Source organism: Erpetoichthys calabaricus, chromosome 17 (assembly GCF_900747795.2).
Source record: "Erpetoichthys calabaricus chromosome 17, fErpCal1.3, whole genome shotgun sequence".
Taxonomy (NCBI): domain Eukaryota; kingdom Metazoa; phylum Chordata; class Cladistia; order Polypteriformes; family Polypteridae; genus Erpetoichthys; species Erpetoichthys calabaricus.
Window position 1 is genome coordinate 6,735,932 of NC_041410.2, and position 72,089 is coordinate 6,808,020.

At 43.5% G+C, this 72,089-nt stretch overlaps 1 protein-coding gene across 1 annotated transcript; it reads right to left on the minus strand.

Moving 5' to 3' along the window:
- Nucleotides 1-9,678: 9,678 nt before the first annotated feature.
- On the minus strand, nt 9,679-55,401 carry LOC114667347 (MHC class II regulatory factor RFX1-like). The gene is made up of 18 exons (XM_028822618.2): nt 55,013-55,401; nt 39,642-39,745; nt 37,089-37,181; nt 27,763-27,858; nt 26,441-26,535; nt 26,023-26,341; nt 25,758-25,939; nt 24,839-24,958; nt 24,628-24,749; nt 24,225-24,343; nt 21,965-22,074; nt 18,456-18,607; nt 18,179-18,276; nt 17,889-18,038; nt 17,152-17,360; nt 16,901-17,054; nt 11,473-11,518; nt 9,679-11,388 (listed from the first exon to the last, which is right to left on the minus strand). The coding sequence occupies exons 1-18, from the start codon at nt 55,290-55,292 to the stop codon at nt 11,222-11,224; spliced, it is 2,616 nt and encodes an 871-aa protein (XP_028678451.1). The 5' UTR covers nt 55,293-55,401; the 3' UTR covers nt 9,679-11,221.
- Between the last annotated feature and the right edge of the window lie 16,688 nt (nt 55,402-72,089).

Consider the following 72,089-nt stretch of genomic DNA (forward strand, 5'->3'; position numbering starts at 1 on the left):
CTAAACATTTTTTTATCACCGATACTTCATGGTAAGCACGTTAGCTGGAGAGCTGCTGGTTTATTGGATTTCAATTATTAACTAATGTCTGATTAAGAAAACAGGCAACAATTAAAACTTAAATGCAGCTGCTAAAATCTAACAGGCAACAGGTAACAGGCAAGAGAACTAAAATTAAGCCCAAAAACGTATTGCTCTAGGAGTAAATAAAAGCGTTCTAATTAAGAAATTGGTTAAAGTGAAAACCTGCAGCCATTGCAGACCTCCAGGACTGTAATTGAGGACCTCTGATCTACAAAGTAACTAAAAATTGTCTTTGAATGAAGGCACTAACAAGGCATAGACTTAAACACCAACTTCCATTATCAGCAAGGGCTGAGTTCTAATTAGGACACTGGCTGGAATGAAAACCTGTAGCCACTGCGGCCCTCCAGGATCATGATTGAGGACCCCCGGTTCTACATGTTGTCTTTTTACTTCCTCTACATCAGGGGTGTTGAACTCCAGTCCTGGAGGGCTGCAATGGCTACAGGTTTTCACTCTAACCACCTTCTTAATTTGTGACCTGTTTTTGCTGCTAATTAACTGTTTTCCTTAGATTTAATTAACTCGACTCAGACCCCTTAGTTTTTTCTATTTCCTTACTCAGCAGCCAAACAATAATGAGACACAAAATCAGCAAACGGGTGACTAGCTAACCACATTATCTGAACATAAAGAAAGGTGACGGTCTCGGTAAGGTTGATCTCTCAGGTCAAAAATTAGAAAAAGAAAATCAACAATTTGGGAAATGTCTGCTGTAGCAGAATGAGAGCAGCAGCAAGCCAAGGAATTAAGTAATGGGTTTAATTAACAGCAAGAATTGGCTTCTCATTAAGAAACTTTTGGAGTGAAATTGGTTGGAGTTTGAAACTCCAGTTTAGCTGGTCAGCTGTTGGCTCGTTTCACATCTCATTTCTGTTTGACTGCCATTTAATGAACAAAAGAATCAATTTAGAGGACCAAATCCTTAAAGACCAGGCTATTAAAATGAAGGGAAAAGGAGTTAATTAGCAGTGAAAACTGGTCACTGATTAGGAAAAGGGTTAGAATGAAAACTTGCAGCCACAGCGGCCCTCCAGGCCTGGAGTTCGACACCTGTGCTCTACATTCACCATAGAGAGTCATTTGAAAAGCTAAGTACACCATATTGAAGTTGTCGTCTGTCCAAATATGTTGAAAAAGTCAAATGTTAGGTCTTCATGTAAACTGTGTCTACACTGCAAAAAAAAAAAAAAATACATATGCAAAAACGTGAAACGAGTTTTGCTTTTATTTATGGGGTGAGCAAAATTTGGGGGACCCCTGCCTTAATTGTTTCTGTTTCTTTAATTAGCTGCCAAACAATAGTGACATACAAAATGAGCCAAAACATGAGCAGAACATGAAAATAAAAAAAGATGAAGGTCTCAGGAATGTTGGTCTGCTCAGGTCCACAAATCATTTTAACAGTGCTCATAGAAAAGAGAAAATCAACAATTTCAGAAATGTCCGCTATTGCATAATGAGAGCAGCAACAAGCCATGGAATTAAAGAACGGGTTTAATTAACGACAAGAATCGGTGCCTAATTCAGCCACTGGTTGGAGTGAAATTGGTTGGAGTTTGAGGCCCTGACTTAATTGGTCTTCTGTTGACTCACTCGCGTCACATTTCATTTCTGTTTGAGTGCCATTTAAAGAAAGAAATTAAGCAATTCAGAGGAACGATGAAGAAATTCAGGGAAGCAAGTCAAATTCATTCATTCAAAAGAAGTTCATTAGCAGCAAAAACAGGTCACTAATTAAGAAAAGGGTTAGAATGAAAACCTGAAGCCACTGGGGTCCTCCAAGACTGGAGTTTGAGAACCCTGCATTAGACCTTGCTGGTTCAAATCCTACCTCCCAGTGTGCGGCACTGAGCAAGTCACTCAACCCGCCTGCGATCCAACTTTAAGTACATCTGCAGAAGGTTCCTGATTGATTTGGTTGTTTTTTATTAAGGTGTCAGCCAATTATGGGTAGTAATCATAATGAAATGCATACACTAGTTCCAAGGGCCTGGATGGCTATAGTGGCTGCTTAATTGTTTTTGTTCTTTATTTCGTCTTATACAATTTCTTGTATTAGGAATTTGCTAGCTTTTGCATAACTGTTGGGGTCAGAGCACAGGGTCAGCCATAGTACAGCGCCCCTGGAGCAATTGTAGGTTAAGGGCCTTGTTCAAGGACCCAGGTAGAGTAGGATCTCTTTTGGCAGTAATGGAGATTCGAACCGGCAACCTTCCGGATACCAGCGCAGATCCTTAGCCTCAGAGCCTAAATTTATGAATGATTTTTTTATTTCCCCCTCATCATTTATGTTTTTCAGAAAAACCTCACATTTTATGAAAAATGTGAACATGTTTACTAATGAAATTGTGAAAAACATACAACTGTGACTGCACTTTACACGATCACATTGACGTGTACAGAGATCATCCAAGGCAACCAACTGCATAAAATGCTAAGTCACTTCTTTTCAATACATGTCACATTGTTGTCACTGTTTTTTTTTTTTTTTTTTAGCAGCACTCTGTGTCACTTTTTTCCTGATAATTCAAAATTGTCACCTGACAGGGCGGAATCGGAGTCAACAATACACTAAACATCCTCTGACATGAACGACTGCTGGTATTTGATGATGAGCTGTAAGGACATTGTGATCCACCAGGCCTGAACCTGAGTATCTCTGCACTTCATACAGAAACACTTGAACTGTATATTAAAAAGTGTACACTGTACTCCAAGATTTTCCGTTCTACACAGCATACATTTATTAACTGAGCTTTTATTGAACGGGCTGTTAACAAACTTAGGTTTTGCATAAATTTTAATTAATTTTGCACCGCCGATCTGAGACTGGGTTTGCAAGAGCAACAGTCTTAGCAGTGAGGCCCATCTGTCTTTCCTCAGGCACGCTTGTCAAGTCATACTGTGGGATCCCAAGGTGTTCCCAGGCCAATTGGGAGAAACAATCCTCCCAACAGGCTGGTTGTGCCTGTAAAACCTCCGCATGTAGACATCTGAATCAGATGCCCAAACCACCTCAATTGGCACCCCTCGATGTAATGGGAGAACGGCTCTACTCAAAGCCTCACCCGGGTGTCTGTGCTGCTCATCCTAATGGAGAGCCCAGACAACCTGTGGAGAGAGCTCACTTCGGCTGCTTGTACCCGCAATCACGTCCTTTCAGTCATTACCCAACGCTCATGACATTAGGTGACGATAGGGACGTAACTCAACTGGTAATTCGAGAGCCTTATCCTCTGGCTCAGCTCCTTCTTCACTGATACGGCTCTGTACTGTAACCACATGACTGCTCTTACCACCCCAATCAATTTGCCAATCCCATACTGTGTTTGGCTTAAATATGACTTTAAAGGGGTTTGTGAATTTCAGTACTGGTATTAGTAGTCGCATTGTTATGTGTACAGAGTACAGTTAAATTCTTATTTGTATGTCCGTCAACATGTAATACATCACCATTCTCTTGCACCATGTGCCCAGTGCTGCACCGTTATGTTTTGGTTTTTTTTTTTGGAATGGTGTTGAGGCGCATCCTGTCGTGCAAGTTTAAGTACTTTAACTATCAGTGTAGAGCAACATCGTTCCAGAATGGTACCATCCATTCCTCACAGCACATTAATAGCCTGATGTCGAATGCTTTGGATTCACAAAATAAAACTTGTATTTCATTTCTTTCCACTCCATTATCAAACCCACTTAGAGCAATTCAGGATCTTGGGGGCAACAAGAGACCACCCTGACAGCACTGGGCACAAGACTGACACAGACTTGATAATTCCTCAAAATCGTGTTTCACTAATTTGACTGCATGTGGATTACATGTCACGTGCACTCTGTATGTTTCAGTATGCAGTGGCTGCTTATTATTGTGGAGTGCATGTGTTTCAGTCTGCGCTGTGTGCATTTTCACATTCAATACATGCACCTCAGTGTAAATTTCAAGAGCTTCATTACACACAGTCAAGATGTGCAAGTAAGAGTTCCACCGTATTCTGTAGACGTGAAAATACTACTACTAATATTTCAACACCATGCATACATTTCTGTATATTCGTTATGCAGTTGTCTGAATTTCAGTATGCTGTGTAAGCATTTCTTTATGGCATTTTTTTTTTTTTGATTTGATGCATTTTATTAAACCCCCAAGGGATAATTGTGTTTTTGAGTGACCTTTGCAGCAATTTTCACATTAAGAGCCTTGCTCAAGGGTCCAACAGGGTAAGATCCCTTCTGGTAGTAACATGATTTGAACCAGCAGCCTTCCAGATCCTAGTGCAGATCTTTATAGCCACGAAGCCACCATTTGAATAAGAGTGATTAACATCCTAAACAGCACTTCATAGACAACACAGCCATCACAATTAGAACACTTAACCGTTAATAAAACAAGTACCCTTGTACTTTCTATTTTCTAGAATTTTGTTTTTTGCACATTGAAGGCTGTAGTGTCATCCAGAGACTGTTAGCCAAAATTGTTTCTTTTTTGTAATCATAATAATGAAAAATTGCACCACAACCCTAGAAAGACTGATGTCAAGAATGCCTGCCTGCCTTCCCCTTCATAAAGCAGAATGACTTCTGTCAAATGGTACGCAGCTCATGTGACAGAGGCTGTGGGTTTACTTCTACAAGGTACTGTAGATGCGCCAAGACAGACTGACCTCCTAAGTACAGTATAAGCCACAAATCAGCAAGATGCCAGTTGTAGAATTTTATACAGTATTTGTTACAAAGGAAAGGCAAGAGGTTGACCATATATAAATATATATATGTAAGATCTTCACCACAACATGTATATACAATATAGCTGATTTCCACATGTTTAACCATTATTACTTTTTTGGCAGTTATAGTTATAAGTTTTATTATCATGATATTTCCTGGGCTGAGAACTATAGACATAAATGATCAGTCGATTAATCGATAATTAGTCATGGCACTCTCAGACGCACTTAATCTCATTCAGGACTGTGTGGGCTGGAGCCTAATAAAGCAGCATCAGTCACAAGACACAACTGTCCACTCAGCGCACGGGGCTGCCAGTTCACCTGTGGATATGGGAGGAAAACCCAAACAGACGTGGGGAGAATACACAAACTCTAAACACTCAATGACTGGGCACGGGGGTGTTGGATGTGTAAAATAGCGATGCTAACCACTGTGCTACCGTGGCATCCATTATAAAAACAAAATGACACATGTAGGTGATCAAACCAGTCAGAAAGCAGCTGGAATGCAGAATTCAGGCCACCCTGTGTGTACATACACACACGCACACACACGTACATTTATATATATATATATATATATATATATATATATATATAAAAAAATCAATGCCTGCTTTTCATGCGAGAACTACTTAACGGATTTGGATATTTTTTTTTTTTCTATTCTATAATTTGCTTGTACATTCTGGTTGATTTTGCGACTTCTCTCATCGCACTAAGAATCATTGTTCACTTGCAGAAGCGATATATTTGCTCAAATCCGAGAGAGAGACCGCAGGCCGAGGGGAGGGGGAACCGTGACGTCAGGAGTGGTGAGCCAGGCGGGGCCCTCCTCACTCACACGCCAGCCTCGGAGCGTACCTTACATCTGCTTAGCTAATGAACGAGAGAACTACATAACGGATTTAGATGGGTTTTTTTTCTAGAATTTGCTTGAACATTGTGATTCTCATCGCATTAAGAATCATAGTTCGCTTGCAGGAGCGATAAATTCTCACTAATCCAAGACAGAGGCTTCAGGCCAAGGGAGGGGGAAGCGTGACGTCAGGAGTGGGGAGTCGGCCATGGTTTGGAGTGTACCTTGCTTCCGCTTAGCTGGTGATACCTTTTTGTTTATTGATTTTTAAAGTTTGTCCTGTTTTATTACTATGCGGGGGGGGGGGGGGGGGACAGCTAGTATAGTATATACACAGATAAATATTTACATACACACACACTGTATATGCTGTATATTTTTAAATACAATATTTGAAGTTTCTCGGTTGCATATATTTTCATTTTATTTTGCCATACTGGATTAGTAATTCTGGGCCTACAATGGATCCGCACCCTGAATAGAACTGATTCCTGTCTTGCATCCAGTGCTCCTAAGATAAGCTCCAGCCCCCTTCAACCCTGAATTGGATGAAACAGGTTTGAAAATCTTGCTTTTGTAATTCCTATTCATCGCAGGTTAAACAAGCATTTCCTGGGTTTGCCCAGGTTAGCCAGTTGTCCCCCAAATCCATTTTCTCCAACACTAAGGATAGGAACCATTCTTCCCATATGATCTGACAGCTCCAGCGTTGTCTTGAACTGACCTGAATAATCCACAGTGGCTCATGTGTGTAACCACATTGCACCCACAGCAGGCCCAGTGGACTGGAGATGATGCTAATAGGGTTAACTTTTGTGAGAGATGTTTGAGACCCATATTCTTTTAAAATTGAATTGTTTTTCTCAAACTGTCAAAAGGGAATTCAGTTTAAGAATGAAGACTACTGTGCAAAAAAAAAAAAAAAGTGAGGGTGAAAGCCATGATTATTTTCGATTAATCGACAGTAGCTTTGAGCAGCAATTCACTAGACATCTGTGTCATCTACTTCAACACTAAGAGGAACTGAAGCCGTGGCACACTTAGGGCAGTATGCCAAGTAAGCAACAATAAGCTCCTAAAAAAGTCTGAGGCACAAAGATTGGGGGGCCTGCCTTGGCAGCCTTAAGGACAGCAATGCAAGTCCAATGGTGTCAGAAGGCTTCTTCATCTATTGTGTGCCACATTTACAAGTCTTAATGTGCTACAGATACGGATATACTTTAAAATCAGAGCCCGGTTGTGCATGTCCCGAAGACTGATGCTGCATTCACTTGCTATGGGAATTCACCACTTGTGACACCTCACCTTCCCAGTGTCTTGTTTGCTTGAATTTTTGGTGAGCATTTTATGAAAAACACAAGGCCGCTGTTGATTTACTGCTCAAGCTGCAAAAAAAAAAAAACAAAAACAATAATACCTGTGATTTTTTTGTGAAAATAAAAAACAAACTAAATGCATAATGTATCTTATCACTCTAAATGCAATGCAACCACAAAAATGCTGTTGTTATTTTTTTTCCCTTCATATTACTGAATGAGGTGAGATATCAACATGACGTCACCGCTTATTCTCTCAATGGGAGATACTGTTCTGAAAGGCCTGGTTTTTTTCAGTCTCTCCCATAGCATGTGAATGCAGCATAAGTGCACCGTGCACGTGACATGAGGCTGCCAAGCAAAGCCATTTTTAAATTAGACACTCCTTACAATCGACAAAAGAATAAACCGAGCTGGTATGTAAATGTTGCATTTGGATGATTTTTCCATCCATTTTTCCATACCTGCTTTGTCTCAGTCTATATATATATATATATATATATATATATATATATATATATATATATATATATATATATATAATATAGGGTGTATGTGTGTGTGTGTATATGTATATATATATATATATATATATATATATATATATATATATATATATATATATATATATATATACATACACACACACACACACACACACACACATACCAACATCCAGTGCGTCCATTTATAAAGATTTGATTTTTCTGCTTTGGAATCTGATTTTTTTTTTTTCCCAATACACACACCATCATCTCAAAGCAGATTTGAAAGTGCCTAAACATTCACTCCACAGATACAGTATTTGAAGTACAATTTATAAAGTAAAAAAAAAGTCATTATCACATCCTCCTGCTTCTGATCCCATTCCACCCTGTCCCACCCCACCCCATCCCTTCCCAGCATCAGTTGGACAGCAGGCAGCAGGAGTCGGGCAGTTCGACTTGTATCTCCTTAAAGTGACAGGCTGCTGTGACAGACCCACAGCATGGTGCGGCATGTCCGAATACGAGGGGTTTGTGGCTCAATTACAGACCTGATGGGAGCAGGAAGCACCTCACACCATAAGGATTGCAATTGGGATGACCTACAGCCGGGCCTGCTGGGACAAAACTCTTTATACGGAATTGGGTAGTAGAGGCTCCTAAACTTTGTACAGAATGAGGCTAAAATATAATCCTCTTGAAAAGGGCTTCCCAAAGCACAAATAAAAGGTTGCAAGAGTTACTGTGAGACAGCCATCAACAAAACAATCTGAAACACGGCCTGAGGCAAGATCACCTGCAACACAGCAACAAGAAAAACTTCACCATATAGCCGAGACCCAGCCATCAGCAAGAAGGTGTAAAATAAGCGAAAGAAATGGGAGCTACTTAAGAAGAAAATATGAGAGGAGGAATCAGAATACGGTCATAAACAGGTACAGCTTTACCAGTCATGAGTTTTATTCAATTCAGTTTATTTTTGTACTGTATAGCACTGTTCACTGAGAGCAGGCACTTAGCGGCGTGACAGGCTCCCAGGTAAAATGCCACAGCATGTTGAGACGATAGCTCATACGCAGTTGCGTTTAGATAGGGCAGGGCAGCTGATAATCTGTATTGGTCCCCGTTTAGAGCTGTGACACACAGATTCCACTCAGTGTACAGGTGTGTACAAATAAAAGGTCACTATTTCTCATCCAAAAGGGGGCTGTTTATTCGAGTCCACCTTGCCCTCATGACATGAGGCACAGCTGCAGTCACGGCCTGCTCTTGGCACCAACGACACCCTCAAATGTACCCCCATCACTGCAGTTAAAGTGTCCAGCAGTTGCCACCATACTTGTGACCCAAACCAGGCGTAACTGCACTCTGGGTATAAAATGTGCAAATAGAAATAAACTAGGAACAGAACACCTGGGAGTGAGCACCCCTCAAGGTACAGTAAATACGTAAAAGGCCGGGTTTGGGCATTTGGGAAGTGTCCCGATATGTCTTGCAGTACTTCTGTTCTATTAATTTGCTTCAGAAAATAAATAAGGTCTTATTTCTATTCAATTCTTATTTCTATTCTATTTTTATTTCCAGGGTCATGGTCCACCAGTTTGTATACAAGTACCAACGTGTCCAAGGTAAGCACTAACCCTGAACTTGGGTTATGTATTTTACACAGTATCCATCAATCATTCTGTTTTCTAACTCACTTGTCAAAATTTGAGTTGCGGGAAGCTGGTGTCTATCCCAGCTGCATCCGGTATAAGGAAAGGACCCCCGCTGGATTGGGCACCAGTCCTTTGCAGTTAACTGATGAGAGTGCTCTTTGTGCAGTCGGTTCCCGGTTAATGTTGGCTCTTGTCTTGCGCCCAGTGCTTGCGGTCACAAGTTTCAGGCCCACCCAGCCTTTTAACTTGATTTTATACAGGGTGGCCCACGAAAAAGTGGCCATGAACAAAGCGTGCACATGAATATGCTGAAACGGTCACAGAGATGTATTCACGCACAAGGAGATCACTTTCAGCATCTTCTGTAAATGTGAGTACCAAATATGATCGTTTTTCTCTTCACTCGTCTCGGTGGAGGCGGGTCACTTGTTTGTGGGCCACCCTGTATAATGCCTATCACCAAATCATTGACTCTCTTTTCTGAATGAGTTTTTCTCATTATAAGGTCATTGTGAGGTGGTTGCCAACTCTTGGTGGGACAATGGTCTAATACACCACTACGCCTACTCACACTAGTGGGGGTCAGTCAGGCTAACAATATGCCTATGGACTCTAGGGCCCCCATTACCAACACCATACAGAATTACCTGTTAACCTGCCTGCAGATCTTTGAATTGTGGGAGATCACAAAGGAAACGGCTCAAACCTAATGAAAGGCGATGCTAAAATGAGACTCTGACCCCTTGTGCTGTCCAAAATCCCATAATGCCACAGCCCTAGTAGCAGGTGCTATTGATACATACGCCTCAACAACAACAGCAGCAGCAGCTTCTGATAGCTGCCCTGCCACTATTCATCTCCGGCTATTTTCACTAAAGCAGAATCCGAGCCACCAAGACGTGCGCCCTGAGTTGAATAGCAGCAACAGCAGAGGGCGAAAATACACTTTGCAGAAATGCCATTTTAACCTTTCAAGAAGTAGTTTGGTCAGGGAGACACAAGTAAACCCCCCCCCCCCCCCCTTCCTGTACCAGGGCATTGCCTGTTACTGCACAGAGTCCTGCTGCCTGCCCGTGTGTGTGTGTGTGTGTGTGTGTGCTCATACAGGTATTCGCCCGACAATGTGGTAACAAGGAGTAGAGTGGGGTGCAAAACGAGAGCTTAAACAATAGAAAGAAGGTTTGAATCATTTCCAGTGATGCCAGTTGAACGGACATGACAGCCATGATCAGAGTCCTTTGCTAACCTCGGTCTCGGTTTTCTCTTTTAGATTTGGAGACACGCATTGCCCTCTTTGAATTCCCCAGATGCCAAACCCCCTCGCAAATTATTTACAAGTAAAATTAAGGCAAATAAATAAGTTTGGCACAAACCAAAGTCTTTGCAATAATATATTAATTATATAATCCGTGATAGGTAATACCAAGAAAAGTTTTAAAAAAAAAAAAAGAATCACGATTAGGCCTGTTCACGCTTTTTAAGGGGCTCTCATGACATGACAAATGAAATGTAGTCTGCAGTGACCTCACTTCTGGAGGAAGACCTCAGCAGTCATGAAGGCATTTAATGGGCTCAGGGGGTTGGTTGGGGGTCAAGGTGTGATGTCGTGAAGCACTAGAGAGTTTTAGGAGATGACTGAGCTAGAAAGGACTTGAAAGAGCACAACAGTGCAGAGTTTTCACTCTATCAGGCCACTCAAAGAATAAAAAAAAGTAACAGTGCCACCCTGACCAAGTGTTACAACAAGCCGGTACCACCTTTGTTTGAAATCTAAATTTCTATGGTGAGGCCATTCATACCTGGTGTCCAGATAATGACAAAAAGGCATTTCGGGTCGTGGGTTTGAGGGCATTTTCACCATCATTGTGTCAGCTCAAATGTAGAGTCCACACAAGTAAGCAGCCTTGTCAGAAATTTTCATTGCAAGCCCTAGTTGTGCCCAGGCAGGCCAGTAGTGGGCATCAGGGCCTGTCAACCATGATTGACATCCTTCATTCTTTCCATAACAGTATGATGAGCTTGCAGCAAGTGGGAGTGGGACTAGGGGATGGGGTGGGGTGGCATAAGGGGAGTGGTCAAGCTCAGGGTGGCATTAGTTAGTGGTTGGCACCTCTGCAAAGATTGCTCTGGCATCGGTACGGGCCATCTTGGCTGGAGGTTCAAGCTGATCGACACTCAACCCCGTAGATTCATTCGAGTGCAGAGAGATCTCCTGCTGGCTCTCTTCGTCACTTTCCTCTTCTTCCTCTTCCTCCTCTTCTGTGACAGAAAATTAAAGAGAGAAAACTAAGCACAGTGGTCTTCTATCACCTCACAGTACGTTCCTCTTTAAAATGTCTTTACCTTTGTCGGGATCCAGTGTGTTCAGACTTCGCCCGAGGTTTGCAAACTGCAATAGTGAAGAAGGAGAAATGAGCATGATGGGTAAAAATGGGAACAGGAAACAGTGTAGCTAGATTAGGAAAGCAAGAGAGCCACTGTGTTTGTGGCCTACAATCCTCTACCTTAAAATACAGTGCTCATTATATATGCTGTTCAAAAAAATTAAAGGAACACTTTTTAATTGGAGTATAACATCAAGTCAATGAAACTTCTGGACTATTGATCTGGTCAGTTAAGTAGCAGAGGGGCTTGTTGATCAGTTTCAGCTGCTTTGGTGCACTAGAGGGGTAACAATGAGGCGACCCCCAAAACAGGAATGAATGGTTTAACAAGTGGAGGGAGGCCACTGACGTTTTTCCCTCCTCATCTGCTTTTTCACTCGTTTTGCATTTGGCTACGGTCAGAGTCAACGCTGGTAGCATGAGGCAATACCTGGACCCTACAGAGCTGGCGCAGGTAGTCCAACTTCTCCAGGATAGCACATGAATATGTGCCCATTGCCAGAAGGTTTGCTGTGTCTCCCAACACAGTCTCAAGGGCATGGAGGAGATTTCAGGTGACAGGCAGTTACTCTAGAATAGGTGGACAGGACCCCTCGTAGAAGGTCCTTAACCTATCAGCAGGACCCACCGGTCCTAGTGGAACAGGATGAGGACTGCCAGAGCCTACAAAATGACCTCCAGCAGGCAGGCTGACCACTGGTGTGAATGTCTCTGACCAAACAATCAGAAACAGACTTCATCAGGGTGGCCTGAAGGCGTGACATCCTCTAATGGGCACCAAAGATCTCGATTGGCATTTGCCATAGAATACCAGAATTGGCACATCCACCACTGGCGCCCTGTGCTTTTCACAAATGAGAGCAGGTTCACCCGGAGCACATGTGACAGACGTGAAAGGGTCTGGAGAAGCCGTGGAGAACGTTATGCTGCCTGTAACATCGTTCAGCATGACCAGTTTGGTGGTGGGTCAGTGATGGTCTGGGAAGGCATATCCATGGAGGGACACACAGACCTCTACAGGGTAGACACCTGCACCTTGACTGCCATTAGGTATCGGGATGAAATCCTTTGACCTATTGTCAGACCCTATGCTGGTGCAGTGGGTCCTGGGTTCCACCTGGTGCACGACAATGCCCGGCCTCATATGGTGAGAGTATGCAGGCAGCTCCTGGAGGATGAAGGAATTGATACCATTGACTGCCCCCTCCCCACCAACCCACACTCACTTGCCTGACTTCAATCCAATAGAACACCTCTGGGTGGGACATTATGTTTCAGTCCATCCTACACCTCAGACTGTCCAGGAGCTCAGTGATACCCTGGTCCAGACCTGGAAGGAGATCCTCCAGGACACGATCCGTCGTCTCATTAGGACGTTGTCAGGCATGCATACAAGCACATGGGCGGGGGCGCATACAAACTACTGAGTATGATTTGAAGTTGCTGCAATGAAATTTCGGCAAAATGGACTTGCCTGCCTGTTGCATCATTATTTTCACTTTCATTTTCGGGGTGTCTTTGAATTCAGCCCTCTGTAAGTTGATCATTTTCATTTCCATCCTTTCGTTCCTAACACATTACCATATCAGTCCATATCAGTAGAGATATCCAGCAGGATTTTTTTTTCCCCATTGAGATCTGATGTGTTTTCAAAGTGTTCCTTTAATTTTTTTGAGCAGTTTGTAATAAAATAACAGGAAGAAACCATAGTGCCTCTGTCATTATAATTAAAAATGAAAAGGATGACTTTAAAAAGTCTCTACTAAAACATTTCTATTTCTTCTCCAGAGCGGTCTGTATGAGACTGACGGATTAACGCACATCAACTGTCTGGTAAAGAAAGCAGTTATTTATTCTAAAAGTGGTAAGTGTTTAAAGTTTCCAAGCATTATAAAATAACATTTAGTAGGTAGCAAATACAAATGTGGAGATTGCTAACCATTTCTGGAAATGCATCCACTTTCTGAACAATGCTGCCTCAGCCTACCTTGGCAATTTGGGACAAAGGGCGAGAGCTGATCCTGAATGGGTTGTTACTTTGTCACAGGGTCTGGTCACTCACATTAGGCCAGTTTAGAGTCACCAGTTAACCTGACACACACATCTTTGAGATGTGTCCATGTAGACACATAGAACATGCAAACGCCACATATAGCCGTGGCCAAAAGTTTGGAGAATGACACCAGTTTTGGTTTTCACCAAGTTTGCTGCTTCAGTGTTTTTAAATCTTTTTGTCAGATGTTTCTGTGGTACACTGAAGTAGAATTACAAGCATTTCATAAGTTTCAAATGCTTTTATTGGCAGTGACATTATGTTTATGCAGAAAGTCAATATTGGCAGTGTTAACCCTTCTTTCTTTTTCAAGACCTCTGCAATTCACCCAGGCAGGCTGTCAATCAATTTCTGAGCCAAATCCTAACTGATGGCAGCTGCCCATTCTTGCATAATCGATGCTTGGGGTTTGTCAGAATTGGTTGGTTTTTGTTTGTCCAACCGCCTCTTCACCACAAGTTCTCAATGGGATTAAGGTCTGGCGAGTTTCCTGGCCATGGACCCAAAATTTCGATGTTTTGTTCCCTGAGCCACTCAGTTCTCACTTCTGCCTTATGGCCTGGTGCTCCATCATGTTGGTCACCAAACTGTTCTTGGACTGTTGGGAGAAGTTCCTCTCGGAGGATGTTTTTGTCCCATTCGTTATTCATGGCTGTGTTCTGTGAGTGAGCACTGCACTGCCTTGGCTGAGAAGCAACACCACACATGAGTGGTCTTAGGACGCTTTACTGTTGGCATAACACAGTACTGATGGTAGCGCCGCTCACCTTTTCTTCTCTCCGGATGCCCCAAACAAAACAAGGGGATTCATCCGAGAAAATGACTTTCACCCAGCAATCCAATCCCTGTACCTTTTGCAGAATATCAGTCTATCCCTGACGTTTTTCTTGGCTTCTTTGCTGCCCTTCTTGACCCCCACCAGGCCATCCTCCAAAAGTCTTCGCCTCACTCACACCTGTATGCTGCCATTCTTGAGTAAGCTCTGCACTGGTGGTACCCGCAGCTGAGTCAACTTTAGGAGATGCTCCTGGTGTTTCCTGGACTTTCTTGGGCGCCCTGAACCCTTTTTCACAACAATTGAACATCTCTATTTCTAACTCAATCAGCATGACAGTGATCTCCAGCCCTGTCCTCGTCACTCTCACCCGTGTTAACGAGATTATCACTGAAATGACATCAGCAGGTCCTTTTGTGGCAGGGCTGACATGCAGTGGTTTTTTGGGATGAAGTTCACTTTCATGGCACAGAGGGACTTTGCAATTAATTGCAATTCATCTGATCATTCTTCAAAACATTCTGGAGTCGATGCAAATTGCCATCATAAAAAACCGAGGCAGCACACTTTGTGAAAATTCATATTTTTGTCATTCTCCAAACCTTTGGCCACGACTGTTGAATCAAAACCAGGCCTCTACATCTGTGAGCCAGCAACATTAATGACTGCATCACCATGTTGCTGTGTTTAAATTTAAATTTCTACTTTCATGTAATTTAGATAAAAGTTATTATAAAATAAAATTGCACTGCCAGAATCAAAGCCACATCACTAGAGCTGTGAGCCCACAGCAGTAATGAGCGCACCAACATGTTGATCATGGTGATGTGTTGCATGTTGACCAAGTAATTTCACTTTACTCTGTAGGTACAGTGCATCCTGAAAGTATTCACAGTGCATCACTTTTTCCACATTTTGTTATGTTACAGCCTTATTCCAAAATGGATTAAATTCATTTTTTTCCTCAGAATTCTACACACAACACCCCATAATGACAATGTGAAAAAAGTTTGAGGTTTTTGCAAATTTATTAAAATAAAAAAACTGAGAAATCCCATGTCCATAAGTATTCACAGCCTTTGCTCAATACTTTGTCGATGCCCCTTTGGCAGCAATTCCAGCCTCAAGTCTTGTTGAATATGATGCCACAAGCTTGGCACACCTATCCTTGGCCAGTTTGGCCCATTCCTCTTTGCAGCACCTCTCAAGCTCCATCAGGTTGGATGGGAAGCGTCGGTGCACAGCCATTTTAAGATCTCTCCAGAGATGTTCAATCGGATTCAAGTCTGGGCTCTGGCTGGGCCACTCAAGGACATTCACAGAGTTGTACTGAAGCCACTCCTTTGATATCTTGGCTGTGTGCTTAGGGTCGTTGTCCTGCTGAAAGATGAACCGTCGCCCCAGTCTGAGGTCAAGAGCGCTCTGGAGCAGGTTTTCATCCAGGATGTCTCTGTACATTGCTGCAGTCATCTTTCCCTTTATCCTGACTAGTCTCCCAGTCCCTGCTGCTGAAAAACATCCCCACAGCATGATGCTGCCACCACCATGCTTCACTGTAGGGATGGTATTGGCCTGGTGATGAGCGGTGCCTGGTTTCCTCCAAACGTGAAGCCTGGCATTCACACCAAAAAGTTCAATCTTTGTCTCATCAGACCAGAGAATTTTCTTTCTCATGGTCTGAGAGTCCTTCAGGTGCCTTTTGGCAAACTCCAGGCAGGCTGCCATGTGCCTTTTACTAAGGAGTGGCTTCCGTTTGGCCACTCTACCATACAGGCCTGATTGGTGGATTGCTGCAGAGATGGTTGGCCTTCTGGAAGGTTCTCCTCTCTCCACAGAGGACCTCTGGAGCTCTGACAGAGTGACCATCGGGTTCTTGGTCACCTCCCTGACTAAGGCCCTTCTCTCCTGATCGCTCAGTTTAGATGTCCGGCCAGCTCTAGGAAGAGTCCTGGTGGTTTCGAACTTCTTCCACTTACGGATGATGGAGGCCACTGTGCTCATTGGGACCTTCAAAGCAGCAGAAATGTTTCTGTAACCTTCCCCAGATTTGTACCTTGAGACAATCCTGTCTCAGAGGTCTACAGACAATTCCTTTGACTTCATGCTTGGTTTGTGCTCGGACATGAACTGTCAACTGTGGGACCTTCTATAGACAGGTGTGTGCCTTTCCAAATCATGTCCAGTCAACTGAATTTACCACAGGTGGACTCCAATGAAGCTGCAGAAACATCTCAAGGATGATCAGTGGAAACAGGATGCACCTGAGCTCAATTTTGAGCTTCATGGCAAAGGCTGTGAATACTTATGGACATGTGCTTTCTCAATTTTTTTTTTATTAATACATTTGCAAAAACCTCAAGTAAACTTTTTTCACGTTGAAACAACAAAATTACATGCAAAAGTTTTCAGACAACTCACATCTTTCAGGAAATATTCAGATGCCTGCACAAAGATTGCTCAGCTTTCTTAGGCAGGGCCAAAATGTGACAGCATAGTAATAATTTCCCTAAGAAAACGTTTTGTTCAGTCCCACCACTGCCCCAGTATAGCACCACTTACCTCCCCCATGACAGCTATGGGTGTTTCTCCTTTGGCCTGTGCTACTCTGTGCTCAACCAGATAATACATGTATTCATCGTACAGTAGTCTTATGAGGTGGAAGGAGCCAAAGCTGGCTGCGCTGCGCAGGGTCAGATCCCGGATTACCATAGAGCTGCAGGAAGAGAGGGAAGTGCCAGTTACTAAAGGAAAACAAACCGTACCGACAGGATGGGGCCGGTTTAGTGGCATGTGGATAGAGACGTCCTCACCTGTAAAATGACCATTTAAGTAAGAAGAGTTTTGCCGCCTTTGGGAGAGCAGGACTTCCTTGGTAGGGCTTAAGGACCTGAGAGACTACGCCATCCAGCCATGCTGCCCACTGCTCCAGGGAGTTCTGCTGCTGTAGGGTGAGTTTAAAATCCTGTTCCAAGCGCTGCACCACTCCATCTTCACAGCGACACACCCAGGACGCCTGCTCCTGGATCAACACACAGCAATGAGAGAATGACAAGACACAGGAACAGTCCTTACACCGCGGGGTGAATGCAATGTTTCACTTTAATCCAAACATGTTGACACTGAGTGATTTGGACATTCCTCTACCTGCTACACTACTCACCCCCTAAACTGTGAGAGGATACATGTGCTGGTCTGTGACACAATATGCACTAGTTTTTGACCAAGACACGGGTCATGTAAGATGATGCCAGTGGTTTGATGGGTCTGTAGTTATCAGTTGGCACACACGATGATTTTGCTTCTGAATCAGATGTGTCCGAGGCGGGGGTCTGGCACTTCGAAGTGCACACATGGCCTGCTAATATGTTTCCACATAGATTCAGAAGTGCCTGCCTAAACTGGACCAACGGGCAGTAATAAGCAACCAAGCAGGATGCAGAAGCGGTTGCTTCTTCACACAGAGGTGACTTCTGGTACCTGCTAGTAAGGAGAGTTCACGGCAACCCCAGACCTCAACAGGAATGTGCCTCCAGCAGCTGCACCTCACCTGCACGTTAGCAAAATCCACTCGGTTCAGGTCACTGAGCATCTGATTGATCTGCGCCGTGTTCTGCAAAACAGCACGCGCCGCCTGAGCCAAGTGATTCAGCGACGTGTAGCGGCGGAGTGTCTGGGCAAAGGCACTCGCAGAAGTTACCTGTGGGGAAAGACCAGACAAAATGTCAGCCAGTTTGCTCTTACACTTTAGCCCTGCACCTGTTTGCCAGTCTCTCTAGACTGACTGCCACTTTGGCACACTATGTAGCACAGTAGCCCAAACCACGCCAAGTGTTTCACCTTGACCCGGACCATCTCCTCAGGGATGTTCATCATGGCATTGGTTAACCAGCTTTCCAGACTCTTGGCGAAATTGCGTATAGCTTGCGTTAAGGCACCTGTCATCGAGTGAAAAGAAAGGAATACAACATTAATTGCCACAGTAATGTAACACACCCTGGGCTAACTCAAAGCCACGAGTGTTTCAGAAGATTGAAGTGTGATAAGACCTTGAACCAGCACACACACACAAACACACTATATAATCTTTTTTTCTGGAATAATCTGGTTGACTCACTGGGAATGGGTCTTAGCACATCAGGAATCAGGATCTCTACCAGCCCTTGATACAGCATGTTGTCACACTCCTTGGTCCACCTCAGAACAGGGTCATATTTACAGAGTACAACCAAGCAGGCTTTGGGCAAGCGCTTCTCCGATTCATCGTGGCTGTGGGTACAAAGACAGCAAAACAGTCCAATCTGTTTCACGGCTAACATTCCAGAGTCCCAGGACTTCAGGGGACCTTAAAGCCTCCAGCTCATGCACAAGCATCAAACTGGTAGGACAAAACCAGAATGAGTAACCAGAAAAAGAGAGCAAAACAAAATCGTAGTCAAAAGATTGTGAGGGTTAAAAAACAGAGAAACAAACCTAACGCTAGAGCTCACTTAAATTAAAGCTAACCAGCACCAAGAGAATGAGGGATTTTGCATCCACTAGGGTAGGGGTTCCAAACTCCGGTCCTGCAGGGCCCCAGTGGCTGCAGGTTTTCATTTTAACCCTTTTCTTAATCTGTTTTTGCTGCTAATTAACTTATTTTGAATTCATTTTAATTGACTTGCTCTTGAAAACACAGACCCCTTTATTGTTTCTTTTTCCTTAATTAGCTGTCAAATAATAATGAGATATAAAATGAGCCAAAACAGGACCAGCAAACTGTGTCCATCATACAATATCCAAAAATAAAGAAAGGTGATGGTCTGCTCAGGTCCCCAAAACATTTTAGCGGTGCTCTTATTAAAGAGAACAATCAAAAGTTTTGGAAATGTCTGCTATTGCAAAATGAGAGCAGCAACAAGCTATGGACTTAAAGAACGGGTTTAATTTCCGGCAAAACTCGGTGTCTAATTAAGCAATTAGTTCGAGTGAAATTAGTTGGAGTTTGAGGCCCTGACTTAGCTGGTCTTCTGTTGACTCACTCACATCACATTTCATTTCTGTTTGGGTGCCATTTAAGGAAAGAAATGAAGCAATTCGGAGGAACGATGAAGAAATTCTAGGGAACAAATCTTTAAAAAGTCAAGTCAATTAAAATGAATTCAAAAGAAGTTCATTAGCAGCACAAACAGGTCACTAATTAAGAAAAGGGTTAGAATGAAAACCTGTAGCCACTGGGGTCCTCCAGGACTGGAGTTGGGGACCCCTGCACTAGGGGTCAACTGAAATTGCTGACATTCAGATATTTATACATCACACCCTGTAACATCTCAGGCACAACTGATGCTGTCACATGATCTATAACACGTCACGTAAATAATGAAAATCAAGACAATAAAAAAAAGCTTTTTAAACTCAACTCAAAACATAAAACTAATACATTCTATACATATAAAAACTGAAAATAGCTCCAAAATTCACATATAGTCAGTTATTTTTCATCCCACTTTGTCCTGAACAGAGTTGTGGAGGTCAGCTGGAGGCTTTCCCAGCTAGCATATGGTGCAAGGCAGGGAACAACCCTGGACAGGGTGCCAGTCCATCACAGGGCACACACACACACACTAGCGCCAATTTAGGATCGCCAGTTCACCAAACCAGCATGTCTTTGGAGTGTGGGACGAAACCAGGGCACCCGAAGGAAAGCCACGTGGATATGCGTGAACATGCAAATCACGCAGGGAGGACCCGGGACACGAACCCTGGTTTCCTTACTGCAAGGAGGCCAGCAGCACTATGACTGCGCCACCGTGCCACCCATATCACATATAGAAATGTGTAAATTCTACACCTACTTAGAATGCACAATATCTGATTATAAGGACTACTACTGATGTCTTAATTATTGTCACACTGATTAGGTAGCCAGAATAAAGAAAGACTTCATTTTGGCAAGTTTGGGTCAAATTACTTTAATATACCACTTCCTCAACTTCAAGGTGTGACAATGCGGGTCTCCCTCCATGCTGCCATCTCTCCTTTGGGAGCCTTTTCAACCTGATACTGTCAGTAATGTAACCGGAAGAGCTGGACAATGAGGACACCAAACGAAGCAAGGGGAAGGTGCAAAGTGCAAAAGTGCTTTTATTCAATAAAACAAATATAAAGTGCAGTGCTCAAAACGGCAATAAATAAATAATTCATTAAATCGGGTGCAATGTCAGTCAGGCAGTCATTTTCCAACCCACTATACGGGAATCTGCTGGAGCCAATCCCAGCCAACACAGGGCGCAAGGCAGGAACAAACCCGGGGCAGGGCACAACCCACCGCAGGACACACACACACACCAAGCACACACCAGGGACAATGTAGGATCGCCGATGTACGTAACCTGCATGTCTTTGGACTGTGGGAGAAAACTGGAGGAAACCACGCAGACATGGGGAGAACATGTAAAATTCACGAAGGGAGGACCCGGGAAGCAAACCCAGGTCTCCTTATTGCAAGGCAGCAGCGCTACCACTGCGCCACCGTGCCACCCCCAGCTGCAATGTGGAGGTTAAAAAAAAAAAAAAAACTTTAAAATGAGGTTAAAACAAAGTCAGGAAGCTGTCCTTTTAAAAAAAAAAAAAAAATCAGATGCCTTCACCTTCTAAACTGGCGGCTCCCCTGCTCATCCCATACAGGCCTTGTAGCAGGGGAGTCGCTCTATCACTGCAGGTGCAGCTGACCTTCCAGCCTGGTCTGGCAGCCTTCCATCCCCTGACTAGGTATAGCTTTCGCTGGACCGAGACTTGAGTTCTCCACTGGTCAGGGCAATCTCATGCTAGGGATCAACATCCAAGCCTGCACCACTCCTGCTACCTTCTGTAGCGAGTCATCCTCACTATTGGTCACTCCAGCTCCTTGCGACTCCTTCCTACTGCCCCTCTACCGAGTGTTGGCAACACACTCCACCTCAGGGGCTCTTCTCCCAGCTGCCTGCTTTCTAGCGAACCTGCTCTTGCTCGCTCCCACACCGGCTCTCAGCCTCTAGCTTCTTCTTCTTCCTCCTCTAACCTCCGCTCTCTTTTTTGATGTCTCTCCACACTTGTGCTCCTACTATTTATAATGGGGATGTGGCACAGGTTTGGCAATTGGCAGCTCCCGACATCAATTACGGACACGGGCGATCCCACACCTGTGCATTTCAGTACAGAAACACCCATGCCTGCATCGTGCCTGGGAACCGCATCAGCCACACTACCATGCCCCCTCCTTAAGCTGCGAGTGCTGCGATTATTTATCTAAGCTTGCTATTCATGTCGAACCGCGGACCCGCTATATCACACAAGGAAGCAGTGTTTGTATCTCCTAATTTGCTTACTATTTAGAAATCACCATTAAGGACAGAAAGAATGAATAGCAGTATTCCTAAGCAAAATTATTCGCTTTCATTCTTCTTTCCTTAGTACAGAGGAGTAGTGCAACCCTTTGCTCTTTAAATACATGGTGTCTGTTATGTCACCAATTGAGGCACACAAACCATGCTGCAATGAGACTAAGTCTTCTATAAGGTAAAAGCGATGCGAAAACAGTGCCGTCATATGAGAAAAGTGACGAGCAGAATGAAGACGATGAAAGCACATGTACAGTATATCACTCACACAGACAGGGTGGAGGTGTCATTCGTTTGGCTGTCATTGAATCTCCAGAATGTTTTCCACAGGGTCTCCACCAGGGTGAACTGTAGGTTTATCATGACATCCAAGATGGCCTGCGGGAAGAGGAAAAGTGGAAGGGTGAACTCACATGCTCAAAGTAAGACTGCACTTACATAACACGAATAATTCCTCCAAAGCAACAGCCAGACATAAAAAAAAAAAAGAAAGATTAAGGTGGACTGAGACACTGCAGCAGGGTGTGACAGTAGTAAGAGGCCATGTTTTGCAAACACATTTAACAAAAATGTTTGGATTAGAAGCCACCTGCAAGTATCACCCCAGATATTGAGCTCTGCTTGGCCACAAAGACAGGGGTGTAGGGTTGAATTGACAGTATAAGCACAAGCTTGTTATGACTGGTAGTTCCAAAGAATGTACGTCTCAAACTGTTCTTCCAAAAATGCCCACTAGAGGGGGAAATCCCATCAAAAACCCCAGCAAGACACAAACAAGAGCTTGTAGAATATATTAAATAAAAGTTTAATGTCACAAAAAAATGAAGCTCCATAGAACACAAAGGTAAAAGGATTTGCCCGAAACAATAAGGCAGTCTAATACAACCAGAGTCTCAATACAGTATACTAAAAAGAAAATCAAAAACCAAGTCAAAAAATCTGAAATATCATAAAGCACGCTGAATTTACAAAAAGGCAGAAGAACACACCACTCACTAGTACATTCAACATGAACCACAAGCAACTGTGGAAGACTCCCTGGATTTATAGGGTGGAGGGCATTTCCTTTTAAGGACCACCCACAAAACACACAGCACATGCGTAGAACAAAAAAAAAAAGACAATAAACAAAAGTAATATTAACATATGCTAACGACTCAAAATTAAACAAAAAAAGACATAAAACAAGACTTGGAACCCTGACTGAGATGTAACAAAGCTGGAAGCACCAGGTATAAGCATGTCAGCTGATGACTTGTACTGCTCACTCCAGTTGATATTAGGCTCTTTTACAGGATTCTCCCCAGTACAATCATGGAAAACCATTTTAGAGGTGCACCCAATATGCAAAACACCTTAGATGAGAGTATTGAGTTTTCTGGGTAATCCAGTTCAGGTCAGGTACTGGTAGCACATTGCCACACCCACAACACAACGAAGCAGCTCGGGATCCTTGTTAGCAACCCCCCCTATGTAGATACACGGTCCAGTCCCACCTTCCGGAAAGGACCCTCTATCTGCCTCAGCCAGGTGTTACGTGGGCGTCCCCTTGGCCTGGTCCAGCCACTCAGGCCCTCAAATGAGGATCCTATGAATTGGATCACCCTCGGGGAATCACGCTACATGGTCGTAGTGCCATAATTGACACACCCTCATAGGTAATGTGACTCATTCGGGACTCTGTGAGCAAAACAAAGTCAAACCAGCAGTACCCAAGGATTCTCTGAAGAGACACAGGAGACCAGTCTTGTCTCAGGTCACTGGATAGCGTCCATGTCTCGCATCCATATAGCAAGACAGGAAGCACCAGGACTCTAAAGACTTGGACCTTCGTCCTTTTGCAGATACCGGGAGCACCACACACCCCTTTCCAGTGACCTAATGACCCCCCCATACTCTCCCAATCCGTCTACTGGCTTCATAGGAAGAGTCACCAGAGACATGAATGTCACAGCCGAGGTAAGTAAACCTCTCGACGAGGTCAACACTCTCCCCTCAGACAGGCACACTGCTGACGGTTGTGCCTAAGAGGTCATTAAAGACCTAATCCTGTTTTTATCAAGACCTTCACAAGCCCAGACACTCAGACCCCTTCATTCAACCTCTCGAGACCCCCGATCAGAGCCTCCATTAAAGACCACAGCATCATCAGCAAAGTCAAAATCAGTGAATCTCTCTTCACCAACAGATGCTCCACAGCCGCTGGACCCCACGACCCTGCCCAACACCCAGTCCATGCCAGCCTTGAATAGTGTAGAAGCAGAACAAAATTCTTTTTGCTTCAAACGATTCACAGGCTGGCAATGGACTTCAGCCAACAAGGTCCCAGAGTTCAACTCCACTCAACACCTAAGTAGTTTCCGTATTTCAGAAAATGCTTAGAAATGTTTGAGAAAGTAATAGCTTGTACCATTTGAAAGTGTCACATTACAGTGACACCTACTGGATGAAAGGGACCCTAACATGTACCAAAAACTGAAGGGCAAATGGCTCAGGTGGTCTGGAACAGACCAATTTAATGCACCCACCTCGCAGTGCTCCCGGTACAGCACTTGAAAGGCCTTAATGTGATCCAGGGCAATCCCATCTGGCAGTGCTTTTCCTTGGAGGTCAATGTCAGTAAACTCGGGCAATGCCCGCGACGCATCTGTAAGGACAAAGGAATCAGGCAAGAATGGGTTAGTGAAAAAGCACCAAGCACATAGGTGCCAACTACACGGGACATGACCTCCCCACAAATGGAAAATGTTGGTGCAGGAGGTACACTAGAGTGGTTAACAGTTGTCAAGGTTTCAGGCATCGTTTAGAAAAATATAAGGTGGTACTTTTTGTAGACACACAAGTTTGACGTTTGGTAAGGAAAGGTAAGCTGAATAATCAAAAGACCCTGACAACCCAAAGCTTTATTTTGGCGTAGAAATGTTGTCTCACCAAGGAACTGCTGGTACTGCTGGACTTGGGCGCTGATGTCTGAAAGACCAGAACTCTGCTGCTGCTGATTGCCCAGTGCCATGCCATTGGTCATGCCCTCCACCTTTTGCACAGGTTTAAGTCTGTCAAAAATAACACAAGAAAAGAAGAGGGAATGAGGTGTCCACGTCTCTTCAGATATTTCTGCCGTCCAGCATGCAGCAGTGCCTACCTCTGTTTCTGGGAGAAGGGCTGCTGTCTCATAGCTAAGTGTTGCTGGTCCTCCATCAACCTTAACAGTGGAGAGCTGGCTTTAATTCGAAGCCCATAGTAGTGGTACTTGGAGTTGCCTCTGAAAGATTAAAAACACGCATGGTGAGCGCCGTAGATGCCAACGACACCCTGCTACATATCCTGCCATCATTCCAGACTAGCTGTCTGTGCCATAGCCATGAACCCTGGGGAGTTAACTGTGAGATAAGTGACCAGCCTGATATGACTCAGCTAGCCGTCTGTGTCTTGTACATAATCTTCTGGGAGTTAACTGAAAGGTGCCATCGGCTAAACTGACCTGGGCAGGCTGTGACTTGAGTGACCAGCACGATGACTTAACTAGCCATTTGTATCATCTTTATTAGCAGCTGGCAACTTCCCTGCCCAGTAACTCTGGGAGACAGATACAGGTAAAATAGCCATTTCTGGTATGAGTGTGAAAGAGAGAGATTTCTGTTCGGCCAGTGTGACGACTGGCTCTTGTTCATGCACACCTTTGATTTTTCTGAATCCATATGTGCCACTTATTTTTATTCATTTACCTGTTTAAATGGTGTTCATTATTTTCGTGCCCTGTCGCATCGCCATTTTGAATTTACTATTTTCTACGGGTGTGCATCAGGGTTTCTATGGAGTAACGTCTGGGGCTGTATGTCGCACAACGCCATGAATTATTTCATATAAAAGACAGGGACCTTGTCCTTTGCATTATCCAAGCTTGTGGATAACCTAACAAAACCTCTCGAATATTTTCTTGAATCCCTTTCTGATGTCCTGCCATCATTCAAGACCATTTCTATTTTCCACAAATCCATTGCTTATTACCCCATTACATGGACCACACTTAGTGCCAAGCTGTCTAATCTAAATCTAAATACCTGGTGCCAAGCCTCCTGGTGCGCAGCCCCATGAACACTGAGCGGATCAGCTTGCCAAATGAGGCGGCATTGACGGGTTCGAGCTTCTGTTCCTGGCAGTGCAGCAAGTAGTGACAGTAGAGGGTACTGCGTGGCAGGCTCACTCCCTCTGCTGTCTCATAGTTGTCCACCAACCATTGGACCTTCAGGGAAACATAAGACCTTTCAATTAGGCTCCAATGCCAGTGTGCAGTTCAGGTTGTTGCCCCATGGCTTTGGTACTCACTGTGGCGGGAGAGGCGCGGGTTGTATGTGAGTAACTCTGACTGGTACTGCTCAGCATGTATCCTCCCTGGATGACGTAGCTACCTCCAGCTGTGTTGGTAGCCTGGCCCGTGCCCGCCGTGGTGCCTGTCGCAGCACTGGGGTTAGCAACAATCTGGCCACCTGACACATACATTGGCACAGTGCCCCCAGTGCTGGGCACGGCCTGTGAAGTGACTGGCGTGCTGACTTGAGCGGTTGCTCCGGCAGGCTCGTAATAGGATGCAGGGGTCGCCTGAGTGTATAGGGAGGTCTCTGTGTAGGGGTAGCTGCTGGAACGGCTGCAGGGCGGAAAGGAAGGAGACAAAGGTTAGTGAGGAGAGGTGAAATGTATACATTACTCCATGGGGCATGGCAGCCATTAAAAGATGAGCTCTCACATAGTGCTAGTGGTGTAGCTGGCATCTGCTCCTTCGACATACTGCACCTGGCTGGAGTAGACCTGCTGAACTGGCACCTGCTGGAGCTGCTGCACCTACAAACAAACAGCGGGCAGAAGATGAATAGTCTAAAGAGGCTGGCACAACTCACCCTGGAGGCTCCCAAAAAAAGAACATTAACCCCCCCAACCCACTCGGGTCAGGATACACAACACTCTCAGAATGCAGCAGACCACACACTTACACACTTACAGGTCCCCTGAACACTCACACTCCTAAAGGAACAGTACAGTCTTTCAGATGCCACCTTAACAGTACCCACTGCGTCCCTACATCCCACCACTCAGGACACACTTCATAGTCCAAGGGCAGGACATTTGGCATGGACAGCACATCACCCTGTCTATAAACACCACACTCTTTTCTGGGATGCACAGTCCAAGCTGCCAGCTACTTTGGCGATGATGCGGACAGCTTCTCGCACACAGCCACCTCCACGACTTTTGGGACTCCCAAGCCCATCTCCCCCAGCCACTTGGGGTCTGGAGGTGACCTTTAAAACAGGATAGGTGGCCCGGGGATGGGACTTCAGATGGTCTCTTAACAACTACTTTTTGCTACCAACCAACACCCAAGAGTCCCCCCCCCCCCCCCTAACGCCCCCAAACTCCCTATGAAGCAAGCAGGAAGACCTGTAGAGCTGACCTGGTGGAAACTAATCACCTGACCACTCACTCCAATGGCAGTCTCCTCTACACACCTCAAAGTCACCAGTTTGGATGGCAACAGCGGTAACGCTAACCACACACAACAGTATTTGCACCAAGGCCTGCTCTCCGGCTCTAGGGCTCGTCGTGTCCATGATTGAAGCTGCACGTCCAGACCACTAAGCTCTAAGCTTGATGAAGGGGGCTTAATGAGTCACACATTGCTGTGGTCCTGGACTTCTGCGGCAAGGCCTCTATGTTCCTTTCTGACATTTGCGTTTTCCTGGGGCTGCCTGGTTCCCCCCACCCTCACTGCACTCTAGGATGACAGTGACAGAAAACACAATGACAAATGGCAGACAGCCAGTTGGACATTCAAATAAAATCAACAAGCAGATGAAGGGATGTTTATAGAATGAAAGGTGGTCTAACTGGGGAGTGTCATGTGACTGGCCTTCAGCTACATACAGTTCAGATGGGGTCTCGATAAGTCACTATGGACTCTGTATAGATTCTCCACTGACTTCTATTTTAACATCCAGCTATACTAAAGTTGCCCCTGGCAAGCTTATATCCAACAAGAGAAGTGGCCAGCTGTGCCTGGAGTCACCTTACCTCTTGAGATACATGAACCTGCTGTAGCCCCGGGACGGCCAGCTGCTGGACCTGTGCTGTCTTTGGAGTCTGAGCTGTAGACTGGACCACAGACCTCTGTGCAATACACAAAAAAGGAAGTCATGGTCAGAACTAAATTGAGGTCCAGCTGCTCCTACGCCAACTGTGAACACCATCATTGGTGAGTAAAAGTTCTCCATTCTTTTCTTTCTTTTGTTTTTTTTTGCCTTTTATCTGGATGGCTGAGTCACCTGGTACTGTATGTCCAGTTACAGCCAGGGGTTTCCTGTGAGTTAAGTGATCACCCTGACCACAGTCTGGAGGGGCTAAATGCCCTTTTTACAAACTGCCTGGGGTGCCTTTAAGTAAATTGACTACTTCTGATATGACTGTGACTGAAGTGACCAGCCAGCTGGATGTGACTGAACTAGCTGTCTGTGCCATAGCCATGAACACTGGGGTGGGGGTTAACTGAACTGGCCTGGGAAGGTTGTGACATAAGTGACCAGCCTGATATGACTCAGCTAGCCGTCTGTGTCTTGGACATAATCTTCAGGGAGTTAACTGAAGGGTTCCATCGGCTAAACTGACCTGGGCAGGCTGTGACTCGAGTGACCAGCACGATGACATAACTAGCCATTTATATCATCTTTATTAGCAGTCGGTAACTGCCCAGTCCAGTAACTCTGGGAGACAAATACAAGTAGAAACGGCCATTTCTGATATGACTGTGACTGAGCTAGATTTCTGTTTGGCCACTGGCTCTCATTCATGCACTCCTTTGATCTTTCTGAATCCACTGGTGCCATTTAGTTTTATTCATGTATCTGTTTTAAAAGGTGTTCATTATTTTTGTGCCCTGCCACATCACCATTTTGAATTTACCATTTTCTCCGGGTTTGCATCAGGGTTGCTGTCGAGTAATATCCAGGGCTGTATGTCGCACAACGTCATGAATTATTTCATACCAGTAACAGCGCACTGCAATACACTTGACTTGAGCATTCCTAGTCTTCATCCTCTTTCTCTGTACATTTATCATTCGTTTGCTCAGAAGTCGATGCGCTTGCTGCTTCCTGAGCAGCTCTTCTTTTCTCCACCCTAGCGGCCTGCTTCTTCTCTTTCTTTCGTCGGCATCTTTTCACATTGAAACTGATTAAGTCAGTGTTTGTGTTGCATTTACTTACCGGTAGTACGTTATCTTTAAATTTTAATTTAAGCTGGCACTTAAGTCTTCAATCTGGCTCAAGAATGGTTTAAGATATGAAAAGGTAGAGGAAGTGACGGCGAAGGTGGTAGGGGTGAGAACGGTGCCCATTGATGCGCTTGCTGCTTCCTGAGCAAGTCTTCTTTTCTCCACTCTAGCGGCCCACTTCTTCTCTTCTTCCATCGCCATCTTTTCGCATTAAAACTGGTTTGTGTTGCAATTTCTTAGTACGTTTTTCCTTAATTTTTCACTTAAGCTGGCACTTAAGTCTTCAATCTGCCTCAACAATGATTTAAGATATGAAAAGGTAGGGGAAGTGACAGCGAACGTGGTAGGGATGAGAACGGCGCCCATATGCATGCGCCACACCGCCACCCTGCTGGTCGCTGCCGAGAGTTGATTCTACTATAAAATAAAAAGAGGATTAACCTTGGAGGTCAAACATCACCCCGAAAGCAGATAGTAGAGGTCACGTAGTATGTGTGTACCAAATTTCAGGTCAAACGGTTTGCGAGCTACAGGTGATTTAAAATCCTGGACAGACAAACGGACAGCCACGGTGGCTTATTATATAAGAAGATAAAAGACAGCGACCGTGACCTTTGCATTATCCAAGCTTGTGGATAACTTAACAAAACCTCACAGTTTTGCTCTCAAATATCTTCTTGAATCCCTTTCCAATAGGACCCTTTGCAGTGTTTCTCGCACTCATTCCTCGGTTCCGATTTTTGCTTTGACAGTCATATTTAGACTTCTCGGTAATGAGCTCAGGCTGTGTTCGGGAGCATGTGCAGATTACAGCGCATTTCCGCACCCACCACACAGCGAACCACCTGGATTGGGATCCGAGTGCAGCTGTGCAATGGGTGACACCTCAGTACCACACTGAACAGGGTGAGGTTTTTTTTTTTTATTTTTACAGTGGCTGGAGTGCCAACCATAAAGTTTTCCCTACAAGTTGGAGGACCTGCTCACTGGGCTGGATGCAGATTAACGTCATACCCAGGAGAGCACAATTGCAGGTTAAGGGTTAGGCGTTAGGGTTGCTCAAGGGCCCAACGGAGTAGAGTCATTTCTGGTGTTTATGGGATTTGACCTGGCAACCTTCTGATTGCTGGCACAGATGATTCCGTTTCCTTACCCTTGTGGTGTGCCTTCTCTCTTCAGCATGACAGCCACTGTCTAATAGTGAAGAGAGGCCAGTTTGACCACTGTCTGGTGCACAAATAGAGGCTCCCTCTGTGCCATGCTGATAAGCCTCTGGGAGTTAACAGCCATGCCCAGTAACTGTAGACAAGTCCATGAGAGAAATAACTGGCATGGTTTGTCCCAAGTAACCTTCTGCACCACAGCTAAGACTTTAGAGGTCTTATGCTTGTGAGAGTGGTGTGAAGTGACCAGACCAGACCGTTGTGCCACGACTAACAACAGTCTTGTAAAGAATCACCTGTCATTAGCATCTTCAGGTAAGCTGCATGCTGCAGATATCATGGATTCAAATGGGGAAGTGCCGCATTTCACTAATCTGCTGGAATTTTCACTCATAAACGTGACCGTATTTCTCCAGTACTCGCCTCTCTTCATTGGCTTCCAGTTCATTTTCGATTTGATTTTAAAATTGTGTTATTGGTTTATAAATACCTTAAACAGACTGGCACCTCCTTACCTCTCGGATCTTCTAAATATTTACAACCCCACAGAGGGCACTTGGGTCGTCTAGCCCAGAGATCCTGGAGGACCATTGTGGCTGCACGTTTTCATTCTAACCCTTTTCTGAATGATTGACCTGTTTTTGCTGCTAATTATCTTCTTTTGAACTAATTTTAATTGGCTTGCGTTTGAAGACTTAGACCCCTTAATTATTTCTTTTTCCTTAATTAGCAGCCAAACAATAGTGAGGTACAAAATGAGCCAAAACAACTGGTGTCCATCATACAATATCTGAAAATAAAGAAAGATGAAGGTCTCAGGAATGTTGATTTGCTCAGGTCCCCAGTGCTCTTAGGAAAGAGAAAATCAACAATTTCGGAAATGTCTGCTAATGCACCACGAGAGCAGCAACAAGCCACGAAATTAAAGAGCTGGATTAATTAACGACAAGAATCGGCACCTCATTAAGCAGCTGGTTGGAGTGAAATTGGTTGGAGTTTGAGGCCCTGACTAAGTTGGTCTTCTGTTGGCTGCTTCACTTCACATGTCATTTCTGTTTGGGTGCCATTTAAGGAAAGAAATGAAGCAATTCAGAGGAACGATGAAGAAATTCAGAGGAACAAATCTTAAAACAATTCACAAGAAGTTAATTAGCAGCACAAACAGGTCATTTGTTAAAATGAAAACCTGCAGCCACGGTGGTCCTCCAGGACTGGACTTGGTGACCCCTGGTCTAGCCAGTTCCTCCTAGTGGTGCCAAGATCAAGGTGTAAATGGAGAGGAGATTGGGCTTCCTCTCTGTGGAACAGTTTACCGGAATTTATCAGAATGGCCCCCTCGTTAGTCAAATCTAAGTCATTACTGAAGACACTCTTCTTCACACTGGCTTTTGAATCAATGGTGTGAGTGAGACATCTTTGGCCTTTCTTTTATTGTCATCTTGCTGCTATTATTTTAATTTATTTTATTTAAATTTTATGTGGGTGGCACGGTGGCACAGTAGGTAGCGCTGCTGCCTTGCAGTTAGGAGACCCGGGTTCGCTTCCCAGGTCCTCCCTGCGTGGAGTTTGCATGTCCTCCCCGTGTCTGTGTGGGTTTTCTCCCACAGTCCAAAGACATGCAGGTTAGGTGAACTGGCGATCCTAAATTGTCCCTAGTGTGTGCTTGGTGTGTGTGTGTATGTGTGCCCTGCAGTGGGCTGGCACCCTGCCTGGGGTTTGTTTCCTGCCTTGCGCCCTGTGTTGGCTGGGATTGGCTCCAACAGACCCCCGTGACCCTGTAGTTACGATATAGTGGGTTGGATAATGGATGGATGGATGATATTTATGCGATAAATTTATTTATGATCGTGTAGCACTTTGGTCAGCGTTGGCTGTTTTTAAACGTGCTTTATAAATAAACTTGACTTGAATTCTGTGAGGAAGCAACAAAAGCCTACAATCAGTGACGTGCATGTGACTTTATTTATTTGGACTTTCAGAAGGCTCTCCATAAGGTTCCGCATGAGTGGCAAACTAAATGAAGTGTGAATTCAAGGTGTGGCATGTAGGTGGGTACAAATTTGTTTCAGACAAAGGAAGCAAAGGGTTACGGTAAAGGGGAGCTAGTAATGTTAAAAGTGGTGTCTCTCAGGGGGTCTGTGCTGCTCTTTTTAATACCCATAAACAATCCGGTAAGAATATCATCAGTAAGCTGGTTAGGTTTGCAGATTATACCAAAATAGGTGGAAGAGCAGATAACGGAGAATCTGTTGACATGTTAAAGGGGATCTTGGACAGCATGCAGGCCTGGGCGGATTTGAGGATGTTGAATTTTTAATGTAAGTAAAATGTGAAGTATTACACGTGGGAAGTAGAAACATGTGACCTGAATACACAATGGGGAGGTCTGACACACACTTGAAAATACACCCTGTGAGAAATCATAGCGGAGACTGGCCACTGTCAACTTCAAGAGAGTGCACAGAAGCGATTAAGAAGACTAATAGGATGTTAAATAATACGATGTTAATAGGATGTTCGGGCCCGACCAATACTTGGATCAGAGATCATCTAGGAAAAGCCTGGGTTGCTGCTTAAAGAGGTGTTGGTGAGGCCAGCAGGGGGTGTTTACCCTGTGGTGTGAATGGGGATCCCAGTGCCACCAGTGCAGTGATGGGGCACACTGTGCTGTAAAATGGCACCGGTCCTTTAAATGAAACATAAAACCGAGGTGCTGACTGTGGTCATTAAAGATCCCTGGGCATCTTTCGTAAAGAGTAGCGTGTACCCTGATGTCCTGGCTAAATTGCCCACCAGAGCCTGGTCATTCTGCCCCCCTAATCACCCCTTGTCTCTCTCAGCCCTTCATCACCTAACAGCTCATGTGTGCTGAGTGCACTGGCCCTAAAATGGCCGCCGTCACATCATCCAGATGGGTGCTGCACATTAGTGGTGGGTGAAGTGCCCCCCCCACTCACTGAAGTGCATTGAGTAGTAAGACAAGCATAATATAAATAGAAATAATTCTCATTATTAAATTATATAGCACCCCTCAAGGGATGTTATGCTTAAGTTAATAACTCACTAGTGAGGTCTCATCTGGAGTACTCTATTCACAGTTCAAGGTTTTTATTGGTCATGTTTATGTAAGAAAATGTGACGTTTTTGCCTTCTTAATTGCATCCAATAACAGAAAAAATGAAATAAAACAAACATACAGAGACAAGACAGGTTAACATTTACACAGAAATTCGAAAACAGATATTTTTGTTACACTGCGGTGGGCTGGCGCCCTGCCCAGGGTTTGTTTCCTGCCTTGCGCCCTGTGTTGGCTGGGATCGGCTCCAGCAGACCCCCGTGACGCTGTAGATAGGATATAGCGGGTTGGATAATGGATGGATGGATATTTTTGTTACAATTACTTCTAGCAGTTTGTACGTTCATTTTATCTAGAATGGGTACATGAAAAATACTTGATACTTGTGATTTTTTTATTGTTGCTATTATTATGGCTGATATTCCTTGTTAAAAGGATGTCTGGCAACAAGGGAGAAAGGAATTTCTGGAGCGATTTGTGTGGGTTTTGAAAGCGACTCTCCTTCCTGATTTACTTTTAAGTTCAATGGGCGTCTGTCATCGGTTGAGATGATTTCCTGGTTTTCCAACATTACCCTCCGACGCACACACACACACACTTCCCAAATCCTCCATGTCAGCCCCAACCATCTTGGCTGCATGTCTGGGTATCTACCGGAACTTTCTTTAGTTCTGGTTCGTGAGTCCACTAAACCAGGCAATAAAGCTGAAAGCAATGACAAGACTTGGTCACACTCCGGTAAAAGGACAATCATGAGCTCCTTGGCCACTTTAACTAGTCCTGAGTTTATCGTGAAGAGATAAGCGCTGATTGTATTTACACCAATGGTAGCGCTGCTGTCTTGCAGTAAGGATAACATGGGTTTGCATCGCAGGTCCTCCCTGCATGGAGTTTGCAAAGTGCTTTGAGTAGTGAGAAAAGCACTATAGAAATGTAAAGAAGAATTATTATGATTATCTTATATATAAATGTCTACACGTGGAAGTGTGTGTGTCCGGGCCGGAAATGCAAGGCTACAGCATGAAGCTCAAAGAGCTGGCAAGGCAACCCATGTTAACGAGTCATGAAGCTGAAAGAAAGTGACTCCGTCACCAAAGTGAGACCGCCGAGGAAAGACAAACGAGAGAGAAACTCGCTTAGCCATTGATAGACAAGGTAGGCGAGCACGTCCGCAAAGCGAAACCGCCGAGTCTGCATTTCAATTTGTTTTCTGACGATTTCAATAGTTTCTAGGAGCCCAGGCTTTTTACAGCATGGGCTTACACAGCTAGTTATTATATGTTTTTATGTATTTGTATTCTAGACAAGATTATTATTATAGAACACCATTTGTGCCAAACTGAAATACATAAAATGGCAAATTATGAAATTAATAGTTGCATTCAAAAGTACAGCAATGCATATAATGCATCAATAAATTATTTTTTATTATGTAATACTAGGGGGCTCTGCCCCCTGCACGCTTCACTTGCCAACCCCCTGGGCCGGCACTACACGCTAGCCTCTTTGCTAATGGGGATGCAGATGTACAATTTATACAGATTTTGATTCTCATGGGAATTGTTACATATGCATAATAGAACTAACTATTTTACATTACAGTGAGTAATTAACCATATTAAAAAATAATTTACTTTCAAATCATTACGTTTTATTATGTTTCATGTTGTGTTAGAGTTATTTGTTGCGAAATACGATTTTGTTCTGTTTGGCTTTGAAAGTAACACGTAAATACTTTTTAAACTTACACCTTTACTGTAAAACTTCAGTAAAAACAATTTTTTTGAATTAAATTTTCATCAATATCTCATTGAATTTTGATTCTGTGTTTGGACTTACATTGTGACAATGCAACGTATAACTGCCTATGAGTGAATTTCGTTTCTATTAAATTAAATGACCTTTTTGAATGTTTGGCTCTGAGATTAGTTGATTGTCTTTGCAAAAGCTATTCTAACGGGAAACGTTTTAATATGAATGGCATATCAGGATCGCCTTTGGTGTCTAATGTTATCCTTGAAGATGGACTACATTACCTTTGTTGGATTCATCTTTCTTTCAACAGTAATTCATGCGGAGGAAGACTGGACGGTGTTAACGGTTGTAGATATTCGTTGTGATATTGAAAGTTGATGTTTTCATCTTCTGCATGATCACCACCAACTGTTTCAGCAGAGTCTATTGATACGCATTTAACCAATTTTGCCGTGTAACCGATTGACATTTTGGTGTTAAAGTAATCCCTCGCTACTTCGCGGTTCACTTTTCGCGGATTCACGACTTCGCGGATTTTATATGTAAGCATATCTAAATTCATAACGCGGATTTTTCGCTGCTTCGCGGGTTTCCGCGGACAATGAGTCTTTTTACTTGCTTCCTCAGTTGGTTTGCCCAGTTGATTTCATACAAGAGATGCTACTGGCGGATGGCTGAGAAGCTACCCAATCAGAGCACGCAGTTAAGTTCCTGTGTGCTGCTGATTGACTCAGTGATGGAGTGTTGCATTAACCAGGAAGTCTCATCTCACTCATTCATCATTAACGTGCTAATGCTTCAGGGGCCGTGTCCAAGCACCAACAGAAGATGCAAATGATTGCAGAAAAGGTAAAAGTTTTGGATATGTTGAAGGAAGTGAACAGCTACACCGCTGCAGGACATCGATTCTTTTTATTTAAAAAGGAGGAAAAGCATATAAGATCTACGGCCGCAGTGTCCTTTAACCAGGGTGCAAAACGAGTTGCAAGTGGACGTGATAAGGCAGTAGTCTGGATGAAATCTGCTTTAGGAATCTTTGCAACAAGGTCGACGACGTCATGACCGCCTACAAGCTGCTACGTGTACTTCGCTATACAGTAAGTGTAAACTTATCTACCAATTTCATATTGTTTAGCAGTTGTCCCTGTTTTAAATAGAGTAAATGGTGGGTTGTAAACAATACAGGGAGGGTTTAAAAACGTCCAAATACACGTTAAATAATTAAATAAATATAGTGTCCCTACTTCGCGGAAATTCAGTTATCGCGGTCGGCCTTGGAACCTGTCTCCCGCGATAAGTGAGGGATTACTGTAATTCGTTTGACTTCCTAGTTTCTCGGTGCTACGATAGCCTGTGTACTCATTTTTACTGTTGATAACCCTTCATGATGAAATTCTTTCAATAAGATTTGGACATAATACGTCTTGTTAAATTGTGAATTTAAAGTGAGGAAAACGTTAAAATTTATAAGAGCTGAGAGAGCAGGAAATGTCTGACAAAAGCATTCACACGAATGAGAGGTGAGAGGACCGCGGGTGTGGGCCGTTAACTGGAAATGGTTGAGAGGAGGGCGGGACTTGAAAAAATCTCTTGAAAAAGTCTTGTCTTGTCCCAGGATTTTTTTATATAATAGAGAGACAAAGTCATTATTTTATTGTTACTGGTTTTATTTCATAATGTCATTATTTTTACAGACTATTTTTCTTTCACATTGCGACTTTTTCCAAATGCCTCTATTGATGCCAGCGCTATTTATTTCCCTATGCCTTCTCTCAAATCAGATTTCAGACTTGTGCCTTCTCAGCTATGAGTCAGCTCTCTTTCAGGACTTCCTTCAGACTCTGAGTTTATTATATAAAATCAACAACACATGAAGCTTACAACCTGGTGGTGCCACCCTGTCACTAACCCATGCAAAACCATCACTGCTTTTCTTATCTTCTGACCAGCGGGACTCGTCTGGGTCTGGTGCTTTCTGCTGCACCCATATGGCAAGGCGGGTTAAACAGGAATTTCTCCCTTAATAGACTGGTGGTGGGCATAAATAGACTGCTGCCCCTCTAGTGGCGCCCTTTTTGTTCTGATCGCCATCAACATTAGACACGTCTAAGCCATACAAACCTGCCTTCTGCCTTACCTGTTGCTGAACTGTGACTTGCTGAACCCCTGGTAGCTGGAGGGGAGTCACTGCGGACACTTTGGCGGATACGTCTCCTTGAACCAGTAGGCGCTGCAGGAAACAAAAAAGAGAAAAGAGGGGCGTCAGTGCCAGTACTGTACATGGCCTTATAATGACACTCTGAAAAATCCCATATAAAACAAAGCTGGAATACATCCTGACATCTCTGGATAATTTCTGGTAACCTTGGACAAGTTTAGAGACATCCCTTTCTAGCCCTGACTCGCCTATTCAGTCCATCCTTGGAGCGTGGCCCTTTCAAATGACCCAACGTACCACTGTGGCCAAATGTAAGGGGGTGTGTTCATAGTGGAAAGGCACTATATAAAAGTTTTTTGACTTTGTGTGATGTTTTGTAGTTTTCTGATACTAACAATAAGCCTGCCCCACAAAGAAAGAATAATAATACTAGTGGAAAGCACTATATAAGAATGATAGACAGATCTGAAAAGTACTACACAATACATAAATCTCAAGGCACTATATAAAACAGGTCTAAAAAAAAAGTATATTAGATAGGTGAAAGGTACTACATAATAAGAGGATAGATATGAAAGGCACTGAATAAGAATGATAGACACACAAGTGAAAGGTGCTATATAAGAATTCTAGATCTAAAAAGGCACTATATAAACTGTAATTGTACAATAGACACATGCAATGAATTATATAAAACAGATCAGAAAAGTACAGTATGATAAATGGATAGATATGAAAGACACCACTATGATTGATTGTTAAATAGATAGATGAAAGGTACCATATAATAGATTTGAAGGGCATTATCTAATAGATAGATAGATGGATAGTGCCTTTCATACTCTATCTATCTGATAGATATGAAAGGCACTATATAATAGACGTATACATATGAAAGACACTATCTGATAGATAGATCTGATAGACAGATGTATAATGTCTTTCATCTGTATCCATCTATTATTTAGTGCCTTTCCTATTTATCAGATAGACAGACAGATAGGAAAGGTACTATATAATAGATAGATAGATAGATAGATAGATAGATAGGAACGGCACTATATAACAGATAGATAGATATGAAAGGCACTATATAATAGATAGGAAAGGCACTATAAGATAGATATGAAAGGCACTATATAATAGATAGATACATAGATAGGAAACGCACTATAAGATAGATGATTCCAAAGGAAAAATGAATTTGCTCCACCAGGAATCATACAACATAAAAATGGTACAGAACAGTAAATGTAACTGTAAACAGAATGCCTGAGCCACAACTGTACACACAATAATAGAATAATAAGAGGAAATACTGACCCCATGCCACCATGTTGAGAGTGAAGATGTACAGTGCCACCCTTTGGGTCTCTTCTTGTGTTGTAAACTCGTTAATTGCTTTGCATGGCATCTTCTTGTGGCGCCCGTTATGAAAACCACTATAACTATTACTGACAGGCTGATTTTACATGTAATTGTGAAGGAGGCCTTCAGTAGCCTCAGTTTTTGCTAAACACATCAGCTAGCAGGTTGGCAGTGACCGGATGCAGCCTGACATTTTCATTCATATACACACTGTCGCACAATTCAAGGTCGGGGCCTATCCCGTCTGGTACGCGGTACACTTAGATATTAGTGCCTGTGGATGATCAAAAACCAGTGAAGGCAGAATGACTACAGCCTGCCATTAATTATCTCATCCTACTTATTCTATGTCAAGGCTACAGTCAGGTCGAATGCTGTAACTAACTCTGGATGGGTCACCAGTCTGTCACAGGGCACCCTCACTCACACTAGAGCAACCAGTTAACTCGACCCACATGGAGAAGAAGAGCAAACTCCGCAAAGTGAAAACCGAACCCAGTTACCCATAATGCCCTCCAAATTAATCTGAAATAATGTCCTTAGTCCTTTGGCACGTCTGGGATGCTGCTTGGTATTGGACAGCCTGGTCAACCCTGCTTGGCATGTTGTCAACATAGGCATCATCAGCTAAAGTCGAATGAAGAACGGTGATGTGTTGCATGTTGATTAGGTCATGCAAGTAAGACTATCACTGGACTCTATACATGTGACAAAAAGACCCCATATACTGTAATGTCTCTCTAGGAGTGTGGCGGCATGCATAGACACGGTGGCGCAGTGCTCTGTTTGTGTACCTGTTGCTTTTCATCATAATGACATTTTGCTGGATGAATAATGTCTACAGTCGGCACAATCTCCTACCAGCAGAATTATGTGTGGCACGCTGTGTACGTCCTTACAGTTTTTATAAAACCTGTTTGCTTTGCACTGATTGGCTGGCATCCAATTTCATTGTACATCTGCAGTTTCATTGTATATGTGCAATGATAACAAAGACTTATAATAGTATGAAGACAATGGTGATGTGGATGATGATATCCCGCACGTCCCTGGACCTTAACCTGTATCATATTATGAGTGCTGTGGTGAAGATGCGGTCCATGAAAGCTACTCTATAGAATAAGGACAGATGGATGATCTGAACGCTGGCTTGCACTACTTTACCTGCTGCGAGACTTGCTGCACCACCTGGGTAGGAACACCAGTCTGGACCACCGTGGGCGGGGAGCCGGAGTCAGAGACCGTCTCGCTGGGCCGCAAGGCACCTTCTGGAAACACAAGAGAATGAGACAAAGGTGAGCAGAAAAAGAAAACAGACACGTCAGTACGGGCAGGCATCGGCCAAGGGTCCACGCAGTCGCTAAGCACACCTAACACCTGCCCTGACGAGCAATCACGATCTCACAATGGCTGTCTGAAAAATAATAATAGGTCACCTGGTGAGACGGCCTGAAAATGTGTGGCGCACGGCGACATAAATCCTCGAGTGTGCGTACGTCTGCTTGTTTACAAGCCTCATGCCTGGCATGAGAGTGCGGGTCTCACTGGGTAACCTCCTGAGCCCACCGATGAAACTACCCTAGCAGCTTTGGAGAAAAACGACGGGTGTCATCTGTCTGCGCAACAAAAACAAAGCACACACACACACACACACACAGACACAAAAACACCAGTAACCCAATCCATCTGTTTATTGATTCGTTTAAAGAAGGCCATGTTTTTAAAACGAGACCACAGTACTTACGCCAGCCCTCCATGTTACACAGCCAGCTCTGGTAAAACATTATGGGAAGATGCTGAATGAAATGTGCGCCTGGCATCTGGGAGCGAGCACAGCGGCGAGAGACCAGGATCTTCCAGCTTTTTATAGAGGCTCACAGCCTTGGAGGGCTAATCTCCTGGGCTGATAAAAAGCCCCTGTTCATATAAACATGGCTATCAAATTGGGCAGGGAAGGAAAAAAAGATGCGCACACATGCGCCCGCCGAGGCCAGCCAGGTAAAGACTTCCCACCTGCGATTTCTGGCGGAGAAATGGCTGGCGGCCACCTGCGAGGAGCTGGCCTAAACTTTAGTGAGCTTCACTCCTCCACATGTGGCCTGTCCTCGCCTCAGAACTGTCATTTAGATGCTACACGCCGTGAAACTAAACCCCGGACCCCTTGACGCTAACCTTGTGGCATCTGGCCAGTATTTGAATAGTACACCAACTAGGAAGTGGCTTGGGTTGCTGCTGCAAGAGGTGTTAGCAAGACCAGGGTGCTTACCCTGTGGTCTGTGTTTGAGTCCCAATGCCCCAGTGCAGTGACGGGGACCACCAATGTGCAGCATCCACCTGGATGATGTGATGGCAGCCATTTTGTACCAAGTACAGTCACCCACTCATTAGCTTTTAAGTGGTAAAGGGGTGAGAGACAGAGATAGTTAGCCAATTTGAGGAAGGGGGTGATTAGGGGCCCCAGAATGAACAGGCCGTGGTGGGTGGGCAATTTGGGCAGGACAATGGGTAATAACCTACTCATTTCAAAGGATGCCCAGGGATCTTTTAGGACCACAGAGAGTGACAACCTCGGCTTTACATCTCATCCAGAGGATGACGCCATTTTCCAGCACAGTGTCCCCATCTCTGCACTGGGACTCCGCACCACAGACCCCCTGTTCGTCTCACCAACACCTCTTTAAGCAACAACCCAAGCTTTTCCTAGATGGTCTCCCATCCAAGTACTGGCCAGGCCCAAAAATGCTTAGCTTCAGGTGGGTTACCTGTTCTGAAGTGAAGGAGGGATGGCTGGTAAGAGTGACTTAACCTGCCAAAGCTCACATTAGACAAAATATGGAAAGAAATTTACAGTACACGATGCTTACTGTAAAACTGTTCTGCCACCCGGATCACTCTCTATACAGTCGTGGCCAAAAGTTTGGAGAATGACACAAATATGAATTTTCACAAAGTTGGCTGCCTCAGTTTTTATGATGGCAGTTTGCATCGATTCCAGAATGTTCTGAAGAGTGATCAGATGAATGGCAATTAACTGCAAAGTCCCACTTTGCAGTTATAAAAATGAACTTCATACCAAAAAACCACAGCTTGTCAGCCCTACCACAAAAGGACCTGCTGACGTCACTTCAGTGATCCTCTCGTTAACACGGGTGAGAGTGTCGAAGAGGACAATGCGGGAGATCACCCTGTCATGATGATTGAGTTACACTAGAGAGGTGAAGAAGGCATCATGGTGCCCAAGAAAGTCCAGCAAGTGCCAGGACCTCCTAATGTTGACTCAGCTGCAGGCACCAGCAGGGCAGCGCTTGTTCAGGAATGGCAGCAGACAGCTGTGAGTGAAGCAAAAACTTTTAGAGGATGGCCTGGCGGGGGTCAAGAAGGGCAGCAAAGAAGCCAAGAACATCATCAGGGACAGACTGATATTCTGTAAAGGACACAGGGATTGGACTGCTGGGGTCAAGTCATTTTCTCTGATAAATCCCCTTTCTGATTGTTGGGGGCATCCGGAAAATAGAAAAGGTGAGAGGCGCTACCATCAGTCCTGTGTCACTGTGCCAACAGTAAAGCATCCGGAGACCATTCATGTGTGGGGTTGCTTCTCAGCCAAGGCAGTGGGCTCACTCACCATTTGGCCTAAGAACACAGCCATGAATAAAGAATGGGACCAAAACATCCTCCGAGAGCAACATCTCCCAACCATCCAAGAACTGTTTGGTGACCAACATGTGGAGTGGAGGCTCTGAGGCTAGGGATCTGCACTGGCAATCGGAAGGTTGCCGGTTCGAATCCCGTAAATGCCAAAAGGGACTCTGCTCTATTGGGCCCTTGAGCAAGGCCCTTAACCTGCAATTGAAGAGCTCAGTTCCAAAAATCAGCTAAGTACAAAAGATAAATTTTGGAGATAAATAGGAAAATCTGGGTCCGTAAGCAGATTTTGAAACTACATCCCTAAAACTATAGCGCTACACTGTTGCAATTAGCAGGTTTGGAAGCTCAAACATATTTTCGGCGCATGACCAACTACATGAAAAGTCACAATCACAAGTTCACTAAATTTTACCAAAAGGTGTAATTAGCAGATTTTGGAACTCACATCCTCAATTGCTGAGCGCTTTGAGTAGTGAGAAAAGCGCTATATAAATGCAAAGAATTATTATTATTATTATTATTATGATGGAGCACCAGATCATAAGGTAAAAGTGATAACTAAGTGGCTTTTTTTTTTTGTTCTTTATTTCACCTTATACAATTTCTTGTATTAGGAATTTGTTAGTTTTCGTATACCCCTTGGGGTCAGAATGTAGGGTCAGTCATTGTACAGCGCCGCTTGAGCAATTACAGGTTAAGGGTCTTACTCAAGGGCCCAGCAGAGTAGGATCTCTTTTGGCAGTGACGGGGATTCAAACCGGCAACCTTCTGGATACCAGCACAGATCCTTAACCTCCGAGCCACCACTGGGGAACAAAACATCGAAATTTTGGGTCCATGGCCAGGAAACTCCCCAAACCTTAAACCCATTGAGAGCTTGTGGTCAATCGTCAAGAGGGGAAAAACCCACCAATTCTGACAAACTCCAAGCATTCCTTTGGCAAGAATGGGCTGCCATCAGTCAGGTTTGGGCCCAGAAGCTGATTGCCAGCCTGCCAGGGCAAATTGCAAAGGTGTTGAAAAACAAAGAAGGGCCAACACTCCAAATATTGACTCTGCACATAAACTTCATGTCATTGTCAATCAAAGCCTGTGAAACTTCTGAAATGCTTGTAATTCTACTTCAGTGTACCAGAGACACATCTGACAACAAGATCTGAAAACACTGAAGCAGCAAACTTTGTGAAAACCAACACTGGGGTCATTCTCCAAACTTTTGGCCTTGACTGTAGTTCCTTAATGTCCCGTACACATCTGTACCCAAACCAGGAGGTGACGTTGTGAGTCTAGACTCTTCCTACAGCACCAGAGTAAAAAGGATCACCGGAGAGACCCAAAACTTCCTCAACTGTCTCAGATAGCAGAGATGCTGCCTCGCCTTTTTGGCCTGCTCTTGAATATGTTCAGTCAGTCAGTCATTTTCCAACCCGTTATATATTCTAACACAGGGTCACGGGGGGTCTGCTGGAGCCAATCCCAACTAACACAGGGCGCAAGGCAGGAACAAATCCCGGGGAGGGTGCCAGCCCACCGCAGGACGCCCCAAGCACACACACGGGACAATTTAGGATCGCCAATGTACCTAACCTGCATGTCTTTAGACTGTGGGAGGAAACCCACACAGACACGAGGAGAACATGCAAACTCCACGCCGGGAGGACCCGGGAAGTGAACCCAGGTCTCCTTACCACCGCACCACCCCTGAATATGTTCCCTGTTGCGAATGCCTGGATATAGGAAGCTGCACACCCTCTGCACTGCGGTCCCGTTGATACTGAGGGGGTGTAGGAGCGCTGCTGTCTCCTACCGGAAGTCCACCATATTGAAAGAATCTTTTAAGTTTGTCTGTCGCCTATCTGTTGATGACACTCTCATACTTTTTTATTTCCTGTTATTAAACAATTCATGATTAAGGAATGCCGGATAGATAATTTCTAGAATTCCTTTTGATTACCCCCCCCCCTTTATTTATTTTTTGCTTTTGTGTCTGAAGCAAAATAAATGCAGCTGCGCACACAATACACACTTCACGGCAGAACTGTACAGATAAAAGGCGGCCTGTCGATTTCTTGCAGATCAGACTCTTATTTTTTTTTTCTGAAATACAAAGAGTAGGAAACCCAGCGTAGCCACCATTAGGGTTCACAGTAAAAGTGAAGGTGAGCCTCGGCCGTGACCACACAGCTGTCACCAGAGGCCCACTCCACAGTCCACCGTTTGTCTTCGCCTCTAACATATGGACTTAGCGAGTCTTTTAAACCGAGCATTTCTGTGAGGAGGTGAAGAAGAGGAGCTGCCAAGTGAGCAACCAAACACCGCTTGATATTCCATCTCTCGCTGCATTTAGACTGAGGAAGCGGTTATTAATATCATAAGAGGCAGCTAGCAGACCAGTCGTCCTGGGCAGGGGTCCACCAAAAGAATAAGTACTGCACCTTCCTCCATCTTGCCTCTTGGAATTTGGATTGGAGTCCCTGGGGGAGGATTGTGGCACACTGGTGAACTCTGATTGAACCAAGTGTAAACTGGGGATGTGCCCACCTAAACAGGCTGATTGGGACGTTGGCCAGAATTGCAGATTGTGCAAGAGGGGGGTTTTTAGTTTACCATCGGGCAGGTTTAGGGCAGCTGTCATGATGTCTAATGGATAGCGCTACACAAAGTAACACTCTTGGTTTATAGGCTCAAGAATGAAAGTGGCAAGAAAATTTGACACATGAAAGGAGCCCACTCGGCCCATCAAGCTCATCTGGTTAGCTAGTAGCTACGCCGTCCCAGCAGCCCAAAACAACTACGGTGCACAAAGTGGAAACAAAATAAAATAAGCAGGGTGAAAATAGAGTTCTGAGTGACTGTTTTGGGGGTCACCAAACCTCAGGATAGCAGCAGACACTTCCCCAAAGAAGGGAAAAGCACCTCTGCACATAAAGACAGGGCCACTAGAGGGCAGAAGACCCTATTTTCGGGGGTGTTGTTCGTCAGGGAACAGAAATGGAGGAAAGGCAGGAATGGGAGCTGGCAGACGGTCAGGTGGTGACCCAAGGCCCACGCCTAGGAGATCTGCAACCTTGCAGTGGATGCTTCAATGCGAGAATAAACGACACCAGTGGAACTCCACCAGACCATTAGGTGGCAGTAAACACCAGTTGGGCACCCCCATTGGCAGACTGGCAGTCGACACGACGCATTTGTCCATTGGTGATAGGGTCAGTGTTGTGACACGTGCAGAGTCCAGTGAAATTCTTACCTACTTGTGCTAATTAACACGAAACACGTCACCACCCTCCAGCGCCATCATTAGTGAGTAGAACTATTACCTGATCTTGAACTTCTGTTTTCCTTACTTCAGTTATAAATGACCAGATGGAAAGGCACCATTTGTTGGAATGAAAATACTGACAGAAAAGGCAGCAGTTAGGAGCAAAAAAAAAAAAAAAAAATGACAAATCTTTTCAAACATGGCAATGGCAGCCATTTTCATGTTTCACTTTTGCTTGATTTTCTGTGGCTTTTTGGGATGGTATTTGCATCCTGATTCCCAACCAGAAAAGCTTGGAGTGGTTGGGGAGGATGTGGAACCTCAAGTGGAAGAGTTTAAGTATCTCAGGGTCTTCTTCATAAGTGAGGGAAGATGGGACCAAGAGATCAACAGGTGGATTGTCAGCAGGTATGTGGATGTGGTAGCAGTCAGTCGTGGTGAGGGGTGAGCTGAGCCAGAAGGCAAAGAATTTGTGGTGGCATGTCCACGTTAAGAAGTCTTGTGGCCTGTGGACATAACACTGTCTGTTTCGGCCATAACACTCCTAAAGCGTTTGCCTGACTTCAGCAGACCGAACAGAGATAGTCACTGGTGTGAGACGAGTCTCCGATGATCCTAGGTGCTCTGGTTCTGCAACTCCTGGTATAAATATCCTGAAGGGACAGTAGATCAGATCTGGTGCACTGTTCTGCCACCTGAATCACTCTCTCTAGTCCCAATGAGCTTTGGGAAGTGACCAAGTGAACTAGATTGTGGCTACAAGCAGCAAAAATGAGCTTCATTTGCTTGGGGGTCACTGTAGGCGCAGCCTTACAAACATTCAGGAGGAGCTCAAAGTCCAACCGCTGCTCATCCGCATTGAAAGGTTTGGGCATCCGATTAGGACGCCTCCCTGCAGAAGTGTTTTGGGCTTGTTCAATCGGAGGGAGACCAGAGGGCAGGCCTAGGACACTCTGGAATGATGAAATCTCTTGTCCGGCCTGGGAATGCTTTGGTATCCTCCACGAGGAGTTGGTGGGAAAAGGGAACGTCTGAGCTTCATTGCTTAGTCTGCTGCCCCGTGACCTGGAAAAGCACTAGAAGTTGGACGGGCGGATGGATGGAGTTTGTATCCTTACTGTTTTTTTTTTTTTTTTTACCTCACAGAATTAATTTCTGATTTTATATCTTTTAGGAGTGGCCTCTTAAAAGTTTGGAATTTGCTCATGTTATCTCGTGACGACATTTTGCTTGTATACGGATGCCACCATTTTAGAGTTATGGCATTCCCAATTCTACATTAACCAGTAAACCCCCGATTCTCGAAAGAATCCCAAATCCAAGAATGGCAATCACTTTCTGTTCCCTCCGATCTTTGGAGGGATGAAAAATCATGGAGGGTGGGAAAGTTTTCATTTAATTAAATAAATGTATTTGTACTAAAGTAATTTCTTTTTGGAGCCGTGACTCCTTTGGTTCTGGTGTTTCAGAAGCGCGCTGTAGGCGCCTGCGTTTACTGTTTTTATCCATGCGGTCTCATTTTTGTTTTTCTATGGCTGTGTCGTTAGCTAGAAGTCGTTTGCTGACGGTGGCGGATTCGCGTGCTGAAGTGACCATGGCGGCGGATCCGGGCTTGGAGATCTACATTACTAAACGAAGGTGGTATATGTGGTGGTGTGCGCGTTTGCGTTCAGGCGGCGGTTGTATTGTGCACGGCTTGCTTCTGGCCTCTGGCATCCGTGCATATATACAACCTGGCGTGCACACTTTACCTCAACTTTAGTTTACAGGTTGTGTTGTTTGGGCGCCACCTACTGACTCTGGGATGCCGCTGGGTTTGACTCTGTGGCGCTGTGCGCATGCACTTTCGGCACGGCTTGCTTCTGGCGTCTGGCATCCGTGCATATATACAACCTTCGTTTAGTAATATAGATATTGTAAAGCATGGAATTTATACTCCCACTTAATCCCCAGCGGCAGGCCCATCCAGTATTAATGGGTAGGTAGTTCTACTGGCTAATCATGGCACCAGAAAAATGTGACATGGACATGTTGCACGTTGTCTAGCACACACAGCTAAAAATTTCACACACAGCAGTGATGACCCTACATCTCGGTAATTTCTCCTAGCGCTCAGTGCTGGCTGGGTGGGCATAAATGTAGGCATCTTAACTACTGGCCTATTGTTTTCTAGAACAGCCCCAGATGTCTTCATAATGACAGCAGATCATCTCGTCACTCATTTCTGGATTCTGTGTGGGAAGCATTTCTCATAAATGACTCGAGTGACATTGAAAGCACATGTGGTTACATCAGGGGTGGCCGTAAACTCTTTACGAAAGTGACTGGTGGATGTGTTCCAAGTTGTAGTGTCAGGCAGGAACTGAAATGACAGGACCACTCAGAACAGACCCGTCTATAAAATTATCAGCCAGGCATGGCCGGAGGACAGGATCTTGTTGTCTATTAAACAGCACAGGGCCACCTCTGCTACTTAGTGACAGTAAAGATGTCGCGATTATTTTCCATTTACAATTCTTTACTCCTTTTTAGAGGTGTATTTATAAATCATGTTTTTTGGGGTGTTAGTTTTCAGTTTCACTTTTGTTCAAATATTGCTCTGTATTCATAAAAATCATTTCAGTTTTATTTGTCCGGAGCCTCCTGTACAAGAAAACACCCACATATGATAAACCGTTTGACTCGTCTTGACGTCTGTTTATGACAGACTTCAAACGTTTCGGGGAGTTCCCCCAATTTCGGTCCCCTACACCTGAAGAACACACATGTTTAGACCACATGTTGTGCAGAAAATGACACCTTCATCACAACAGGTGTCCTCAGCAAGAATGATCAGAAGGACTTGAAGTTGTGCAGGCCACGTCAATCCACCCCAGGGGTTCACCCCCTAATGGGGTACCAGGGGTCAAAGTTACTGCTTTTCACAAAAGTTTGAAAAGCTGGGGATTGGTGGAGTGACGTTTTATGCTATATCGAGGCGGCTGACCATGAATATGAGACAAATTTTGATATTTGATTCTTTATTGGTGGTCCCAGCCTGCTCAGAGCCACCCACTTCCAGAAGGTTAAAAATGACACATTTCAAACATAAGCATGCAGGGTATCATTTTAGAATATTTCAAGGTCAGTGATTATGAGTATGATTTAATGTTTGATCATTTAGGTTAGGTTTAGGTTAGGTTTCTTTATTTAGTCATGTTTACACAGGAAAACATGAAATTTGCCTTCTCAGTTGCATCTAATAACAAGTAACAGACAGAATGAAATAAAACATACAAATAGAAATAAGAAAGGTTAAGGTAAGGCAGTTAGATAAAACATATCTATACCAAAAAAAAAAGGTAACAGGATATATATCAAAACCTTAAACATTATCTCCGATATTTCTTATTGAAAAGTCGTATGGCACTAGGCAGAAAGGAGTTTCTGGAGCGATTTGTGTGGGTTTTCTAAGCAACTATCCTTCCTGATTTACTGAAGTTTAGTTCTACATGTAATGGATGTCCCTCATCAGTTGAGATGATTTCCAGTTTCTTTAACATTGCCCTCTGACACACACTAGTCAAATCATCTACATCAGCCCCAATAACTTTAGCTGCATACTTCGTAATCTGCTGGAGCTTTTTTGAGTTTTGGTTTGTCAGATTATTAAACCAGGCAATGAAACTGAAAGTGATCACAGACTGGATCAGACTGCGATAGAAGGACAACATGAGGTCCTTGTCTACTTTAAATAGTTTGAGTTTATGGAGGAGAAATAAGCGCTGGTTGCACTTAGAAAATAATTATTTTTGTATTTGTATTCCAGTTAAGATTGTTATCTAGGTAAGTTCCTAAGTATTTATATTCATTCACTATTTCTACCTCCTCTCCCAGAACTACAATAGGTGAACATACAGATTTCTGTCTCTTAAAATCAAATATCATTTCTTTGGTCTTTGTTACATTCAGACTGAGAGAGTTTTTATTGCACCAGATTACCATACAGTCCACTTGATTTAGATAGTGGCTTTCATCCTCCCCAGATCTATTTATTTATTAACGATCTATCCCACTATAGGGCGGAGAAGTGGCTCTGAGGCTAGGGATCTGCGCCAGCCAGTTCGAATCCCGTAAATGCCAGGGGTGAATCTACTCCATTGGGCTCTTGAGCAAGGCCCTTAACCGGCAATCACTTTCGTCCTGCATATGACATTAATCTGCATTCAGCCCTGCAACTTACAGGGAAAACATGGGTGTTGGTGGCAGGATTGGCACTCTAGCCACTGTGTGAAAAAAAAATTAAAAAAATCTCCCACTGTTCAGTGTGGTGCTGAGGTGTCACCCGCTGCCCTTGGGTCCCAATCCAGGTGGTTTGTCGTGTGATGTGTGTGGCAACGCATGCTCCCAACTTTTAACCCTTAACAGTCCTCTGTCAGAGGGTGACAAATGACAAATTTCTATTTACAATTCGAGAATATTTAGACTTAAACATTTAAATTTTGAAGCATACATTTTAATATTTCAAATATCTGATGTAGCTATTCTATTTTTAATATACTATATATAAATGATTTAGACAAGAATATAAGTGACAAGCTGGTTAAGTTTGCAGATGATACCAAAATAGGATTAGTAGATAATCTGGAATCCGTTAAATTATCACAGAGGGACTTGGAGGGCATACAGGCCTGGGCAGATGAAATTTAATGTCAGTAAATGTAGAGTTACACATAGGAAGTGAAAATGTGAGGTTTCAATACACAATGGGCAGTCGGAAAATCAAGAGTACACCTTATGAGAAGGATTTAGGGGTCATAGTGGACTCTAAGCTATCGACTGGCAGAAAGTGTTCAGAGGCCTGGGCAGATTTGTGGCAGATGAAATTTCATGTCAGTAAATGTAAAGAATGACACATAGGAAGTGAAAATGTGAGGTCTGAATACACAATGGGAGGTCAGAAAATCAAGAGTACACCTCATGAGAGGGACTTAGGAGTCGTAGTGGACTCGACACGATCAACTGACAGACAGTGGGCAGAAGCCATTAAGAAGGTTAACAGAATGTCAGGTTATATAGCGCCTTGATGTGTGGAGTCCAAGTCACAGGAGGTTCTGCTCAGGCTTTATAACACACTGGTGAGGCCTCATCTGGAGTCCTGGGTGTAGTTTTGATCACCAGGCTACAAAAAGGACATAACAGCACTAGAAAAGGTCCAGAGAAGAGTGACAAGGCTGATTCAGGACCACAGGAGATGAAATTTAATGTCAGTAAATGTAAAGTACGACACGTAGGAAATCAAAATGTCAAAATGTGAGAGTTGAATACACAATGGGAGTTATGAGGAAAGATGAAAAGAGCTGAGCCTTCTCAGTTTAAGCATAAGGAGATGAAGAGGAGACCTGACTGAAGTGTTTTAAAATTATGAAGGGAATCAGTCCAGTGGATCCAGACCGTTATTTTAAAATGGGTTCATCAAGAACATGGGGACACAGTTGGAAACTTGTGAAGGGTAAATTTCACACAAACATTAGGAAGTTTTTATTTACGCATCGAAACACAGACACGTGGAGTAAGTGACCAAGTAGTGTGGTAGACAGTAAGACTTTCGGGACTTTCAAAGCTCGACTTGATGTGTTTTTAGAAGAATTAAGTGGATTTGACTGGTGAGCTTTGTTGGGGTGAATGGCCTGTTCTTGTCTCAATTGTTCTATTGTTCTTGTTTCTTCTACCTCATGTAGTAAATCATTACATTTCGTACGAACACCCTGAATTAGTGTGGCTAGTGCTACCTTTTTAATATGGTTACTTTAATTAAGTACTGAGTAAAGGGGTCTTATTACTTGTCTCATTGTGTTATTTCATTTTTTTCACTTTTAATAAATTTACAAAACTTTCTATAATCCTGCTTTGCTGTCATTCTGGGGGTACTGAGTGTTACTCTTAATGTGAAGGGGAAAACTTCCTTTAAATAATTTTTGCACAAAGCTGCAATATTGCAAAATGTGGGAAAAGAGAAAGGGGTCTGAATACTTTCGGAACCCACTGTATTTACACAGTAATACAAAGAGAAGGTAAAGAAGAACAATAAAAAAATACAATAGTACATATACTTAAAATAGTAAATTATCCCCAATACCTTATTTTCTTATATATCTATCTGTATGTACTATTCCTGCTTGTTGGACTATTACTGTATTGTAAAATGACGTATTCCTATTAAGTCAGTCAGTCAAGAATATTTTGCTTATTCCAGCTCTCTCCTTTCCTTTGCAGAATTCGATTTTTTCAATATAAGAAGTCTATTGAAAAGCACCACACGTCGAAAGCATCAAAAACAGACAAAGGCTGTATAATTTTCATGGAAAAATTCCCTTATGATTGCCAAGGTAAGCTTGTTAACATTCTCATGCCAGTATAATGTTTAACAGGTGTCAGCTAACCAGCTCAATGTTACTTGGTTGTGTTCTGACAAAAGTTGGTATATTGTAATATTAGCTGTCCCCCGCAGCCCTGCCTGCGTAGAAGTGAAACAGGGCAGTGAGGAGGGTCCCGCCCGGCTCCCCACTCCTGACGTCCCACTTCCCCCTCCCCTCGTCCCGCAGCCTCTGTCTAGGATTAGCGCAAATATATCGCTCCTGCAAGCGAGCTGTGATTCTTAGAGCGATGAGAGAAATTGCGAAATGAACCGGAACATTCAAGCAAATTCTAGAAAAAAAGCCCGATCTAAATCCGTTAAGGAGTTCTCTTGTTCACTAGCTAAGCGGAGGTAAGATACACCCCAAGGCTGGCGCGTGAGTGAAGAGGGCCCCACCCCTCGGCCCACAGCCTCTCTCTTGGATTTGTGCAAATAAATCAGTACCGAAAGTGAAAGTGCGATGAGAGAAGTCACAAAATCAACCGGAACGTTCAAGCAAATTATAGAAGAAAACTCGATCTAAATTCGTTAAGTAGTTCTCTCGTGAAAAGCGGACAGACATACAGACAGACAGATGCTGGATTTTATATATATTGAGATGTTATTTTAATGCTCACTGCACTGAGTTGGGGGCAGCACAGTGGCGCAGTGGTAGCGCTGCTGCCTCGCAGTAAGAAGACCCAGGTTCGCTTCCTGGGTCCTCCCTGCATGGAGTTTGCATGTTCTCCCCGTGTCTGCGTGGGTTTCCTCCCAAAGTGCAAAGACATGCTGGTTAGGTGGATTGGCGATTCTAAATTGGCCTTGGTGTGTGTGTGTGTGTGTGTGTGTGTGTGTGTGTGACCTGCGGTGGGTTGGCGCCCTGTGTTGGCTGGGGTTGGCTCCAGTAGATCCCCACGATCCTGTGTTCGGATTCAGCGGGTTGGAAAATGGATGGATGGATGGATGGACTGAGTGGAATGTGCAGGAGGACTGTAGATGTCTGTAAATGTGCACTGATGAAAAAGAGAGCATAGTATAATTAAAACTAAACGTATGATCCATGCATTGAATTATGGACTGAATTCGTTCATGTCACTGCCCGGGAGAGTAAGCTGCATCACCCTGACTGTCTCACTCTGTACTCATATCACCCTGGCAACAGAAACGATTCACTCTGTACCAATGTCTTTTTGATGAATCATTCTTACGGCTGGTGGCTTCAAAGAAGGTGTCAAGGCCTGTTCTATTCCAGGACCCTGCTCTATCCAAATATTAATGCCTTTAAATATAAACATGCGGCACAATCCGAGCAGGTCTGCCCTCATCTTATTGATGTAAGGCTGTATTGTCAGTAGCAGCTGCTGTTCTTCTTTTTCTTCTTCTTTTGTTTAATGGCGGTTGGCAAACCAACTTAAGGTGCATTACTGCCACCTACTGGAATGGAGTGTGATGCAGAAAGGGGAACGAAAAAATAAAAACTATGACTCAAAAAACCTCTATTTCTAATTAAATGCTCTCAAATAACCTAATAGTTTTTAAATAACTGAATATAGATAGATGGATAGATAGATAGATAGATAGATAGATAGATAGATAGATAGATAGATAGATAGATAGATAGATAGATAGATAGATAGATAGATAGATAGATAGATAGATAGATAGATAGATACTTTATTAATCCCAATGGGAAATTTACATATGGCTCTATGAATCAGTTTACACCCATCTCCGTCCCTTATTAATTGATCTAATGTCAATTTACCCATTCCCAGGAATTTAAGATGTTGACCTCGTTGTAATTTAATAATACTAGGGGCCTTTGCCCCCTGCTCACTTCACTCGCCAACTCCCGGGGCCTGTGCTATGCGCTAGCCTCTTTGCGGTTCTACCACTCGCATATGGGAATGCGGATGTACAATTTAAACAGATATTTATTTTCATGGGAATTGTTACATATGCATAATAGACCTAACTATTTTACATTACAGCGAGTCCATCCATCCATTGTCCAGCCTGCTATATCCTAATTACAGGGTCACGGGGGTCTGCTGGAGCCAATCCCGGCCAACACAGGGTGCAAGGCAAGAAACAAACCCCGGGCAGGGCGCCAGCCCACCGCAGATTACAGCAAGTAATTAACCATATTAAAGAATAGTAAAACGTAATAAATTGAAAGAAAATTATGTTTCATGTTGCGTTAGAGGTGTTCGTTGCATTATACGTTTTCGTTCTGTTTGGCTTTGAAATGAACACGCAAATACTTTTTACGTATAACTGCCCGTGATTGAATTTTGTTTCTTTCTGTCTCTTAAATAAAATGATTTTTTCAATTGTTTGGCTTTGAGATTTGTTAATTGTCTTTGCAAAAGCTATTCCAACTGGAAACTGTTAACGTTTTAATACGAATGGCATATCAAGATCTCCTTTGTTGTCTAAAGTTATCCGCGGGAATGTACTACATTACCTTTCTTGGATACGTCCTTCTTTCTACAGTAATTCGTGCGGAGGAAGACCAGACGGTGTTAACGGTTGTAGATATTCTCTGTGATATTGTAAGTTGAAGTTTTCATCTTCCGCATCATCACCACCAACTGTTTCAGCAGAGTCTATTGATACGCATTTAACCAATCTGCCGTGTAACCGATCGACATTTTTGCCCGTTAATTTGTTTGACTTCCTCATTTCTCGGTGCTAGGATTGCTCATGTACTCATTTTTTCTGTTGATAACCCTTCGTGATGAAATTCTTTAGTGAGGAAAACGTTAAAATATATAAGAGCTGAGAGCGCAGGAACTGTGTCTGGCAAAAGCATTCACACGAATGAGAGGTGAGAGGACTGTGGGCGTGGGCCGTTAACTGGAAATGGTTGAGAGGAGGGCGGGACTTGAAAAAATCTCATAGCCAAAGTCTCGTGGGACTTGAAAAAACTCTCTCTTCCAAAAAGTCTCATCGCGTCGAAGGAGTATTTTTATATAATAGAGAGATATTAATAATACATGCTCCACTGTCTGCAGCTGATTACACAATCTACACACTCTGGACAGATGCTGCCCTATCTTGATCCAAGCCAGAAGTTGTTATGTGTGTTTTTTTATTGTTTGTTTTTATTATTTTATTTATTTTTGGAGCTTCTGTAAAATTATAATTTCCCCTTGGGGACAAATAAAGTATAATCTACTCATATGTGTGGCGATGGTTGATAAGGTGCGACCAGGAGCGGAGAATCAAGTGCCTTTGAAAGTTCCTTACCTGTCACTGTGACCACAATGTATTGCGGGGTAGGCTGGCTAGCATTTGGCTGAGGAGAGGAGCTCTGGATCTCAGTCACGTACTGCTGGGCCGTTGGCTGCTTCTGGGCCACGGGCTGGGGGGCCGCCTGGGCTGGTGCCTGGGCGCTCTGCAGCTCCGCCACGTACTGTGTAGGGGCGGGTGGCGCCTGGGCCTGGACTTGAACCTGCACTGTGCCACCTCCCTGCTGGGTTTGCTGCTGACTGGCTTGCAGCTCTGCTACATAGGCCTGTGTTGCCATGCCGATTGAAGGGCCCGACAGTCTCGCTCACCCTGCAGGAAGTAAAAGAAAGGAGAAAAGGGGAAGGAAAAAAAAAAAAGATTAGACATTAGTGGAAGTCCTGCTAAAATAAAAAAGCACCATTCTGACAAGTAGGCCTGTGCCAACAGACAGGTAACCAGCTCACCATGGGGACGCACTCCTTACTCGCGTCAAATATGACTTACTGGCAAATTTTTTTATGCATAACAAGTAGTAAAACACACAAACCTATGGTCCTAAAATAAAAAGAAAATAAATACCAAGTTAAAGATAAGGAGCTGTTGGTACTTTTCTAAACAGTTACTTCTGGTGGCTCATCAACAGCAAGCAGATCTTTTCAATTTTTGGCAACACGTTTTTTTGTTTTCACCATTAAAACATACAGTATGATGTTAATCATATCGCTGATGTAACTTTGCTAAGCGGTGGTCTTCAAACAAACATTGAAATTAAGGATGCTTTCACTACACTTGAAGTTTCGACTAACGGACAGTCTTCTCGATCGCTGCCATGCATTTTTCTGTCTCGTATCCTGGACTTCGCCTTTGCCCACCTATCAGCCATTGTGTTTGTCTGCAGCTTATTCAATTTGCTCGATATCCAAGATTACTTCTAGCTTGTCAATGTGGATCAGCGTCTTGCCTTCTTATTCTCTCTCTTTCTCCATCACTTAATTGCCTTCTGCGATTTACTTGACGCTCAGCAGATATCATTGCTCTTCTTTTTCCTTCTGCCGTTATGGTGGTAATCACTTGGTGTTGCAATCACTTTGCCATAAACACCTGACCACAGGTCACTTTGATGTCCCTTATTTACATTTAATAAAGTTCAATGATCAAGAAATAAAATACTAACTTGTTCAGAATTCATAATCAAGTGTATAAGCACTGTGTCCTGGATGATTATTAATAGATGGGCTTGCAGGGGCCGTGTTTCTTATTACAAAAAAAATGTTTCTGGCCACCAGGTTACCACACCCAACATTTTTTTGAATAAATGAACATATCAGGCTACATGTACAGTATATTCAGGAGTGCTTCTTGCTTCTCTATGAGCTTCAGTGTCTTGTTTGCTTATTCTTTCTCATTCGTTGTCACTTAATTGCCTTCTGCAGTTTGCTTGATGCTCAGCAGATATCATTGCTCTTCTTTTTCTTTTTGCCATTACTTTCGTTATTACTTGGTTTCTCGATCACTTTGCTGTAAACACATGACCTCAAGACACTTAGTGTCAATCTGGTAGCCATAAAGGACAGCAATCTAAAAATGTTATATCCAGGATCCTTTCTTGCTTTTCTGTGTTCTTCAGCAATGTGGCTTCTTTGTCATCCTTGATCATTAAATCACCTTTTGCAATGTGCTTAGCGCTCAACAGATGTCATCACCCTTCTTTTTCTTTTTGCCATTATAGTGATTATCACATGGTTTCACGACCACTTTGCCATAAACACACAACAAGAAGTCATGGCCAGCTGGTTGCTGTTATTTGATATTTTTTTAAATATCCAGAACATATCAGGTTATTAGCTTTTGATTAAGACCAAGATGTCAAAGTTCTAGCCCCAGTAATTTGCGAATAATCGTGTGACGGACAGACACACCATAGCATTTTATATACTGTACATCTCTATACAGGGGGTCCTCAGGTTACAACGTCTCGACATACGATGTTTCAAGTTTACAACGCTCACTCCCATAAAAACTTAAAGAATTTTTTTTACACTTATTTTTTCTGTTACTACAGTACAGCGTACAGTACAGTATATTTATGTCCTTTTCCTTTTTCTGTGGCTTAGTTGTGTTTTTATGTTCTAGATTATGATTTTGAAAATGGGTTAGGATAGGTAAGTGACTTAGGCTTCGGGTTACATCACTGTTGTAGGAACGGAACTGTGTCGTAACCCGAGGACCCCCTGTATATATAAAATCCAACGTCTGTCTGTCTGTCCGGTTTTCACAAGAGAACTACTTCACAGATTTAGATTGGGTTTTTTTCTATAATTTGCTTGAACATTCCTGTTGATTTCAGACTTCTCTCATTGCGCTAACAATCACAGTTTGCTTGTGGTGCCGATTTACTTGCATGAATCTGAGAGACACACAGCGGGCCTCGGGGAGGGGGGCGGGACCCTCCTCACTCACGCACCAGCCTGGGGGCCTATCTTACATCTGCTTAGCTAGCGAACGACAGAACTACTTAACAGATTTAGTTTTTTTTTTCTTTCTAGAATTTGCTTGAACATTCCGATGATTTTGCGACTTCTCTGATCGCACTAAGAATCATTGTTCGCTTACAGGAGCGATATATTTGCGGTAATCCGGGACAGAGGCTGCGGGCCGAGGGGAGAGGGAAGCAGGACGTCAGGAATGGGGAGCCAGGCAGGGTCCTCCTCACTCACGCGCCAGCCTCCGTTCGCGTCACTCTACCTCTGTGTGTTGGAGCGTACATTGCCTCCACTTAGCTAGTGATACCTGTTTGTTTATTGATTTTTAAAGTTTGTTCTGCTTCAGTACTACGCAGGTGGAGACGGCTATTAGATAACAGATGTGTGGCCACGTTTTGGAGTGTACCTTGCCTCCACTTAGTTTGTCCTGCTTCACTGCTATCCAGGTGGAGCCACGGGGGACAGCTAGTATATTTAATATATATCTACTCCATATACAGTGGAACCTCGGTTTGCGAGCATAATTCGTTCCGGAAACGTGCTCGTAGTCCAAAGCACTTGTATATCAAAGTGAATTTCCCCATAAGAAATAATGGAAACTCAGATGATTTGTTCCACAACCCAAAACTATTCATATAAAAATTATTAATACAAAATATAAAGTAAAAATACATAAAACAAATTAACTTGCACTTTACCTTTGAAAAGAATCATGGCTGATGTGAGTGAGTTTCTAAACTCTTGTGGAATTGCACCCAACGGGACAACATGCGGAAGAGCGTCCCAAAGCAACCACAGTCTCCCAGCGCTGTAGCAGTTCTCTGTAAAAGCGAATCCGAAAAGATCGCGGACATGCTATAAGCGCCTGCCGTCAATGGGTGATACAAGGAATTAGGAACATTATAAATGTGCAGGGCCCTGCCTGACTGCTGTGTCTGTGTATAAATAACCGCGCTGTTGCTGTTTCAAGCTGAATAAAGCTTGTGTTGCTAAAGTACTGAGACTCAGCTTCGTGTTTTAGGGTGCAAGACGGGGACTCGCACGTCACAGCACACACAAGCGCGCGCGAGCACACATACACATACACACACACACACACACACACACGAGCGCACGCATGCACACACACACACACGAGCGCACACACAGTCACAATGCTAATGCTGTAGTAAACAGTATACGCTCGTACGGATGTTGACTATATGAGTGAGACATGCCGACTCAGACGGAGAATTGGAGATGATTGCCCACAATCCCACAGTGAGAGAGAGAGAAGGACCATCAGCTCAGTTGTGATCACATGACGCTCAGCAGACAAAGCGTATACAGTACATACTACTCGTACTGCAAGACCTCGCTCGTTTATAAAGTGAAAATTTATTAAAAATTTTTGCTCGTCTTGCAAAACACACGTAAACCAAGTTACTTGCAAACCGAGGTTCCACTATGTATGTATATGTATATATATATATATATATATATATATATATATATATATATATATATATATATATATATATATATATATATATATATATAAAATCCTAACCCTAAAAGTGCAATGATTTTGTGCAACGATTTTATGTGACATTTTTATGTCACGCTTTAAATCGGGCTTATTTTAAAACCTACATATATATGTTTGGTATCATTCTTTTCAAAATGTATTGAACTTTAATGTGATGTTGTTAGATTTTCAGATTCTTATTCCATTTTTAAATTATAAACTAAAAAATATCAAGAACTCATGTCCCATGAGACGAGACTTAACCAGGCCCGGGGCTGGAAATAAAAGACAAAGAGTAGGACAGCTGCTGTACAGGCTTTTAAATGTTCGAAGTGTGGCGCGAGATGCAGATCACGTGGCACGGCAGCAGCAGCAAGCCAGCAGCTGATCGAGCAAAGAGGAGGTTAAAAAAAAAAAAAAAACGGTATTTGTTTTCCATTGTATCACCATTTAAAAGGGGGTTTTGGAGGAGCGTTCAGCCCCCTTCTTCACAACGTGAGCGACAGAGACGTGAAGTGCCTGGCGCCTAGCGCAGGTCGAGGGAGTTGGTGAGCAAAGCGAGCAGGGGCGAACCCCCTATTATATTTATATCTATATATATATATATATATATATATATATATATATCTAGATCTATAGTTATATATCTAGATATATCTATATATATATATTTATAGATATATATATATATATATATATATATATATATATATATATATATATATATATATATATATATATATATATATATATATATATATATACACACACACACACACAGTATAGATAGTGTGGTAGTTGGCCAGAGTCCATGACCGGCCAGGACACCCCTTCATTATATGCTCGGGGGGAGCAGCCATGGATGGTGCAATACCTCCCCCTGGACGCTAGATGGTCGCCCCCCTGGGTTGGAGAGGTGCCTCGGTTTCCCGCAGGGCTCCATGGGAATTGGAGTTGGGGGCAGCCCTGTTGGGTCCCGCAGGCGCCACCAGGGGGGGGCTGCAGCTGGAACTCCTGAGTCCTTGTGGGCAATGTTTTCACCACACCCAGAAGTGCAGCTGGAACACAGCAATCAAGCACCTGAAGCACTTCTGGGTGAAGTATAAAAGGGGCCAGCAGCCATCGCTCCGGGAACAAGAGTCGGGTGCTGGAGGAGGACGAAGCTCCAGCGAGAGGAAGAAAGGCCCGTGTGAGGGTGACTGGTGCGGGAGCACTGTGTGTTGTGCAGAACTGTGTTGGGGACATTCTGTAAAATAAACGTGTGTTTTATAGTAGTGCCGGTGGTGTCTGATGGTGTTTGGGCTACCTCCCACAATAGACAGACAGACCGACTCAGTACTGGTCAAATGTAATCAAACAGTAGTGACTAAAATGTTCATTTAGAAAAGGAGAAGGTGAATAAAGAATACATGAAAACAATGATGCTAGACAAGCCACAGGTGTCTGTGATGCTATCTGCATGGACCAAAGTCCCAAAAATCGATTTCACTGGCCTACCAACACACCTCTACTGCCAAGTCCTCCTAGCTGGTAACAAACATGAACAATTAAAAAAAAAATCCTTTGTTCACCTTACGGGTCACAAATTTAACCTTATTGGTTCTTTAATCAAACTAATAATGGAGGAATGCAAGTCAAAAGAGAATATGTGAGGTGACGATGACATATCACTCAGAGAGATGGATGTCATGGCGATCACAAATACATAATCCTCCATTGTGATGTCCAATCAGTTATTTAATATGATCAGGGATACCTATCATTTTTTGAATTTCCAGAGCATTTCAGGTCATAAGCTTTCAATTAAGGATAAGATCAAGATTGTAGTTCCAGTAGTTTGCAAGTAATCGCATTACAGATGGGACAAACATTCACATTTTAACATATGACCCATGCCATGGTGCTTGCACAGTAGTAACATCGCTAAAAGAAATGTGTAGAAAAAAAAAAATCTACAATCATAAAAGCAGCACAAATGGTCCAAAAATACATAAAAATGTGTCCAACCGGGCAAAAGTCAAATGAATTACACTGTGAGAAACTCTCCCTGCCCCACTATTCTGACCCAATAGGTTAAACTGTGCCAACTTGTGGTGCCATTTCCTCATTTGTCTCTATCTGGTTGTTATGGCGATTGCCCTTTCACCTTTAGGTAGCCATTTTGCTTACTCAGCCCATATTAGTTGAAAGATGCCCATAATTAGAGCTGCACAAGGCCTGATAACAAACCTCCAAGGACCATCGGTAAGTACAAACATCAATAGTATGATTGTATTATCTATTCTTGTTAATATTTGCTTGCAGAAGTTAATGTTAATGTACACAAACATTGTCTACTTTGATGTTGCTCATGCCTACTTGTAAACAGTGTTAGTTTTAATGTAAGCAGTCATCTAAATACAGTGCCTACAAAAAGTATTCAACCCCGTTTTATTATTATGGAAAATATAATCACATTGGATCGAGTTTGGCTTTTTTGACACTGATCAATAATGTCTAAAGAAAAAAAAAAACATCTCTACAAAGTGTTCTAAAGTAATGACAAATATAAAACACACAATAATTGATCTCATACTGTAAGTCTTCACCAGTCAGCTTTTAGTAGATGGCAGCCATGACAGCCTTCAGTCTGTGTGCTCAGGTCTTGCTACCAGCTCTGCCATTTTTCCCCAATTCCTCTTTGTAAAGCTGCTCAGGCTCCGGCAGGTGTCATGGGGATCAATGAGTGAACGGCCTTGGTCAGGTCCAGCCACAGATACTCCATGGGTTTGAGATCTGGACGCTGACTCGGCCACTCCAGGACATTCACGTTGTCGTCTTGAAGCCACTCCTGTGCAGCTTTAGTTTTACGTTTGGATTTGTAGTCTACCTGGTCATCTCTCTAGTAGACTCCGTTAGGTTTTCCTCCAGAATTCCCTTGCATTTTGTTACATTCATTTTCCCCTCATAAGCCTTCCAGGGCCTGCTAACAGTTGGGATGGTATTGTTTAATAATGTACATATAAGGTCAGGTCGGGTCGGGGAGCATGCACTGCTACATCACATTGCTGCACCCAACGCATGACGACACAGCCTGGCAATAACCCCAGGCAGACATGCGGTCCAGTCCCATCCAGGTGTTATGTGGGTGTTCCCTTGGCCTGGTCCAGATGCTCGGGGCCTCAACAATGAGGGTTCTGTGAGCCGGATCACCCTGGGGGAATCGCACCACATGGCTGTAGTGCCATAACCGACTCTCCTTCACAACGCAGGTAATGTGCATCAATCGGGACTCCATGAGCAACCGCTCATTTGACACAAAGTCAGTAATTGTACAGTAAATGTGCCATTTAGTCAGAAGGCCCAAAAAGCTCAATTTTTGTCTCTCCAGACCAAAGAACCTTCTTTCAGCTGACTTTAGAGTCTCCCATAAGCCTTCTGTCGAGATGCCCTGGGTGTTTCTTCTCTTTGCCATTCTCCTATAAAGCTGCGCCTGGTAAAGTACCCAGGCAGAAGTATTGTCTGCACAGTCTTATTCACTGTAGCTTCTGACTCCTTCAGTGCTCTCAGACGTTTCTTGGTGGCCTCGCTCATCTTCTTCACTTTGTGGATAGCCTGTTCTCTCTTATTCAGATCTCCAGCTCTGTCACACACTTTCCATTTCTTCACGTTTGACTTAACTGGATATTTGGTGACTTGGGAGATTTTTCTTGTCTCCATCCCCAAACTTGTGCTTTTCATGGAGTTACTCTGAGTGTTCTTTTGTCTTCATTGTGTGGGTTAGCCCACCATACTGAGACACCACAAGGCGAACGTTCCACATTCAGGTCCATTTATACTACAGTCAAGTGAAACCCCATTGAACTCATTCTGTGACTTCTGAAACCAATTAGCTGCACCAGTGAGGATTTTGGGGGTGTCATATTAAAAGGGGTAAACACTTATATGATCCATTATTTTACATTTGCAGCAGCCATCCCACCTGCATTTCAGAACAGGTCATCCATGTGAAGCTAAGCGTGTTCAGGCCTGGGAGACCATCTAGGAAAAAACTTGGGTTGCTGCTGGAAGAGGTGTTGGTATGGTCAGCAGAGGGGGCACTCCGCTCACCCTGTGGTCTAAATGTGGATCCCAATGCCCCAGTGCAGTGATGGAGGACACTGTGCTGTAAAAATGGCACAATCCTTCGGACAAGACATAAAACCGAACTCCTGACTCTTGGTGGTCATAAAAGATCTATGAGCATCCTTCATAAAGAGTAAGGTGTATCCCACTGTCCGGGCTAAACTGCCCACCATGGCCTAGTCATTCTGGCCCCCTAATCATTCCCTGCTTCTAAGTGGTTATGTCACTCACCCCTTCACCACCTAACGGCTAATGTGTGCCAAGTTGACTGGCATAAAATGGCTGCCGTCACATCCTCCTGGTGGATGCTACACCTTAATAAAATGAGCTCCTTCTCAGTCCATCTTGGTGGTGATCTCATCAGACCTGCCTCTACTGTAAAGAATCTTGGTGTCATTTTTGATTCCTCCCTCTCTTATTCCACCCACATAAATCACATTAAGAAACTTTCTTACTTTCACCTCTGTAACATATCCCGTGTTTGCTCCTTCCTCTCCTTCTCTAATGCTGAGAAACTTGTCCCTGCTTTTATCACATCCCGCATCGATTATTGTAATTCCCTACTGGCAGGTGCCCCTCCTAATCTTCTATCACAGCTCCAGCTTATCCAAAACTCAGCTGCAAGAGTCCTGACACGGACCAGCAGCAGTGAACACATCACACCCATCCTGCTTCGCCTTCACTGGCTCCCTGTGTCTTACAGAATCGAATATAAAATCCTACTAATAACCTACAAAGCCTTAAATGACCTTACGCCAAACTACATCAGTGACCTTCTCCATCACTATGTGCCTGTCCGCCCACTAAGGTCCTCTGATTCTTGTAATCTTGTTGTACCTCACACTAATCTACACTCCATGGGTGACAGCAGGGCCTTCAGCTGTATAGCGCCCAGACTCTGGAATGACCTACCGAAATTAATCAGGTCAGCTGACTCTATGAATTCTTTTAAAAAACAACTCAAAACTCATCTGTTCAGTTTGGCTTTTAGCTCAACTTGACTTTATTACCCTTCCTTCTCTCAGTTTACCTCTCTGTCAAGATGTTCATGTAACCTGTGTGTGTGTGCGAGACCATCAATTATGTTGTCTGGTTTTTTTTTTTTCCAGAATTCACTGTCTTAATCTTCTTTATTTATTTATCTGGTTTGTACAACGCTATATACTGTACACCCTGCCGTTCTTTATTATATTCTGTAAGTGCCTTGAGCATGGGAAAGGCACTATATAAATAAAATGTTTTATTATTATTATTATTACACATTAGTGTTGGCTGAAGTGGCTCCCCACTTACTGAAGCACTTTGAGTATTGAGAAAAGCGCAATATGAATGGAAAGAATTATTAGTTTTGACCAATTTCCAGGGATCTGTTTTTGCTTTGACATTTCTGTTGATCAGACCGTGATCGTGTGCCACATACGTACGGGTGCCATTCTCATTCCCTACCACCTTCACGGTCACTTCCTCTACCTCTTAATATCTTAAATCATTCTTGAGGTAGATTGAACACTTAAGTGAAACATTAAAGAAAACGTACTAAGTAATTGCAACACTAACACTGACTTAACCAGTTTTAACGTGAAAAGATGCCGACGAAAGAAGAGAAGCAGCGGGCCGCTAGGGTGGAGAAAAGATTTGCTGCTCAGGAAACAGCAGGCACATCAACCTCTGAGCAAACAAATGTTAAATGTACAGAGAAAGAGAATGAAACCTATAAGTCAAGTGTATTCGTATGCCGTTAGTGGCAATTCTATGAAGCGTGTATGGCTGACAGTTTGTATTTCCTAGCTTGTTTCAAGTGATAACAACATCATAAGACTTCCATTATTTCAGTTTTTCTCTCTCTGTCACATTGTATGCTGAAGAAGTGATAAATTATTTTTTTCTATGTATGTTTGGAAGAAGTTCTACATCTCTGAAGGGGCGGGGGGGGGCGGGGGGGGGGGGGGGCTATTCTACAAGGACAGAATACCCAGAGTGCCTATCACTGTTCTTTTAGGTCATGGACTTCATGGTTCTACTTTATTGTGTCGTGCCTCTCATTTCATCCATTCATCCCGATCTGCACACCAACCAAGGTGCCCACTTTGCAGGACGCAATTTAGCAGACTGGTTTTACTCCTTCCGTGAGAACCCTAACTACAAAGAGGACTATTTCATTTATGTTAGGTAGAATGCCCAGAGGGGACTGGGTGGTCTCATGGCCTCTGAACCCCTGCAGATTTTATTTTTTTCTCTAGCCGTCTGGAGTTTTTTTTTTTGTTTTTTCTGTCCTCCCTGGCCATCGGACCTTACTCTTATTCTATGTTAACTAATGCTATCTTATTTTAATTTCTTACTTTGTCTTTTATTTTTCTTTTCTTCATTATGTAAAGCACTTTGAGCTACTTTTTTTGTATGAAAATGTGCTATATAAATAAATGTTGTTGTTGTTGCAGGATTGCCAGTAATGAGGGCCTACGCTGTGCACACTCCCACCTCTATGGATGCATCTGGTCAGCATTTGGTGTCGTGTGGAGACATTCGACTGGTCAGCACGAGGTACGTGATTTCCTCAATGATCGTTCATCTGTCCATTATAAGGTGTCCTCCATCACTGTCTCGTCATAACAGCCAGCAGTACTAGTCACACCACATTCACCTTTACTTTTTATAGTGCCTGTAGGCACAGTGCTGCCATTACCTCCAGTATTATTTCCTTTATATAGTGCCTTTAGCCACAGCATTCCCATAACACCCACCGATAACACAGTGCCTCGCAAAAGTCTACATCCCCTTGACAACTTCTCTCTTTTTACCGAATAACAATTCAAACACTGGGATTTTGTGCTGTGTGATAGTTTATTACAAAGCACAAAAACTCAAAATTGTTATTATTTTTTTTTTATGTCAAAGAAAATCATAAGATTTGTTATCTAGTGAAATTAGAATTAGTCAAAGGGGCTGTATACTTTTGAAAAGCCCCGTTATTTATCTTTACTTTATATAATGCAGGCCAGCATGGAGTAGTAATAATAATTAATCTTCCCTTTATATAGCGCCTTTGGCCACTGTGCCACAATGCCAGACAGGCAACACTTCTTGTTCTTTTTCTTTCAGATGCCCCCATTAGGTATCACCACAGCGGATCATCTTTTTTCACATCTTGTATCAATACAGAGACTAATAATTCACCTTGGCCTTATACAGCCCCTTCAGACACTGCAGTACCCTGCTATAAGGCAATAAATAGTGACGCTCTCATGTATGTATGGATCCTTTAACCCCAGCAGTGGGCAGAGTGGTGGCTTGGAAGCTAGGGATCTACGCCGGTCATCGAAAGGTTGCCAGTTTCAAATCCCATAAAACGTCAGAAGTGACTCCACTCCGTTAGGCCCTTAATCTGCAATTGCTCCATCCTGCGTATGATGTTAATCAGCATCCAGCGCTGCAAGCAGGTCCTCCAACTTACAGGGAAAACTTGTGGGTTGGTGGCAGGATTGGCACTTCAGCCACTGTAAAAAAAACTACTGTGGTACTAACGTGTCCCCCAGCTAAACTTGGTTCTCAATCCAGGTGGTTTGTTGTGCGGCAACACGTTTATCATGCTCCCAACCTAACCCCAGCAGTATTAAGTCTAATAATTCTATGGCACATTATATAGTGCCTTTGGCCACTGTGTCACCATGCAAGCCAGCAGTACTAATGATAAGGACTGATCTTGGCTTCATGTAGTCACTATGAACACCATTGCTTCCTGACTTATTTATTGTAGTGGTTGGCTGGGGTGGATTGGATGCTTTTTTGAGTAACTGCCTACTAGCAACAGTAATCACAATCCTGCTTTGATATTGTAAGGCGCCATACACACTTCTGTGACTGTCTTGTGCCATTCCTAAAGAGTAGGGTGTATCCCGATACCCTGGCTAAATTGCCCACCATGGCCTAGTCATTCTGGCCCCCTAATCACCCCCCCCCCCTTCTCTAATTGTCTCTCTCTCTGTCACAGCTCATGTGTTGCTGAGCGAACTGGCACAAAAATGGCTGCCGTCACATCACTTTCCTGCCTGATCTGCTGTGCTTCTGAAGGAGGATTCTGACAGAATGGTCTGAATTAATGAGATTTTTACAACTTTACTCTCTTAGGCGTATTTATTAGCAGCTTTGCCTCTGCTGCCCTGCTTAGTCTCGGATGTGCCTCACAGATCTGATTAGGGGAGTCTTCATTTACCGATCAGTTAGAGTAACCTGCAGCTCAGCACAATTGGATTAAGTGACATGAGAAGCTGTGCATGAGACAGGAGAGAGTAACCTGCACTTAGGGTTATGTCGGTGCCCTGCTAAGCACCAGACTCTGCCCCTGAAATGGATTAAAGGGTTCCATGATGGGCAGTTTCAGGCAAACTGACAACAGCAACTTCAGTTACAGCACTGAATCCATTTAGCAGCATAAAGCTTTGTTAAATTGAATTGAATTTGGTTAAAGGCCAACTTGAGATCCACCCACCAGTGAGTGTGGGCGAATGTGGGAGTGTGAGACGCCATCCACAGCTGCTAGGGCAGCCCATGGCTGATCCATTTCAGGATTCTGGGGGCTGCAGTCTGTCCCTGCAGAACTGAGTGCAAGAAGGGAACCAACCCGGATTAAAGCGCCAGTCCATCAAAATGCCCTTTCATTTGGCACCTTCCCGTAAAGTGCCCTCTTTGGTTAACTCAGGCCTGTAAACCTCCCTCATATTGAGCATGTGTGTGAATGAGTGAGTGAGCGTGCCTCACAATGGACTGGCATTCTGTCCATGGTTGGTTTCCATCTTGTGCCTGATGCCTGAGCTGCCAGTCCCCTTGCCACCTGACAATGGATAGCTAACATTCTGATGTTATCAACAGTATGAGGCACCATATAAATCAAAGGTTCTGCCTGCGAGCAACGTGATCGGAAATGTGGGCAGTGTTATGGACATGCATATTGGGAAAGGCACTATATACACAATTAAGAAGATGAACTTTTGTGGCTGCCTAAAACAAGCTACATGGATAAGGGGTGCAATAAAAGATAGAGACAGATATGAAAGGCACTTACACACACACACACACACACCAGAATTACTAAAAAGTGTGTGTGTATTTTAAATATATATATATATATATATATATATATATATATATATATATATATATATATATATATATAAGCTTCTGTAGGAAGCCAAAATTAAAATCTGGGACACTATCTTCCCACTATCTACCTAGAAGTAACTGTGAAAGGCACTACTTGGTAGATAAATAAATGTGAAAGTCTCTAAATGACAAATAGTAGATGTGAAGAGCATTATATGATAGATAGTTAGACACTAAATAATTGAATCTATCTAGACACTATCAAATTGACTGATAAATGTCAAAGGCAAAATAAGATGTGATGAAAAGCATTATATGAGAAATACATAAATGTGAAAGGCACTATATAATAGATAGATATGAAAGGCACAATCTATTACAGATGAATGAAAGGCACCATATAACATAATAAACGTGAAAAGTGCTGTATGATATAGACAGAGATGAGAAAGGCACTATATAACAGATAGATATGAAAGGCACTATATAATCTCTCTCTCTCTCTCTATATATATATAAAATCCAACGTCTGTCTGTCTGCTTTTCACAAGAGAACTACATAACAGATTTAGATTGGGTTTTCTTCTATAATTTGCTAGAACATTCCGGGTGATTTTTGCGAATTCTCCTGTCACGACAAGTATCAGAGTTTGTTTGTGGTACCGAGTCATTTGTGTGAATCTGAGGGAGACGCAGCGGACAGAAGGGGTTTGGGGCCCTCCTCACTCACGCTCCACCTTTCGGGGTGTGTATCTTACATCCGCTTAGCTAGTGAACAAGAGAACTATTTAACGGATTTAAATCGGGTTTTTTTCTAGAATTTGCTTGAACATTCCGATGATTTTGCGACTTCTCTCATTGCACTAAGAATCATAGTTCGCTTACAGGAGTGATATATTCACGCTAATCCGGGAGAGGCTGCGGGCCGAGGGGAGAGGGAAGCATGACGTCAGGAATGGGGAGCCAGGCAGGGTCCTTCTCACTCACGCGCCAGCCTCCGTTCGAGTCGCTCTACCTCTGTGTGTTGGAGCGTACATTGCCTCCACTTAGCTAGTGATACCTGTTTGTTTATTGATTTTTAAAGTTTGTTCTGTTTCAGTACCACGCAGGTGAAGCCGCGGGGACAGCTATTAGATAACAGATGTGAAAAGTGCTGTTAGATTGTTAGATAGATAGATAGATGAGAAGGGCACTATATATGTTTATTGCTTCCAAGTGAAAATAGTTGTGTTCCAGTAGCATACCCCGAGGGTGAATGTCACATGCTCCTAAGTTCACATGGCATAATATAGCGCGTGGCATGGTGGTGCAGCAATTAGAACTGCTGCCTCATGGCTGTAAAGTTGAATCTTTTTGTGATGGTGCCTTATCTGTATGGGGTCAGCATGTTCTCCCCTTGTCTGTCTACACTTTTCCAGTACTCCATTTTTTTTTTCTCCCATATCCTCAAAGATGTGCAGCTGAGGTTAAATGGCAATGCCAAATTTGCCCGTGTGTGTTTATGTAAGGGTATGTGTGGGCGAGTGGTGCCCCTTTCAAGCTGTTTTTCTGCCCTGCTGGCGAGACTCCATCACACCGCGACCCTGAATTGGATTAAGGGGTATGAATGTGCCTATAATATCAAGATTCCTTTTCCTGTCCTCCTTTTCACATTCTAATTTGCACGTTTTAGGATCACCTCATTCACGTGGCCTCACAGTGGAAGACACTCTCTAAATATTTTTTCGTATTGAACTTGCTTCCTTTAAAAAAGAAAGAAAAAACTAATGTTAAATTTAAGGGAAAATGAAGTTATAATGGCCTGGCATAGAAATAAAAGAGAGGGGGCGTCCCAAGGCGAGCCGGGTTTGAGTTTCGCCCTCCTCCGCAGTCGGAACGTCGTCTTGTAACTCGAGCTCCCCTAATGCCGGCCTCGTCACAGGCTGCTTTGTTTTGCTGGAGGGTGAATGCGATTTCACTGCCTCCTGCCAAAATTCTAAAGATATCTCAAGATGGCCTTGCTCATAGCTACTCCGTGTGTTTCGTGGCTTACACAAGTCGCATCTAGTCAGAGCAAAGGGGGGTGGGGTGGGGGGCAGAATATCACGACAAGCAGAGGAGAGTCCAAAAAAATGAATGTGGGCAAACAGAATTGGCATGAAAAATAAGGGTCAATAGCAATGTCAGAAGAATGATGGAGTTCATTTGTGAGTATATTAGCACCCTTCACAGCCCGCTCCTGTTTTATCAGTGCTAATCCAGACCACCAAAGCATGGAGCTAGAAGGTGGAATTGCAAATGAGAGCAGGCGTTTTATTCAACATAATTTTTTTGTAATCGAATCTGCACTTTTGTTTTCAAGGAAGTGTGGCATTGTGGAGTAGTGGTTTGCCTGCACGTCTGGGTTCAAAGACCAGCCCTGTCACTGGCTGTGTCCCTGAAGGTTTTTTCCCCCCAGGTATCCCAGTTTCAAATAAATGCACACAATTGAGTAAAAGTCGCCATAAACATGTTAAAAGATCTGTAGAGCCTGATAACTGAATAAAACAGACGTGCTGTGCTCATGGCTGCCTGTGGTCAGTGCATCCGCTCCAGCAAAAAAAAAATCAATGAGTGACTCTGATGATGGAGAGAGAAAGTGAAAGGTCACCTTCATCAATTAATGGAAAAATTCAAGAGGCGGCCCAACTGGTGCCCACTGCCTATTTGTATCCATATCCAGATGTGGAATCCCCCCCCCCCCAAGATATTCCTATTTTCACCCTCTTCCTAAATATGTGTAAGTTAGGATGGAGGAAGACACCAAAACTGGTCCAGCATGTGTTGTGTTGTGTGTGGAAAGCCAGCTCCACCACTGGCAAAGTTTATGGGGGGTGAGGGCATTTTTCTAATCATCACACACCCTCATCTACAAACATCCAGACCCAATACAACAAGGAGGACCCCACCCTCTAAGGCAGGGGTGTCAAACTCCAGGCCTGGAGGGCCGCATTTGCTGCAGGTTTTCATTCTAACCTTTTTCATAATAAGTGACCAGTTTTCACTGTTAATTAACTTCTTTTCTTTAGCCCTGTTTTTAAGGATTCAGTCCCCTGATTTGATTCTTTTCTTCATTAAATGACAGCCAAACAGAAATTAGACGTGAAACGAGCCAACAGATTATCAATTAAACTGGGAATTCAAACTCCAACCAATTTCACTCCAACCAGTTTCTTAATGAGATGCTGATTCTTGCTGTTAGCTGAACCCGTCATTTAATTCCATGGCTTGTTGCTGCTCTTATTCTGCCACAGCAGACATTTCCAAAACTGTTGATTTTCTGTTTTACTGAGACCTTCACCTCTCTTTATTTTCAGCTATTGTGTGATGGGCACAGGTTAGCTGGTCATATGGCTGATTGTTTCGTGTCTCATTATTGTTTGGCTGTTAATTAAGGACAAAGAAACAACTAAGGGGTCTGAGTCAATTAAAACAAAGGCAAAAGAAGTTAATTAGCAGCAAAAACTGATCAATAATTAAGGAGATGGTTAGAATGAAAACCTGCACCCACTGTGGCCCTCCAGGACCTGAGTTCGACACCCCTACTCTAAGGTATTCGATATAGTATATGTACATATCTAAGGTCGACCACCTTGCTGTTTGATTTAATATATGGATGTCTATGTGCCCTGAAACACCATGGGGGGGCACGCCTAACTCCCCTGCCACCTCGCTGTTTGATACAATATCAGTGTATCATCGCGGTCAAAACAACCAGGGGGCTCATTATTATATTATTCGAAATAACTTACCTATAGTTAACTACTCAAAACACCAAGGGGGACCCCCCCCCCCAATATCCCTACTCTTTGATGTAATATACTGTACATATAACATTATCCTCAAAACTCCAAGGTTTGGGTGAGACATTTAGACATTCACACCT

What these genes read in the sequence shown, in the direction of transcription:
- LOC114667347 (XM_028822618.2), bottom strand. Translation starts at nt 55,292, where the DNA reads ATGGCAACACAGGCCTATGTAGCAGAGCTGCAAGCCAGTCAGCAGCAA. An exon ending in AAGTCACAGTTCAGCAACAG is followed by an intron (nt 27,859 to 37,088) that starts GTAAGGCAGAAG and finishes TGTATTGCACAG; the next exon opens with AGGTCTGTGGTCCAGTCTAC. An exon ending in CCCTTCTCCCAGAAACAGAG is followed by an intron (nt 24,750 to 24,838) that starts GTAGGCACTGCT and finishes TATTTTTGACAG; the next exon opens with ACTTAAACCTGTGCAAAAGG.